We start from the raw sequence: 72,089 nt of genomic DNA on the forward strand, positions 1-72,089 counted from the left end.
TACCTTGTTCATTGCCTATATTATCACTTTCAATTTAATCCTTTCATCATACCTATTGAGGCAGGGATATTTCCTCCCATTTTTCACCTATATCTTTCAAATTCATCATAGTCCTGATTTATGTTACACTCTCAAAAGAATTTAATGAAACAAAGATGCAATAATAAGTATACTAATGCCACTGGATTGTAATAAGGTAGCTAACCTTCCTGAGATTATATGGTGCAGGTGGTATTCAAAGCCATGTTTAATGATCTCTTAGACAGGACAAAGTCTTTTTCTGACATTAAGCCATCATTCTGAAGATGAAGATAATTTTGATAGCAGGTACTGGGTATTAAACTCAGGGGAGATTTACCACTGAGCTGCAATTCTTTTAAAATTTAAAATTTTAAATTCTTTTAAATTTTTTTTGAGACAGAGTTTTGCTAAGTTGCTTAGGCTCTCACTAAATTGCTGAAGCTGGCCTCAAAATTGTAATACTTTGGCTCAGCCTCCTGAGCAACTGGGTTTAGAGTCCTGCATCACTGCACTTGACTTAGACAAACATAATTCTGTGAATGGCAAACAAGAACATATTAGTTGATTTTAATTTTGTTTGAATTTTCTCTGCTTGATATACTGTATTATAAAAAGACAGTTTCTTGTTTGGCTAAACACACATGAAAATTTTTTTTCCCCCAACAGACTTGTAATTCGTCATACTCAGAAAGCACCCCAGATGTCAACTCCAACTCTTGTGGAGGCTTCAAGAAAATTAGGAAAAGTGGCCACCCAGTGCTGTAAGCTTTCTGAATCACACAGACTGCCCTGTGTTGAAGGCTATGTGAGTCTTTTAAAATATAATAATTAAATACTGAATTCTCATCTTATGAAATTGACAAAGCTAACTTTTAGAGGCAGGAGTGGACTAACGTGTGTACATGACTAGCATGGGTATATCTATGTCTATGTATTTTTGTGTGTGTGCAGAATTTGGTCACCTATATTATCTCAACTGCCAAAGTTAGAATTTAGATAAGATCTCAAAGTTATAACTTGCTTTGAAAAAGGATCCATGAATATTCAGTGTTTTGGAATTTCCTAAATATTTACATTTTTGGGGTCTCTGTTTCATGTGTCAATATAAGACTACTTCTTTCTCATTCTAACACATATGTTAGGACATATTACTTACAATTATTTTTGTGAATCATCTTCTCAAGTATTAAGAATATTGAGACATCTAGACTTACTTTTAAAAGAGTCAATATTAAAGAGTCCCTATGTTTAGTTCCAAAGATAGTCATTTGCTGCCTCAGTAAACTTTGGATTCATTGTTCCTAGTTTAATATGTCACAACTTTGGGTGCATGGGAAAAAGAGTGTTTGTGGACTCTTTTGCCTCTTTTGAGTTTCTGCTCTCCTTCCTGTTCTTCAGCTGACTGCAATCCTGAACTCAGTGTGTGTGATGCATGAGAAGAATCCAGTGAGTGAGAGAATCACCAAATGCTGCTCTGAGTCCTTTGTGTACAAGCGGGCATGCTTTTCTGCTCTATCAGTTGATGACACATATGTTCCCAAAGAATTGCATGCTGATACATTCACCTTCCATGCAGATATATGCACACTTCCAGAGACTGAGCAACAAATCAAGAAACAAACGTGAGTAGTATTTCATTATCACATGTTTATAGTTTTGATAAAGAGAACTGTTAATTGAAAGGAGTAAACCCTCTCATGTACTGATTATATTCCTTGGAGGAAAGTACTTAAGTATTGGCCTTATTAAGTTGATAAAATTGTCAAGAATAAAATGAATGTTTTTTTTTTCCCCTTGGAGGGCAAAAACTATTCATAGTGATATTGTGGATGAACACCCCAGTAGAATAAGATCATAGGCTAGGTCGCGTAGAAATGGCTTAACATTTAACTGATGAATTTGTGGATAGAAAAAAACTAGTTGTAGAAATCATAGGGGGATTTATTTCTAGGCATGAATGGTACTTTAAGTTTGTTCTAGAGTGACCCCACAGGTGAGAGAAAACCCTGTGATGTGACGTTTGAGAATGACAATTGAATAGAAAACATCTAGAAATGTGAGTTTTGAGGCTTAACTCCTCAATGCTGTCAGAAAGAATGAGAATAGCATGAACTTTAGCAACAGAAAGTTGCTGTCATCTCTGGTCACCCATAGTCATGATAGAGACTTAAAACTAATATTATAAAACCTATTATTCCCACACAGCACACTGGGGCTCTGTTGCCTTTTTATTTGTCAATGAAAGGGAAACACCACCTTCCACTTGTTTGGAAGTCTTAACTCCTGTAACCTTCCCTTAATTAAATTTGAATAGGGCAAAAGTGACAGGCCAACTTTAAAGATTCTTAAAGAAGAAGATTTTTCAATGAAGTTCAAGGTCATTAAAAATTTAGAGGTCATTTAAAACCCTTCAAGAGCTATAAAGTCAATGAAGCATAGCTCGTAAAATCTGAACAATATCTGAATGCCGTGACATACGTTTTCTGGCAAGCTACTGAAACTCTGTAAAACACTGAGTGATTTGCATTGATTATCTTATTTGATCCTCTCACCAACCCTAGTGAAGTGGATTATTAATGTCACATGAGGTTAGAATGGCATACATGACCTCAAACCCAGAGCTGCCTGGCTCTAAGATTTAATGCTTTTTCTTTTCTTTTGTTTGTTTTGTTACTGAGGATTGAACCAAGGGTGCTTAGCCACTGATCCACATCCCCAGCTCTATTTTATGTTTTATTTAGAGACATGGTCTCCCTGAGTTGGTAAGTGCCTCCCCCAAGTTGGTGAGGCTGGCTTTGACTTTGTGATCCTCCCGCCTCAACCTCCTGAGCTGCTGGGATTACAGGTGTGCGCCACAGGGCCCTGCAAGGTTTATGATGTTAAGTGCCAATCTTATATCCTTCATATTTCTTATATTCTTAAGTTTTTCTTGCTGTGTCTTTCATTTTCTGTTCAAATGCAGAGCACTTGCTGAGCTGGTGAAACACAAGCCCACAGCAACAATGGATCAACTGAAAACCGTGATGGGGGATTTTGTAGCTTTTCTAGACAAGTGCTGCAAGGCTGACGACAAGGAGGCCTGCTTCTCCGAGGAGGTGCTGGAGCTGCTTTCATTTTAATATTTCCAACTTTCATTTTTGTGCATTTGGTCAGGTCAGAGGTTAGGGATTTAGGTTTTGAAAGATGCATGGAGCAGAGATCTTATTCTATGTACAATTGTCTTACAAAATGAGTTTAGTAGTTCTTGGTTTTATCTCCTGCTGCACTGTGGCATAATATTAAATTTTTTTAATGTCTCTTCTGTTCCAAATTTGTGATCGTTATGAATAGATAGACATATTTATAAGGCCTAAAATGTTTTGGTCAGTAAAGCAAAGCATTAATCTAAACATTTTCCCCAAAATTGCTGTCTTCTCATTTGGCTGAAATTTACAAGTTAGTTCAGGTGGTGGAAATAGACTTTTAAATATATAAATCATTTAATAGTCATCCCTGTACCCTGTACCCTGACTATCTATCTATCTGTCTATCTATCTATCATCTATCTATCTATCTATCTATCTAGATAGATAGATAGATATTTATTTTCCTGGGGAGAGTGATTGTTGGTGAACTTCCTTGTAGAGATCCTGGTAGTTTAATGTGAATTAAAGGGAGTGATGCAGGTACAATCACTGTATATCACCTATTTTTTGTATAACCTGCTAATTTTTGTATTCTATGGTAATGCTAATATTTTCCCAATGTCTGTCATTTCTTTGTATTCAGGGCCCCAAATTGGTTGCTGCAAGTCAAGCGGCCTTAGCATAAAAACATCACAATCACAAGGATCTCAGGTAACTATATACTTTGTATTTTTTAAAAAGTAATTATAATTGTTATTATTTAAAAAAGCAAAGATGACTGATCATTTGTCAACAGTCATATAGATAAGTACCAACCACTACTTTTAGCTCTTTTTATATATTAACTTATAATTATTTAAAAAATATCTGAGTTGGGTACTCTTATTATTCTCATTTTGTAGATGAATAAATGGTCACATAAAGGCATGGGTTATATAATATATTTACCTAAGGGGCAACCAAGCTAGTAAGAGTTGGAGTCATATTTCAAAATTCCAGCAGGAATTGAGTTAACCATTGTCCTCTTCTGACATATGTGAACTGTGTGCAGAGTCCTCTCAGTGATGCCTCACCAGCAGAAACTCTAGTGTTAGAACCATATGAAAGAACATTTTGCAGGTTAAAAACAGTTGAATATCAATGGTTTCACGTGGTTCAACCTAATAATTTAATAAACAATCTATCTTACCTTAACTTCCAGTGTAGAATGATTAACACGCTCCTAAATTTTTAACGTGTCAACATGCTAATATAATAGAATTTAATATAATAGAATTTTTTCTTCTTATGACAAAAGGTCCACTTTAAAACATAAACATTTGAGCATAAACATGTTTGACTATTTTTTGGAACAGAATTTAAAAAATAGAATAGCAATGAAATAAAGTATTGGTAAAACCAGGTTATTTGACCATATAATACTACTTGTGCATCCAAACAAAGAATAGGCATTTTGTATCTCCAAAAATTTGGTCATTCCCAAATGTGATATGTTTCAGTCCTAAGTGGAAAAAATGTCTTCCTAGGTTTCCAAATTTGAGCAGATATTTTTTTGTTTAGATATGACTTAGGTAAGAGTAGGTGCTAGATAGCCCTGAGGAGTGGTGATAGAGGCCTCTGACTTGAGTCTGGTGGAACCACTGAAGAAGAGGGCACTTCACAACATGTTGGTGTGTCCTGTGCCTTTGTCCAGCAAAAGGGGAACCCAGCTAAGCTTTGGAAGGTTTAAATTGTTTCTTCTGGTGGAAATTTCAGAAAGAAAATCGAAGCAATTTAGCATTAGTTGTAACAGATTGGAAAAATATATGACATTTTACAAACAGCTCTTCTATTTTTCTCTTTTTGTTTTTCAGCCTGTCCAGAGAAGAGAAAGAGACTAAGACTTTATCCATCTGTTTGTCTTTTCTGCTGATGTAAAATCAACACTCTAAGAAACACAACTTTTTTAAAATGTTTGACCTCTTTGCTCTATGTTGTAATTAATAAAAAATGAAAAGAATCTAATATTGTGGTCCAGGACTGTTATTTTCCAAAAGTGTGTTTCCATCCTTGAAAATTCTGTGGATCTGTGAAAGTTTCAATTTTCTGTCTCTCACCCCACTTCAGCAGAGGCCTTCTAGTTCCTTAGAGGCTACTTCATGAAAAGAAATGTTAATTCTCATCTGAGATATGGGTTATAAACATTCAAAATAGCCTTTTAACATTATGAAAGAATAACACCTGTTGCAGGGATAGGGCATTTACAGCCTGTCTCTTTCTCCTACTGGGACTCTCTGAGAACTAGTGAGAGACAAAAGAGAGATGACTTTTAAGGTGACTAATTAAAATTTAGATTTAAAATTCTCCAAGTCATTCTTGGAGAAATTTAATGACAGTTTAGGATGACAATACATGAAATGTGTTAGAAATTTTTAGAAGCATTAATGGAAGAGAGGGTTGGGTGATCTGGAGGAACTTATATCCAGTATTGGTTAAAATGTGTTGAACTGATGAAGTACAAGCATATTTAAAGTTTCTTGTAAAGAAGTTAAGGTCTTGTACTCAATACTAAGCCTCTTTTCCCTGTTCCTGGAGGTAATTACTTATACCACAATTTTGACTAGCAGTTTACGTAGTCATTTATAGTCATAATAGTTTGTATTTTTTTTTAAAATTTTTACAGGCTTGGTTTCATTCTGTGCTTACTATTTCACAACTCGTTCTTAACAAATAGTCCTCTATAGTTTCATTTTAAGTCTGATGCTTGCTCAAGTTGAAAAAAAAAAGTCCCTTCTCTTCCTGTTATGTTCTGCAACCCACCATTACATCCCTCATCCCTATGCAACCCCTACTTGGCCTCAGCTCAAATGAATCCAGCACTTAACATATTTGTTGCAATCTCTCCAAAGCACGAGAGAGCCCAAGGGGACAATAAAGTGTGGGATCTCTGGACGATTTATATTTTTAATATATCCCATCCACTCATTGCAATGATTCCAGATGCTTGGCATCAAAGATAAGACCACAAACATAAAGTTCATCTCAGTTTCCAAGAAGGGTTTTAGAAAAAGTATAATTTGGGCATAGGTTGCTATGTACAGAGCTACTGCCTTGAAAGACTGAGCAGGACCTGAAAAGACCTAAGATGTCCTCTCTTTTTTTTGATACAACAACATATTTCTGTTCTTCCTCTGAGGTTAAACTGTGATGATAGGCTGTGAATGCTACATTATTTTGATAGTTAACCTAAGTTTATTTTTAAATCATCCTCAGAGGTGAGTCCAAATACTGAATCTTCTGATACCAGATTATTGTCTTTGAGAGGAGCAAGGAATCTAGAAATTCATGAGGAACTCAGCAGGACTTGATGAAAAATGCTTCTTTCAAGTTTCTCATTGCTTATGTGAAGAAAGTGCCTCAGCTGACCTTGGCTGAGCTGATGGCCTTCATCAGGAAAATGGCCACCATGGCAGCCACGTGTTGCCAACTCAGCCAGGACAAGCAACTGGCTTGTGGTGAGGGAGCAGTGATGTTTTCTTTAGTTTTTATCTGGTTTCTGCTGCTTAACTTGAAGTGGTCTTCTAATTCCCATGTAGGGGAAATGGGAGAAACCAGCATGAAGACAGCTTTAGCAAGCTCCTTTAATGAGGTGCAGTTGGAGGCAGTGTAGAACCCAGCTCCAAATGGTTGGCCTATGGTCAGGACTCCAGGCCTTCTAGAAGGGCTGGTGGGAATGCAGCCTGGCTACTGTACAATGTCTGGGCAAGCTTTCTGTACAGGGAAGATGGAATACTAACCTCATATTTCCTCTTTTTGCTCATCAAATGCTTACTTTAATATTGCAAAAGAAAGAAAAAGTTGTACCCTCAATAGACTAAAATTTGTCATGTGACTTGAGCCATTCTTATATTTTTGCCTTTTGTAGAACAATCTTATCATTATAATAATATCAGGGCAATTTGTTCCTTTTGACAGGATATAAAATATAGAACAGTAGAAATAAATCTCATCTTCTAAAGAGTAAAATGACTTTCCATTTACTAACAGCAATAATATTTACTCATGTCACTCATGTCATACAAATAATTATAGATTGAAGTGCTTAAAATTATTTTCCCTTAATGTCAGAATTGTGAACAAAATTTATATCAGTTTTATCTTGCTCTTCTTTTTGATCATGGGGAATTATTTGTTAATTGGTTTTCATGTCACCAAAGGTTAGGAGCAAAAGGAGAGTTTCCTGTGATTGTTACCTTAATCAATGATTGGATTCTTCACTGAGAAGCTGTAGGGATGCCAGGTGGTGTAATGATTAAGGAGTGGAGGTTGTGGGGCTGTCTTTCTGTATGTTCAGCCCATTTTACCACTTATTATTTATGTTACACTGGAGAAAATATGTATGTCACTAAACTTCAGCTTTTTCATCTGACATTTGAGAATAAAAATTGTACCACCTTTTTAGGACAGCTTTCTTAAACTAGGTAATCTCAGTAACTCATACAGCCTTAAGCTGAAATGCAGTATACACACAAAGCATGTTAACACTTATTGAAAGTTTTTCCTATGCATTTAAGAAGAAAGCAGGAGGATTCCACATTAGGAAAGCCTTCATGGCACATGAATATTGACCCTATTTCTTTTGTGTTAGCTGTGTGTATGTGTGGATATATAGATGTGAGAGAGCTCAATTTGCACAATTCTTATCTTCAGAAAGTGATCCACTGTATCTTGAAAGCAAGGCTCAACTAGACATACACAGGAAACAACCATGTACTGATTTTCATGAATCAGGGAAAAGATATTTTTTTCTCCCTTTAGAATTAGGTATTTGGAAGGGTTTCAGTAGCTGGTATCAAATAGCTGAAGGACTGTCTTCAACATCAATAAGGTAACATCTGTCACTAAAAGGTAAGATTTATCCCTCCAAAATGGGTAAACACTGAATTTATGATATGGCAACACATGATCCTATACACACAGCAAAATTTCCTTCAATATTAATTGTAAGTTTCTGGACATTAAAAATGATTACAAGAGTTTTTTTAAAATCTGAACCAATTTTGTGACTAATGTCCCATCTCCTTGTTTTCTCCTTTTTCTAACCAGGCTGACCTTATTATTGGGCAGTTGTATATCAGGCAGGAAGTGATTCCTGTGAATTCTGGTGTTGGCCAGTGCTGCAATTCTTCATATGCCAACATAGTCCATGTCTCTGTTTTAATTATTGTTTGAGTGCATTTTGGGGGCTAAGGGAAAATGAACAATCTATTTAGGGAGATTAAAGCGTATCTTTGCAGTGAGTGTAGTTACTTCTATTGCAAGCACTTGAGGCACATAATTGAGTCTGTTTTTACAGTATGTTTTATAGAGAACAATCATATTTGATTCAACCTGGTATTGGTCAGTATTGCAATTCTTCATAGGCCACATTTCAGCAGCTTGGTGATAGATGAGATCTATGTTCCTCCATCATTCTCTGCTGATAAATTCATCTTCCATCATACGTTCCCACCTCAGGGTGTTGCACTGCAAGCAATGATACAAGAGTAAGAAATTGTCTTTTGCTAGTATGGAGGAGACCAGCAATACCAAGTAGCAGTTGAAACTTGTATCTTGCATACTACAACTCCTGGGCTGAGTAGTGCAACATATTATCCCCCAAAACACTTATTTTTTCAAATAGTTCTGTTCTCATAGACTCATTGGAAGTTTAGTCTGGAAAAATTCACTAGGGCAGACAATCTCCTGTTTAGAAAAATTCTCTCTGTTTTAATGCATTTTGGGGCTAAGGGAAAATGAACAATCTATTTAGGGAGATTTAAGTGTATCTTTGCAGTGAGTGTGGTTACTTCTATTGCAAGCACAGGAGGCACATAATTGAGTCTGTTTTTACAGTATGCTTTATAGAGAATAATCACATTTGATTCAACCTTGTGGCATGGGTGTTCAGAAATGAAGTACACATTGCATTAATTGTAGGAGCCATTCTGCAATGATGACGGTAATGCAAGACAGTGGAACTTACGTTCTCCAAACACCCATGCATGTTAAAACTCATTTGCTTTGTAGAGTCTTCCTTCATTGGAAAACCTGTTCTTCCCCTTTTTTTCTCCATCACAGTCTGAGGCATGTTTTAAGACTCTTGCCTGCTCTCCTAATTGCTCCAGGCAACACTAATTCCTGCTGAGGAGCCTGCCCTTCCTGTGGGGGAGCTTGAGGTGAAGGAGAAACCCCTCCCAAAACAGTTTCAGGGAACTTCTGTCTGCTTTATTGTGCAGCAAAAATAGCTTTTATAGTGAGTGTATGCCAATTTACATATAACAGTCATAATAGGCCAGAGGTGATACAACATATCATATTTCAGGAGTCCAGACACCAGGAGTTCAGAACCTGCCACACAGGCTGACCTTGTACTAACAGGGGAATAAGTTCCTGTCAAAGAAGCAAGGACATTGAGCTTGCCAGTGTTCTTACAGCACTTTGTCCTAATACATAGTGTTCTATGTTAGGACTTCCCTGCTGAACAATGAGCAAGGTAAGCATTCCTCCATGAGAGTCCAGAATCAGGCCCATCAGTGAGAAAGCATTGCTAAGTGAGTAGTACAGGGGTAATTGGTGCTACCAGTGCTAAGTAAAGTTGTGATCATGGTGGGTGGCAGGGTCTGGAAATCTGGGCCTTTGAGTATGGATAAGACACACTTTAGAGGAGAGAACAGCAAAGGATAATCTAGGCAAGTAAGAAAAAGACCACACTTCACTACAAAGAAGTATGACAGAATCATAAAGTAGTGTTTGATCTATATTCTACAAAAGTCCAGACCAGTGGAAAGTTGGCATGTGACCAGCCTCAGTCTTTCTGATGAGAGCGCTTTAGACAGGTGTGTGCGCTAAGACTGGAGAAAGTTTGATGGACTGATGGTTTGGGCTGAGGGTAACTAGAGCTTTGAAAATTCTCTAGGAGGAAGCTGTAGAAAAATACTAGCGAATAACAGACTTCTCTCTTATTCTGTGTTGTTTAAAACCATAGGTTTCTCATTAACCTTGTGAAGCAAAAGCCACAAATAACAGAGGAACAGCTTGAGGCTGTCATTGCAGATTTCTCTGGGCTTTTGGAGACATGCTGCCAGGGCCAGGAGCAGGAAGTCTGCTTTGCAGAAGAGGTGAGCACAGCTCATTTTCACATGCAAACCTTGGTGTGGAGTTTTCTGTGGTGAAAAAGGGAGAACAATAATCTATCGATGGATAACTTTAGAATAATGAGAGACATTTAAATATTATTTAGAAATAGATTGAAGAGTTTCATGATTTTTTTTAAATCACATTTTTTTCCACTAAAATATTAGGAATATTAGGAAGAATTCTAATTTTATATGGTAAGTTGGCAATTTTGATTTATTTCCTAGTAGAGATAACTAGTAAGTTACTCTCTAAGAAGTGATGACAATTTAAATGTTTTTTTGGCCTAAAATTTATTCATATTGTTAAAGGGATTAAAAAGATTTAACAAATTAATTGCACAAACAGGATATTGAGAGAATTTAAAAAATGTTTTGAACTCATTTAGGAGCATGCCTTTGTATACCAACAGAGCAGTCACTAAGAATTGTCTTAAACCAATTGCTTCGTAATTTTAGCTTAATTTGTAGTTGACTACACATTTTTTTTCCCCTCTCTGGCTTCTACTGTCCCAACTTGTTGACCTTAGAGTTTAACTCCTTAATTTCTCAATTGACTAATGATACAAACCTGTGAATTCACTCCAGATTCTACAGAGTGACCTGTAGGACTGGCACAGTCGTCTATTCCTTTTTCTGATTGTTTTTATTAATTTACAGGGTCCAAAACTGATTTCAAGAACTCGTGCTGCCTTGGGAGTTTAAATTCCTTCAGGTAGCAACGAATCCAGATGAGGCTAAATATAATATTGATTCTACACAAATATCCATCCATAGTGAGAGAGATGCTAGGAAGTGCCTTAAAAATAAATGTAATTCAATTTTAGAAGCTTTTGTAAAAAAATACACTAGGACAAAATTATGCCTAAAATGTTAAATTAGTGATTCAACTAATACAAAAAAAAAAATTTAGTTTACTTCGAAGCCTTCAGAGAATGCCACATGAAGGCTTCCTCATGTACTGTTTCCCTGACATAAGGTATAAGGTAATAGAGCCCATTACCTTCTACGCCTGTTCATTTAATTAGTACTTAATATATATTTTTGTGTATGTTTCAGAGGGAGGAGAAGAAGACAACCTGAGTCGTCATTGTTTGGTGTGATTTGTTTTTATTACAACTGACAAAACTTATAAATTAATAAAATGATCAAGAGTTTTATGTGAGATATCTCTAACAAATAAAGTATCCTCAGATATTTCTGTTTTTTTTTAGTCTGATTATTTGTGAATATTTATAGATATTTCTTTAGTTTTATATATCATTGTCTGAAATATTCTGTTAAAAAATATCACTGACGGGGGCTGGGGTTGTGGCTCAGAGGTAGAGCGCTTGCCTAGCACATGTGAGGTCGATCTTCAGTACCACATACAAATAAATAAAATTAAGGTATTGTGTCCAACTACAACCAATAAATAAACAAATAAATAAATCTGGTTGCTGTAGATTAAAGCCATCTCGAATGGCTACAACACTGAAGGCTAGGTTAGCTTGGTGACTTGAGAAATTCTGAAACACTCTTTGGTGTTTCCAGGGCACTTTGTTTCTTAAATGACCACTAAACATCAGAATGGATAATCTGGAGGCAAGAAAAGAAATTATTGTGCTTTTATAGGATCCATGAAAATTTAACATCTCAATCTTTCTTCAATCTTGTTCACTTCTCTACTCACTGTCATTGTAAAAATGTGTTCACTGTGCTGTAGATGTCTGGATTGAATGGAATTAATATTTATATGGATCTTTTTATTCCACAAGGGTTTACTGAGCACACACTAGGTGGCAGCCCTGTTTTGAGTATAGTCACTGTCCCCAGTTGTTTCAGTAGAGAAGGAAGCAACTGAATAGCAATACCACAAGATTATGACCCTAGTGGAGCAGACAACAAATTGTTGAGGGAATCCAAGGGAGACTGAGACCAATTCTGACTGCGGAAAGTGCCACAGTCAATTAAGGAGAAACTTAGAAAATTCAGCAGTTCAAGTAAAGGAGAAGACCATTTCATAAAAATGGAAACCATGGTTAAAGGGACTGAGCATGACAGAACATGAGGAATGGAGGAAGTTAAAGATGCTCAGGGACTGGTGTGCCCATGTGGAATGGGGACTGGGAGTAGCGGCAGTCGAGGGTAGCTGGTTTAAAAGACAGTGGATTGGGAATGATTTAACTTGTGCTTTTGCCTGTACACGAGAAATTGCAGAGAAGACTGTCACTTGTCTCATTGCCCCTATGAAATAGAAATCAGAAGTGCTCAAATTTTCTGATATCCACAGGACAATATTAAGAATAAAGCTAAAATTCTGAGGCAACAAGGTGATGCAAATTAGTGAATGAAAACTAGCCACTCTTAAAAAATTAGCTCTCTCCACCTCTTCTTTGGTAGATTATCATGTAAGAAATTTATCTACTCTCAGTGATGCTGCTTTCAAAGGGTTAAGGGAGATGACAGAGAATTGCTTAATAAAATGGAATTAAATTAACAATCTTTAATAGTACTATCTGGAAATTCCCAATGAACTGAACAACATACTTCTAAACAACTCGTGAATCAGAGAAGAAATCAAAAGGGTATTTTAAAAGGTGGACAACAGAATGAAAACCAAATCAGGAAACACATTGGAATGATAAGAGGAAAGTCTCACTTTGACCACATTGCCCCCCCTAATGTTGGCATGGTGCCACACAGAGAGGATTCTCCTAGGTCCACAGTTACAACACTGGGAAAAGAGAAGTGGACATATACATCTAGTTTACCCAGCATTGTGGGATATTTCCAACAGGCCACTCCTGTCTTGCCTCATGGGGCACAATAAAAATAAAAACATGGCTAGATTGCCTGTAATCAGGTAGAAACAATGAAAGGCAGCCGGGCTACAGGGTGAGCATGAATATCTTGGTAGTAGTTCTGTGTTTTCTTCCAGCAATGATGATCAGAGAACAGCTCATCCATTAAGCTGAGCTGACTGCTCCTAAAAACACAGTGAAAAATTATACCTGGCTTGAATGTTTAGACAGTCATTCTTCCCAGTCTCAGAACCAACCTGAGTCTCTCTGTGCATTTCTTCAGAGCATAGAGGCTGCCTCCACCCAGTATGGGAGTCCAAACATGCAATCATTCCATCCTCATATAAGCCTACCCACCCTAAAGCTATTCTTATGCAGAGAGACAAGTCTCAGCTATACATACCCATTGATCATAATTTCTGCTCCTCTTTGTCCCAAGCAACAGCTGTATCATTGGAGCCCAGACTGTGACCCTGTCCAAATACAGCAATACTACCTGACTAATGAATGCAGCCTGCATCTCTGCCTAAAAAGAGACAATTGCAGTGCCCAGCCAGTAGCTCTGCCTCATTGCAGAGTCTAGCCAGTGGTTTCATTAGATAGTGGAGCCTATCCAATAACCCCACATGCTCTCAGAGCAAAGACAATGGACTAGCCTGGCTAAAGATCCCAATAGCAAAGTCTGCTTGCCTGTGATAATTACCAACTAGCCCATCCAGAATCCCAGATAATTTTTACTCAGTAGTGAAGAACACCTATAAAGTCTGGAAGAGTTGGCTGCTTTTTCAAATGCACGGACAAAAAATCAAATGACACTAGTATTATAAAGACCCTAGTGAAGCAGACAACAAATTGTTGAGGAACTCAAAGGGTGAGTGAGACCAATTCTAACTGCGAAAAGTGCAGGAAGGAGAAGAAGGAAGGAGAAGAAAGACTTGTGTGGTGGCACACATCTGTAATCCCAGCAGATTAGAAAGCTGAGGCAGGAGGATCTAAGTTCAAAGCCAGTCTCAGCAAAAAAGAGATGCTAAACAACTCAGTGAGTCTCTGTCTCTAAATGAATAGAATACAAAATAGGGCTGGGGACATGGCTCAGTGGTTGAGTGCCCCTGAGTTCAATCCCTGGTAAAACCACAAACAAAAGACAAAAAAAAAAAAAAAAATAGAGAGAGAATCAGGGAATTATGACTTTGTCCAAAGAGATTAAAATAGCTCTAATAGAGAACACCAAGGCACATTATAATGAAAATGCCTAGCATACAGAGAAAGGATAGAATCTAAAAAGCCACAAGAGAGAAGAATCAGGTAACATGTAGGAGCAGACCAATTTGTATCTCAGCAGATTTTTCAACCCAGACCCTCAAAGCCAGGAGATCATGAAACAACATATACCAAGGTCTGAAAGGAAATAGATGCCAACCAAGAATCTTATATCCAGCAAAACTAAGCTTTAGATTTGATGATGAAATAAAAACCTTCCATGATAAACAAAAGTTAAAAGAATTTATAGCTAGAAAGCCTGCACTACAGAACATTCTCAGCAAAATATTCCAAGAAGAGGAAATGAAAAACAATGATGAAAATCAGCAGAGGGTGGGATTACACTAAAGGAAAATCTAATCAGAGGAGAAATCAAGTCACATTAAATACAAAAAATAAATAAAAATGGCTGGGAATACAAATCATGTCTCAATAATAGCCCTGAATGTTAATGGCATAAAATCACCAATCAAAAGACATATAGACCAGCAATCTGGATAAAAAAAAAAGACTCAACAGTATGCTGTGTCCAACAGACTCATCACATAGAAAAAGACATCCATAGACTGAAAGTGAAGCGTTGGGAAAAATCATACCACGCACATGGACTGTGGAACCAAGTAGGGGTTTCCATCCTCATATCAAATAAAGTATACCATTCAAACTAAAGCCAATTTAAAAAAATAAAGAAGGACACTACATACTGCTCAAGGAAACCATACACCAACAAAACTTAATAATTATAAATATATATGCCCCAAACAATGGAGCAGCTATGTTCATCAAACAAACTCTTCTCAAGTTCAAGAGTCAAATAGATCAGAACACAATAATTTTAGATGAGTTTAACACACCTCCTTCATCACTAGATAGATCTTCCAAACAAAAGCTAAACAAAGAAACTATAGAACTCAATAATACAATCAATAACTTAGGCTTAACTGATATATATATATATATAGAATATTCTATTCTTTCATGAGACAATATACTTTCTTCTCAGCAGCACATGGATCCTTCTCTAAAATAGACCATATACTATGCCATAAAGAAACTCTTAGCAAATACAAAAAAGTAGAGATACTACCCTGAAATCTATCAGATCATAATGGAATAAAATTTTTAGAAATTATTGATAAAATAAGAAATAAAATCCACTCCAACACCTGGAGACTAAATAATATGATATTGAATGAACAATAGGTTATAGAAGACATCAAGGAGGAGATTAAAAAAATTTCAGAGGTGAATGAGAACACAGATACAACATATTGAAATCTCTGGAACACTATGAAATAACAGTTCTAAGAAGAAAGTTCATTTCATGGAGTTCTTTCCTTAAAGAAGAAAAAGTCAACAAATAAATGACTTAATACTACATCTCAAAAGTCTACCAACCAAGAAAAGCCCAGGACCTGATGGATACACAGCCGAGTTCTATAAGGCCTTTAAAGAAGAACTAATACCAATACTCTCCAATTTATTTCAGAAAATAAAAAAAGGCAGCACTTCTAAACTCATTCTATGAGGCCAATATCACTCTGATTCCAAAACAAGGCAAAGACACATCAATAAAAGAAAATTTTATACCAATATCTCTAATGAACATAGATGTAAAAATTCTCAATAAAATTCTGGCAAATAGAATACAAAAACATATCAGAAAGATCGTGCACCATGATCAAGTGGGATTCATCTCAGGGATGCAAGTTTGGTTCAACATACAAAAATCAGTAAAATGTAATTCATCACATCAATAGACTTAAAGATAAGAATCATACGATCATCTCAGTATATGCAGAAAAAGCATTTGACAAAATGCAGCAGGCCTTTATGTTCAAAACACTAGAAAAACTAGGGATAATAGGAACATATTTCAACATCATAAAGGCTATCTATGCTAAGCCCCAGGCCAACATCATTCTAAATGGAGAAAAGTTGAAGGCATTCCCTCTAAAAACTGGAATAAGACAGGGATGCCCTCTTTCACCACTACCATTTAACATAGTTCTTGAAACATTGGCCAGAGCAATTAGACAGTCAAAAGAAATTAAAGGGATACACATAGGAAAAGAAGAACTCAAATTGGCACTATTTGCTGATGATATAATTCTATACCTGGAAGACCCTAGAAGTTCCACCAGAAAACTTCTAGAACTAGTGAATGAATTCAGAAAAGTAGCAGGGTATAAAATCAACAACCATAAATCAAAGGCATTTCTGTATATCAGTGACAAATCCTCAGAAAGGGAAATGAGGAAAACTATCCCATTTACAATAGCCTCAAAAAAGGGGAGGGGGGAATCAACTTAACAAAAGAGGTGAAAGATCTATATAATGAAAATTATAGAACCTTAAAGAAAGAAATCAAAGAAGACCTTAGAAGATGGAAAGATCTATTTTGTTCTTGGGTAGGCAGAATTAATATTATCAAAATGACCATACTTCCAAAAGCACTACACAGATTTAATGCAATTCTGATCAAAATTCCAATGACATTCCTCATAGAAATAGAAAAGGCAGTCATGAAATTCATCTGGAAAAATAAGAGACCCAGAATAGCTAAAGCAATCCTTAGCAGGAATAGTGAAGCAGGTGGTATCACCATACCAGACCTTAAATTACAGAACAATAGTAACAAAAACAGCATGGTATTGGCACCAAAACAGATTGGTAGACCAATGGTACAGAATAGAGGACACAGAGACTAACCTACAAAACTACAATTATCTTATATTAGACAAAGGTGTCAAGAACATGCATTGGAGAAAAGAGCCTCTTCAACAAATGGTGCTGGGAAAACCGGAAATCCATATGCAACAAAGTGAAATTAAATGCCTATCTCTCACTATGCACAAAACTCAACTCAAAATGGAACAAGGACTTAGAAACATAACCAGAGACTCTGTGTCTAACAGAAGAAAAAGGAGGCCCTAATCTCCATCATGTGGGATTAGGCCCCAACTTCCTTAATATGACTACTTTGGCGTAAGAATTAAAATCAAGAATCAATAAATGGAATTGACTCAAACTAAAAAGTTTCTTCTCAGCAAAAGAAACAATCTGTGAGGTGAATAGAGAGCCTACATCTTGGGAGCAAATCTTTACCCCTCACACATCAGATAGAGCACTAATCTCCAGGGTATATAAAGAACACAAAAAGCTAGACACCCCCCCCAAAAAAAATCTCCAAATAACCCAATCAATAAATGGGCCAAGGGCCTGAAGAGACGCTTCTGAGAAGATGATATACAGTAAATCAACAAATACATGAAAAAATGTTCATCATCACTAGCAATTAGAGAAATGCAAATCAAAACCACTCTAAGATTTCATCTCACTCCAGGCAGAATGGCAGCTATTATGAAGACAAACAACAATAAGTGTTGGTGAGGATGTGGGGAAAAGGTACACTCATACATTGCTGGTGGGACTGCAAATTGGTGCAGCCAATATGGAAAACAGTATGGAGATTTCTTGGAAAATTGGGAATGGAACCACCATTTGACACAGCTATCCCTCACCTTGCACTATACCCAAAGGACTTAAAAACAGCGTACTACTGGGACACAGCCACATCAATGTTTACAGCAAAACACATCACAATAGCTAAATTGTGGAACCAATCTAGATACCCTTCAATAGATGAATGGATAAAAAACGTGACATATATTCACAATGGAATATAACTCATTAATAAAAGAGAATAAAACCATGGCATTTTCAGGTAAATTGATGGAATTAGTGAAGGTAATGCTAAGGGTAGTTAGCCAATCCCCCAAAATCAAATGCTGAATGTTTTCTTTGATTTGAGGAGGTGGATTCATAGTGGGATAGGGAGAGGGAATAAATGGGAAGAATAAATGAACTCTAGATAGGGCAGAGGGGTTGGAGGGGATGGGAAGGGCATGGGGTTATTAATGATGGTGGAATGTGATGATCATTATTATCCAAAGTACAAGTATGAAGACACAAATTGGTGTGAATATACTTTTTATACAACCAGAGATGTGAAAAATTGTGCTCTATATGTGTAATAAGAATTGTAATGCATTCTGCTGTCATATATAAATAAAAAATAAAAATAAAAAATGTGCATAGAAAATTAAGGTTTGGAAAACAATACAGTAAAAAATCAAGAAGTTTTACATAAAAAAAAAACAATAAAAAAGCTATCTGAGGTGAAGAGTACAACAGAGCTGAAAAATTCAATAGAAATCTTTATTAGCAGATTTGATGAAGCAGAGAAAAGAACCAGTGAACTCAATCCAGGACATTTGCGATTATCAGCTAGAGAAAAAGAAATAAGAATAAAAAGGTTTAAAAATTATTGGACACCACTCAAATAACTGCATTTGCATAAATTTAAGAAGTATAAGAGAGTGAAAAAGGGCTGCAAAGCATATTTTAAAAAATAATGGCTGAAAACTTTCTAAATCTGGAAAAGATGACTACGTTCAGGAACAGGATGCTCAGGGGTCTCCAAATTCAATACAAAGAAAAGTTCACATTATATTCAAAGACGAGTAATTCTGAAAGTATCATGAGAAATGAAGCATATCACATACAAAGGAGCCTCAATACTACTATTGGTAGATTTCTCAGAAAAAAGTTTTATTGGCTATGAGATAACAGGAAAATACAAAGTACTGAGAGAAAAAACTACCAACCAAAATCATTTAAAAAAAGCTATTCTTCAGAAATGAGGAGGAAATAAGACTCACTCATACAAACAAAAGTTGAGGGAGTTCATCACCACTAGATCAGCCTTACAGGAAATGTTAAAGTTGTTCAAGATGAAAGAAAAAAAAAGTTAATTGGTAACATAAAAAAACATACAAAAATATAACAATCACTGCTAAAATGAATGTATAGTCATATTTTAGGTAAGCCTCATGATAATCACAAAGCAGAAACTTTCAGTAGGTACACAAGAGATAAGAAGAAAGAATTCAAAGCCCCTTATTACAAATAAAAAGCACCAAACCACAGAGGACAATAGAAGACAGGAAGAAAGGGAAAAACTACCAGAAAAAAAATTAACAAAATTGCAATAGTAAATCCTTATCTTTAATTAATTACTTTAAATGTAAAAGATTAATTTCTTCCATCTAAAGGTATAGACTGACTGAATGGAGTTTTAAAAAAGACTCAACTCTATGCTGTTTACATGAGATTCGGCTCACTTCTAAGAACACACATAGTTCTAAAAGTGAAGAAATGAAGAAGATATACCAAGCAAGTGGAAACCAAAAGACAGCAGAGATAACTGTACTTATATCAAGCAAAATAGACTTTGTGTCAAAGACTAAAAAATAAAGAGTGCTATTATTAATGACAATGGGGCAATTCATCAAGAAGACATACTGATTATAAATTATATGAATCTCCAATAGGAAGACCTAACTATATAAACAGAAATTAACAGATAGATAGGGAGAGATAAATTACAATGTTGTAATAGTAGGAGCATCAATTTTCCACTTTCAGCAAAATTATACTTTAGATCAATTGAACTTCATAGACATACACATCCATTCAACGGCAACATAATGCAAATTCTACTGAATGGCTTCATAGCTGAAATCTACCAAATATTTAAATAACTAATGTAAATCATTCTAAAACTCTTCCAAAAAACTCAAAGAAGAGGGAATACTTCCAAATTTACTTTATGAGACTTGCATCACCCTGACAACCAAAGCCTTACAAGGACATTACAAGAAAAGAAAATTGTAGTCCAATATCTCTGATGACCAATGAAGCAAAAAACAACAACAACAAAAAATTCTGAAAATAATCCTCAGAAAATTGAATTCAACATTAAAAGTTTAATTTATTAAGATTAGGTGGGTTTTATCATTGGGATGAAAAAATGGCCAAACATAAGCAAATCAATAACTATTATACACTATATTATGGAATAGAGGACAAAACTCGTATGGTCATCTCAATGAAAGCAGAAAAAAATTGACAAAATTCCACCTCCATTCATGATAAAAACTTTAAGTAAATTAGGTATACAAAGGAATGTCCCTCAACACAATAAAGACTATGTATTGTAAGCCAGAGCTAAGAGCTTGTATTGAAAAATGTTTCTATATATGGAATCATGTCCTTGGTACAGATTTCCAGAATCTGGGTAACTGGTTCAAATGATATGTATATTTTTAAGACTATCAATACTTATTATAACTTTATTTTCCAAAAACTTTGAATATATAAAAACTTATTTTGCTATGTGTTTCCAGAATTTTAGATATTTTTATTATTCTAATTCTATGAGATATATAAAATTTAATATTTTATAGTTTAATTTTCTTTGATTACCAGTGGAACTTAATGTCTTTACAGTAGTTTTTCTTTTGGTGAATTTTCTATTTTAATTATTTTTATTTTAATATTTTCAGTATTTCAAGGTTTTTTTTCCGCTCTTTTGGTTGTCTAATTGATTAGGTAGGTGCATACTTAGCTTCTGGACACTTTTTCTATCATGATAGATTTTCTTTTTTTTTTTTTTTTAATAGAGAGTGAGAGAGGAGAGAAAGACAGAGAGAATTTTTTGATATTTATTTTTTAGTTATTGGCGGACACAACATCTTTGTTTGTACGTGGTGCTGAGAATCGAACCCGGGCCACACGCATGCCAGGCGGGCGCGCTACCACTTGAGCCACATCCTCAGCCCCATGATAGATTTTCCCAGGGAAACACAGAGGCATTTTTCCCTAGTTAATAGTTAGCAAGAAATTCTGCCGTGTGATCAACTAAAAATCAAATACGCAGTATTTCATAAATAGATTAAACAGGTTCCTTTTTAACTAAGTGTGTGAAAGAATAATATAAAATGGCTTTCTCAGCACAGGACATTCTTTTGTGAAGGTGATTTCTTTTTAAAAAAATAAAGCAATTAAAACTTTCAGGTTTAATTTTTTCTTATTGTTTTTGATTGAATCCCAGAGTCTTGGGATGTAGGTAAGACATATATTAAATATCAGTAAGGAATGACAAAAGTAGTGTAGTTACTACTTTTAAACATTTTTAAAATTTTTAAGTGTTTTTTTCTCCTTCTCCCTAGTCTATATTTACAAATCAATTATCTAAAGCTACCTTTTTCAAAATTTGTATTTTGTTGATTATATGACCCAATCTACAGGTAGAGAGAATTTTTATACTCTGAAAATGGTCAGCAACCTATGGCAAGATAGACAGTGTTGCTTATAGATAAAATGGGGATTTCAAAATATTAATATTTCTTGCAAATGTACAGAGTTGATGGTAACATTAAAAGAACAGATATGCATTGAGATTTTGGGGGGGAAGTCTTTTATCATATAACATATCTCCCAACTAATGGTGAACAATTTCAGGGTATGCAGGACCCTGGTCCCTCCTCAACTCTATATTCCCCCTAAAACTTCCCTCGGCAGCATCAACTTGGAGGAAGGGGAAACTTTTCTATTTTTTTATGTCCAAAAGGGACAACTGACAGAGTCTTGTTGTAAATCCTCTTTCCTGGAGGTTGCATTTTTTGTAACTTTCCCTAAAGTGCCCTAAGAGTCCCAGTGGTCCTCAAAGTGTGGATTGTATTTTATCCAAATTCACATACTCCAAAGAGCCTGCTAGTGAGTCTAATCGTAGAGCTTGATGAAAATTAAAATTACGTTCTTCAGTTCTCCGTCTCCTTTCCCCTTATAAAAGCCTGTTTCAAAATCCTATTGATTTTGGTCTAATATCTTTCCATTACTCCTACCCAAATTAAGCTCCTGCTGATTTCTCAATAGGACAATTGCAAAAATTTCCCAAGGGCCTTCTTATTCTATCCATCTATTTGACAAATAGTTCCTATCAGTTTCTGTGTGTTAGGCACTGTGGATAGTCCCAGTACTGAAATATATCACTACCTGATTAGTATTTCTTAGTGGATAAAATTGATCATATTACTACCCTGGGTAAATGTATTTAATGGCTTCTAATTGAGGGCCCTACTTCTCAATTTTGTATGCAAGAGTCCCATAATCTGAACCCAGGCCCTTTAAATAGGACCTCTTTAAGAGGTCCTATAACCTTTCTTTATGATCTACCTTTTCATCAAAATCAATTGGCTCTCTCCAAATATATCTTAAGATTTATCATCTTTGTGCTTTAATCACATCACTTTCTCCACACTGAAAGGCAGGGCTCCTTATTTTCATGTTAGTTGAATCTTTTACATTTTTTCGTATGCAACTCATGTGCCACTCCTGTAAATCCTTTTCTGGTTCCTCACCCAGGGATCACAAAGCATCCCTGTGAAATATGTAACCACATTCTAAATGGGATAATAGTCGTAGGCACAAGCTGATTCCACCATGAGGGTGCTTAGGAATTCCATGTCATGTCTTTCTTGGTCAATGTTGATGTCCTCAAAGTGTCCGACTTGACAAAAGCAAGGACTCCATAAATGTAGTCTATGTGGAAAACCAGAAATGTCTTCTGGTACACTGATGTTCACTGGGAGAGAATCAGCGATTTTAGGTGAGTCTGGAGATCACTTAAATATCTATGTCTGACTAGTACTATAAACTACCTTGCCCTCAGCATGCTGAGGTCTCTCTTATCAACTCCTGGAATTATATCACTTTCCAGCTAATCTTTACATCACTTTTCTAGTCACAAGTGACAGATGTTTAGCATGGACATGGTGTTTGTATTTCACATTCGTATTGGGGGAGCCATCAATGGCAAATCTAAAATCCTATCAATTTGAGATTAATTCAATCAGTTCAATTTAGTAAATATTTCCTGAGCACACAATCATCTGGGCTTAAGATCTCCTATTTGGCTCATTTTATTCCTATCTTTCTCATTAAATGTCAAGGTAATTTCTATCATAATATTTTACTTTACACTTTGCATGCTTAAATGCCATATATAGTTATTCATTAGGAAAATGTTAAAATACCAGAATTTTTAATAACCTAAATATCTTTAATAACCTAAATATCTTTATTTTTCAGACAACTTCACAGTTAACCAGAGATTTATAGAAGAGAACATGGGATCCATGTGAGTTGTGCTATGCTAGATTCTTTTTGATGATGATATTTTTGTAATCTTCTCTGCTTCATTCCAGAAATGCTAGTGCTTCTCAAAGATAATTGATTTAAACTAAAAGTTAATAGAAAAATAAATACAACATTAATTATAATATTCAAGGTTGTCAGGCAATTGAATTGTTAACAAAATATAAAATTTATAGCCTTCATATTTAATCTCATGAGTCTATGGAACAAGTTCATGTTCTTCTGAGTTTTTGTTAGTGGAAATTCTGCAGATGATCACTGATTTTCCATGTGGACTATTGCAGAAGGACTTGGGTATATTTGCAATATGTCGGCCTATGCCTTATGTATGCAGTATGCCACATGTATACAAGCAGCGGAGGAGCCTGAACATGCATTTGAGGCCTCCTCCAGAGTCCCCATCTGCATCTCTAGAAACTACTGAACATCATTTCTAAGCCCTTTGCTGATAAACTAACACACTGACCTTGTTATCTCAGGAGATGAGGAGAAAAGTCATGATGAAAGGGAAATGTAGGTAGCCAAGAAAGTGTAACAGGTTAAGGGTCTTGTGGTGGGATAAATACAGTTTCTCAATGTGTGGAATGGTTGTCAAGGGTGTGGAGCAAGATGCTCTGCTGGCAATAGTGGGGAAATTGCAATCCTTTTCCATAAGACAGCACTGAACCTTTGTTGTATCCCTTGTTTCATCTCAGAAGATAGAACAGCTTTACCATGACAAAAAGTTACCCCTTTTTTTTCTGTTGTCCAGATTAATGTGTTACAGGAAAGGATATATGCTATGAAGGGGTTGCCACAAAAGTATAATTTTTTCACACTGCTGCAGTCAAGTGGACTTTGAAAGAAAACTCTATTTCTTCTATAACAATCAAGCTGATGTAGGATTTCTGTCTCCTTTCCCTACTCTGAATCCTGAGGAGAAATGCCAGGCTTATAAAAATAAAAGAGAATCTTTTCTAAAGCAGTAAGTTTAATCTTGCTAGATAAGTGATTTAATCAAAGCATTATTCTTAGGCTAAATCCAACTCTTAACTCCAAAGTACATGACTGGGTTCATTGATTGATTGAACCAATGTGTACCATGTGTCAGGATCTGTTGAGGACATAGCTATGTATAAGATGTGGTTCACCTTTAAGACCTTTACATAAGTGCTGTGTATCTTCTGATGAGAAAAGCCCTAGAACAGAGGTATATGCCCCGAGTCAAACTGCTAGGAAAACAGTGAGGAAATGATGTATTTTTTTTCCCAAGGTGAAGTTTCAGCTCTTGCCTTAGGAAATTATTGGCTGTTTAGCTAAAAAGCTATTTTTAATAGTTCAGTATTTGCAGAAGCCCAGGCCTCTTCTGGAAAGCTAGTGTGCTTTGCAAAGTATCACAGATTTATTTGAATATAAGTAATAATTATCCTTGAATTTCAGATGGGGTGTGTATAGGTAGCTGTTCTTTGAATATGGAAGGGAGATCTGCTACCCAGCATCAAGGGTAGAGAAAGAGATCATTCATAGATGAGTGTGCTGAATTAGAACTGCAATTATCAATCTTAATTTGGAGTTAGTGATGCCAGAGATACTTGTGGTATAAAATTTTCTATAATGGAAACTTTTCTTTTACCTTCATTTTTTAAAACTTGTTTTTCTTGCCCTCTTCTCTTCTTTCCATTTTCACTCCCTTCCCTTCTCTGATCTACCATTTCTTTTCTGCTTCTTCCCTTTTCCTTCTCCCATTCTTCTCACCTTGATTCCCTTCTTTCCATCCTCCCTTTCTCCCTCCTTCCCTCCCTCTCTTCCTTCTTTCATTCTCACCTTCCTTCCTTAGGGCTAGGAATGCAACTCAGGACCTTGCCCATGTGAGGCAAGTGCACTATTACTGAGTTATACCTCCACCCCTCCTTCTCTGTTTTAAGAAATAGTTTGAACTTTTTCATAGCTTCACGCATGAAGTTGCCAGAGGGAACCCCTTTGCCTTTGGTCCTACACTTTTAACTCTTGCTGCTCTCTTTGAAGAAGTAGCAAAAATGTGCTGTGAAGAACAACACAAACCCAACTCCTTTCAAGCGAAGGTGGGTATTGCATTTTTTTTTGTTAAAGGATAAGGAATCATCCCACTCCATGGCTCTAGACCCTTACTTAAAATTATAATTATTTTCTAGCAAATGAGTTATTTACCACATTCTCATATACCAAGATAGTATCATGGTACACTCACTGATTTAAACCCATTCTCTTTACCCAAGACCCTTGTCAGAGAGTCATGAATTTCCAGGGTCTTGTTTTCTGGCTTTATTTTCTTTTAAAGTTGGAGGAAAACGCTAGTGAGTGAATATCAGGATGAAGGGAACTGTTTATCTTCTATCCTGCACAAACCCTCTTTGACACTTCCTGTTTGACACTGGAGCCATCGCAGTCAAGATGGCCAAGCTCACAGCATACTGCCCAACCAGGTGAGCACCACACATCCCAGTGAGTTCAGCCATCAGAGACACCATCTAGCCTTCAGAGTGTGCCACAAATGCATAGCTCTTTCCATATGCAAATGTGCCAAAACGAAAATTCCATAGATTTTCTTCTGTGAACAAACTCTCTAATGATGGAGATGGAGTTTAAAAATAAGAGAGTAGGGAGATTTTGGTTTTGTTTTCAACAGAATTTCCTCTTTCTCCTTCAGGCAGCACCTGTCACACAATATTTAAAAGCATTGTCTTCCCATGACAAACTGTGGTGCCTTTTTGATATTTGGACCCAAAATGTTAAGCTCTGTATGAGTTCTACATCATCTATCTTGTCTATGCTTGTATTTTCTTGTCTGCATCCCATTTTGGTTAAATAATTGATCCTTTTCATTTGTATTCCTCCTAGTTTTCCAGAGGTTTTGAGGTGGGTGAGCATGGCTGGCTCAGAACCAGGTCATTAGAACAGGATGAGATAAAATTTGGGAGGAGGAAAGCTGTCAAGGAGAAAGGAGGCACTTCTGAGATGTATTTTGGTCAGTTTGTGGATTACCTATGTCTCCTGTGGGCTCACAGCAGGAAGTGGAGGCCCTTTGCCTTGTGCCCTACTGGGATTATGGAAGGAAACATCTCTCTTTGGTCTTTTATTTCCTTGGATCCAGCCTAAGACTTTTTTTTTTTTTTTTTTTTTTTAAGTTTTCTTTCTTTTTTTTTTGTCTTTATTAGTTTGTTTGCTTGTTTTTATGTGGTGCTGAGGATCCAACCCAGTACCTCACATATGTGAGGCAAGCACTTTGCCACTGAGCTACAACCCCAGCCCCCCAACCTAGGATTTTTAAAAATGATCGTACAGATGGAGCAATATGCCATGAGCTGCTTGATGAGGACATCTGGGCAAAGTCAGTGTGGTACCAGTGGCTTTGGAGCTGTTTATGTTGTATGAACAAAGAACTCACTATTGTTTTATGGTTGTTCAAATTATTTCAGTTGTTTATCAATTCTCTTTCTAGAAATATTGCTGTATTCAATCAAAAATTCCCCAAGATTGAATTTAAGGAGCTTACTTCCCTTCTAGAAGATGTTTCTTCCATGTATGACGGATGTTGTGAAGGGGATGTTTTGCAGTGCATCTGTTGCCAGGTAAATATTCCCCAAAAGTAAGTAAAAATGTGATTTGTGGCACTCATTTAAAATTTTCTATTTCTAATTTACATGTAAAGTCATACATACTTTTTAGATACAGTGTGATATTTCAATAGACATATAAATGCAAACTGATCAAATTTGCAATTAGCCTTTCCATGTTTTTATCATTTCTTTGTTTAGATCTCTTCAAGCTCTTCTAGTTCTTCATAAAATATATATAGGTTCTTATGAACTATAGTTACCTTAATGGACTGCAGAACACTAGAAGTTGTTCTTCTTACCTAACTATATTTTGGTAGCCATTATCCAACCTCCACTGCCTTATGAAGTTCTAGTCTCTAGTAATTGCTATTCTACTCTTGCCTACTTCAAGATAAACTTTTCAAGGTACCATACATGAAAGAAAACATTTCACTCACTTAACATTATATTCTCCAGTTTCAGCCATTTTACCACAAATATTTTATGGCTGAATAGTATTCCTTTGGGTATATAGAACACACTTTTTTTTTAAAAAATCTGTCAGTGGCACTTAGGTTGATTCCACACCCTGGCTATTGTGAAGTGTTGCAGTAAATGCAGGTGTGCAGGTATCTCTTTGATATGCTGATTTCATTTCCTTTGGATATAGACCCAGAAAGGCAAAGCTGGAACATACATCTATTGGTATTTTTTGAGGGAAAAGTGTTCTCCATAACAATTGTACTAATTTACATTTTCAGCAGAAGTGTATAGAGTTCCCTTTTCTCTGCATTCTCACCAGCATTTGTTATTATTATAATTTTTTTTTTTTTTTACTTTTTTTTAATCCTAGCTGTTCTGAGTGCAGTAAGTAAACTCTTTGTGGTTTTGACTTGAATTCCCCTGACAGCTAGTGATGTTAACCCTTTTTCTTATAAGCTGGCCATTTGTATTTCTTCTTTTGAGGGATGTCTCTTCAGATCATTTGCCTATTTTTGAATTGAAATATCTGCTATTTCTCTTGAAGTTTTTAAGTTCCTTTTATATTCAGAATGCCAACCCTTTCCCAGATAAACAGTTTGTAAATATTTTGTTCTTTCTTAAAGTTGACTCCTTTGCTGTGCAGAAGCTTTTTAGTGTGATGAAATTCTATTTCTCTAAAATTGATTTTGTTATCTCTGTTTCAGGGTCCTTATAAAAAAAATCATTTTCTGTATAGATGTTTTCAATTGTTTTCCCTGTGTTTTTCCTACCTACCTTCCAATTGACAAGTAAGAATCTGTGCATTTATAGTATATGGTACATTTTGATATAGGTATACATTGTGTAATGTATTAAGCTGTTAGCATATGCATTTCCTTATACACATCTTTTCTGTGGTAAAAACATTTTAAATCTACTTTCTTGGAAAATTTCAAGTGTTTAATATGCTGTTATTAACAATAGTCACCATGATATGTAATAGATCTCTTGAACTTACTCCTCCTGTTGAACTGTAATTTTGTGTCCTTTGAGCAACAGTACCACTGCCCTTCACCATCTGGTAACCATCAAAGTGTTTTTTATAAGATAATATATTGGCAAACATATTATTGGCATGTTTTAATTTTTCACGAACTCAAAGATAATACAATTTCATTAAAAAATATACGGATTGCTTCAGGGAAATTTGGCTTTATCATAGTAAATTTTAGTTAAAATGTTTTAGACTCTAAAAAGGAGCATATAAATGAAATAGCATGAATTTTAGAGTATTGAGAAATACCCTGTGTTTTAAGCAGTGGACAGCAGACTTTCCCAAGAATTGTCTTATTTCCTACAGTTTTGCAGTTAAAGGAGTCTCATTCATGTATATTTTTGTGATGTTTGATTGCTAATGGAAATGTGGGATTCATAATGTTAAATCTGAGGTACTGAATTAGGACATAATTGAAAATTTCTGTGAAGTTTGGAACTAAAACTAATGTATTCTATTGTATTTCAAATGACCTTCTTTTTAAACGCCTTTATAGAGAAATAAGAGGAACTCTGTTGCTGTTAATTGAAAATAGAAGTAGATTGTCAGAGAATAATGATGCTGTGCCTAAGACACTGATGGTCTCAGCTGAGATCTGAATATGTGTCTTGTTAGAAAAAAGGTGCCAACCCCCATCCCACCTCTAACCTCAACCCCTAACTTCATCCCATTATATTTGGCAGGTGGAGTTCTCTCTCTCCTTTCTGATCAAAATATGATGTCATGCCTCACCAGGAGCCCTGAGGAATGGACACTGCTATCTATGCATTGAGACCTCTGAAACCCTGGAAATAAACTTTCTCCTTTACAATTGTGCTGGTCAGGTTTTTAGTCACAGCAGTGAAAAACCCAACTAAACCAATGTCCGAATAATACTCCATTGTGTAAATGTACTATACTTTTTAATCCAATCATCTGTTGATGAGCATCTGGGCTGATTTTTCAACTTGGCTATTATGAACTGTGTCACAATTAACATGGGTATGAACGTATTTGTAAAATATGCTGACTTCAGTTTTTTTCAGATAACTACCAGGAGTGGGATAGCTGAATCATATAGTAGTTCTATTTGTAGTTTTTTTTTTTTTTTTGAGGAAACTCTGTACTGATTTTCATGGGACTGTCCTCATTTACATTAGTATGTTAGTGTTTCTTACACAACATTGTCAGAATTTCTTGCTTTTTGTATTATTGATGATAGTCAGTCTGATTGGAATAAGAAGGAATCTTAATGTAACTGTGACTTGCATTGTAAGTTATTGGCCATTCATACTTTTTGGAGAAGTATCCGTTCAGTTCATTTGCTCATTTACTGTATGGTTTGTTATTATTATTATTTTGGTGTTAAGTTTTTTGACTACTTTGTATATTCTGAATATTAATCCTGTCAGAACAAGAGGCAAAGATTTTTCTCCCATTCTATAGGCTCTCTCTTCACTCCATCATTTTTTTCTTTTGTGGTGCAGAAGTTTTTAATTTAATCTCATTTATCAATTCTTCCTGAGTAATAGGAGCCATGTTTATGAAATCATTGTCTTTGATTATATCTTGAATTGGTTCCCTGTGTTTTGTTCTAGCAGTTTTCAAGGTTTCAGGTCTTATACTTAGATTAAATTGACTTTAGTAAGTATAAGATCTAGATATGGATATCCAGTTTGCCATCATCATTTGATAAAGAAGCTGACTTTTCTTCAATTTTATGTTTTGGTGCTTCTGTCCAGAATCTAATGACTATAGCTGCATGGGTTTAATTCCAACTTTATTCTACCTTATTTGTCTAGATTTTTTATGGCAATATCATGCTCTTTTGTCACTCTAGCTCTGTAGTATATTTTGAAATTGGGTGTTGTGATATCTTGGGTATGGCTCTTTTTGTTCATGAGTTCTTTGGATATTGTGGGTCTTTGTTTTTCTACATGAATTTTGGGATTATTTCTTTAGTTCTGTGTGGAAAGTTTTTGATATTTTGAGGCAGATCACAATGGATCTGAAGATTGCCTTTAGTAATATGTCCACTTTAATATATGGACGTATAAGTAATATGTCCAATATTAATTCTGCTTATCCATGAACATAGGAGCCCTTTCCATTTTCTAGTCTCTTTTTAAATTTCTTTCTTGTTTTTTTCTGGTGTTTTGTAATTGTTATTGTAGAGGTCTTTCAATTCCTTGGTTAGGTTTATTCCTAGGTGTGTATGTATGTATTTTAGTTACTGTGAATGGAATTGTTTTCCTGATTTCTTCCTCAATAGGCTCATTATTGATATATAGAAAAGTTATTATCATTTGATTTTTGTATCCTACTACTTTGTTGAATTTGTTTAGCAGATCTAAAAGTCTTCTAGAAGGGTCTTTAGGATCTTCTAAGTTTAGGATCATGTCAGCAGCAAATAGGCATACTTTAGTTCTTCCTTTTTTCTATTCTTTTTATTTCTTCCTCTTACCTAATTCCTCCAGGTAAAATTTCAAGTACTATATTGCTGAGGAGTAGGGAGAATGATTGTAGAGGAAACTCTTTCAGATTTAACTCATTCAGTATGACGCTGGCTTTGAGTTTGTCATGCATAGCCTTTATGATATTGAGATGAGATGCTTCTGTCCCTAGTTTCTTCAGGGCTTTTATCATGAAGGGGTGTTGAATTTTATTGAATTTTTTTTCTACATCTATGAAGAGAATCATTTGATTTTTGTTCTCAATTCTATTTATGTGTTTTATTACATTTATTAACTTGCATTTGTTAAACCATCTTTGCATCCATGGAATGACACCTACTTGACATATATCAACATTTTCATGTGTTGTTGAATTCAGTTTTCAAATATTTAGTGAGAATTTTTACATTTATGTTCACCAGAGATTATCCAACTAATGTGCAAGTAAAATAACCTCACTGTCTCCCCAACTTTCTCTACTTTATGTAGATGTCAGAATTGGGATGAAGGATAGGGATAGGAGACAGAATAAGTAATGAAATTTTGTACATTTTTGATAATTTGAATGACTGTGTTTTGTTCTAGCAGGGTAGTTTTTTATATCTGAGAAATTTTCACCATGGTAATTGGTATAGTGGTTTATTTGTTTTCTATTCTTTCATTAGTTTATCAAATATTCATTGAAATTTGTTATGTGCTTTGCCAAGAAGTTTCAGGCCACAAGAGAAGACCAAGATAACAGTCATTACATTGACATGTCCTTGATGGCCACCATTGAAAGCACAGGTGTACTCTCAAGGAAAAGCACCAACATTTGGAATATAAGATGCTAATATATGAGAGGAATAGAAAATTTAAATGAACTCCATCTACAAAATTAGCTGAGGAAGTGATACTAGATATCATGCTTATGATTAATTTTCTATGCAATCATTCCATTATAAAGAAAAACCCAGGGCTGGGGATGTGGCTTAATCAGTAGCACACTCTCCTGGCATGCGTGCGGCCCGGGTTCAATCCTGAGCACCACATACAAACAAAGATGTTGTGTCTGCCGAAAACTAAAATAAATAAAGAAAGAAAAAAAGAAAATAAAGAAAAACCCAGCCCTGAAAATTTGAGAATAAAGTTATTTTTGTTCAAAACAAGAATCCATCTCCAGCAAGATCAAAGAAGGCTGTGAAGAGAAAATGCCAGAGCGTGAAGCATGCATAATTAACTCAAGTAAAGATGATAGACCACAGAATTTATCTCTAAGAGAAGCAAAATTTACTGACAATGAAAATGTGTGTCAAGAAAGAGACACTGACCTAGACAACTGTTTTGCTGAGTAATATAACTATCTACTGAAATTTATAAGGCAAACAGAAGGAAACCTTATAAAATTTGTTCTATGTAGGCTAGTCTGTGTGAAATGATAAGGAAAGTTGTAATTCACTAGATATTTGCAATTTCAAAAAAAAAAATCACAGCTTTAAACTATAGAGTTTTCACATAAGTTAGTTGTCTTATTATAATGATGGCTAACATATATTGAGTACTTGATATGTGCCAGGCAATGAACTAAATATTTTGTTCAGATTGTCCTTTTTAATCTTACCCCATCACTTAAAATAAGTAGATTCCCCCAATTTTTCAGATGAGCTTAACAAAGAAGTTAAGGGACTTTTAAGATTCACACCTACAAATGGCAGATTTAAGATTAGACCCCAGGAGGTCTGACCTAAGAAGTTACCCAGCTGTTAGGGGGAAGGCTAGCATGGACTAAATTGAATTCTGTTTGAGTCAGTAGGACAAGTTAAATGTTCTGTGCTTTAACTTTCATCATATATAACGTTCACATAAGAATATTCATATGAAGTTAATAGTAATGAAATATCATTTAAAGATTATGAGGTGTCTTCCTCCAGGACGGTTTCAGCTACAGGGAGTGTGAGATGGGAAGAGACAGATGTTCAATTGAAAAAATGCAAAAAATGTTCTTTTAGTTCTGATAGCACTAGGTGCTAGTTAGTGTGGCAAATAACAGGTAGTAATGGGAGAGGCTGCTTCTCTTCTCTCAGGAAGGCTGCACTGGGAGTGAAAAGAAAGCCGCACTGCCCCCATCCCAAGTTGGAAGTCTGAATGTATTTTCCAACAGTTTGTAACTGATAAAATACTAGTTGCATCATATACTATTTCTGATACTTGATGAGTTGCATTATTCTAATAATTAACTCTAAGTAACTCTAATAATTATATCCACTCAAGTTAAAAAAAAAAAGCCTAAAACTTAACATAGATGAGAATTTATGAAACCAGAGGAGGAACTTAGCAATTGAAAGCGGACTCAGGATTAGATGTGAGTAGCCTAAAAGAAAGTGAGGCTAGATGTTTTTCTGTAAGTTTTAATATGCAAAATATTTTACACATCTCAGATTTCTACATGAATACACCAGGAGAAAAACAGATCTCTCTACATCAGACCTTCTAAGAATTGCTAGACTATGAGGATCTCCGGGTAGATTGCTGCAACAAAGAAAATCCTCCAAATTGTTACCCTCAGGCGGTAGGTTCCATTGTCGAAGGTTTAGAAAATTTTCAATAAATAAATAAATGAATAAAACACTTCAAAATTGATATTTAATTTTTACTCTACTTTAGGCCTGTAAAATGTGATTGATTGTCCTGAGTCTATTTTAGATTCAGTGAGGATGATCACTGGCAAAACCCACATTATCAATTTGGTTTATGCATAATGTTTTGAAGTACCTATCCAGTAGTAATCCATTTAACATTTCTATTTCCATTTTTATTTCTGTGCTCTGTTTTATTCAGTCCTATTGGATTTTGGTATAATTTTGAAGGTAATAAATGATTATTATAGACGACTAGGAAAGTAGTAAAATTTAGAAAGAAAAAAGTAAAAAAAAGAAAAAGAAACTTTCTGATTCTATCACCAAAAAATAGGTATAATTAACATTTACTTTCATCTTTTCTGTGCATATAGGCATATTTGTGTGTGTGTGTGTGTGTGTGTGTGTGTGTGTGTGTGTATGCATATATGCATGCGTGTGCATGCCTTTTTAAAAACAAGATTGGAATAATTCTTTTTAGGAAACATTTGGTCCTGCAATTTATTTGGAGTCATAGAAATTTTTGTTAAATGATGCTTTATTATTGTCCTATCATGGTCACAAACGTAGGGCTTAAAATGATAGAAATCTACTCTGTTTCAGGAGACCAGGAGTCTAAAATTGTCTTACAGGGCTAAAATCAATGTGTTGGAAGGACCTTGTCCCCTCTGAGGCTCTAGGGAGAATCTGATCCTTGACTGTTCCCGTTTCAACTTTCCATGTCATTAAACAAACTTCAAAATAAATATCATTTTAAATAATGGTTCCCCATCATAATGATTTAGTTAATTTAACTGCTTTTCTATTTGGTATTGGTCATTATGGAAGTTAGGTTGTTTTTTATTTTGATTTTTTGTTTTGATTTTTTAAGTGACTCACAGATAAGTATCTCATATCATTCATTTTTATTAATTTTTTATGAATTTTCTTAGGATAGATTATCAGGGGGGAAATACTACATCCAATATACTCCTGAAACAGAGTAGTTTTCTATCATTTTAAGTTACTACGTTTGTGACCATAATAGGATAATATTAAAGCATCATTTAACAAAAATTTCAATGACTCCAAATAATATATGTACTTTTAAAAAACACTTGACACAAATTGCCAAGTTACTTTCTTTTTTTTTTTTTTTTTTAAAGAGAGAGTGAGAAAGGGAGAGAGAGAGAGAGAATTTTTTAATATTTAATTTTTAGTTTTCGGCGGACACAACATCTTTGTTTGTATGTGGTGTTGAGGATCGAACCCAGGCCGCACGCATGCCAGGCTAGCGCGCTACCGCTTGAGCCACATCCCCAGCCCGCCAAGTTACTTTCTTGCATAAAATGTCGTAGGTCCTAAGTTTGATCCCATCTGGAAAAACAAAACAAAACAAAAAAACAAACAAACAAAAACAATTGAGAGAGATTTATATGTAAAAAATAATGGTTATGTTTTAAGCAAACATTTATTTGATATTTTAAATTTCATTAACCTGTGAAAAATTTATTTATGTCTATTACGCATTTTCCTACTGAAATTAGAATTTTTTCATATTAACTCTAGTGTAATCCTTATATATTTTAGAAACTAAGTATTTGACATTCTAAAATTTCTCATTCCTTAGATATGTGTTACATTTGCTTTATTTAAAATTCTTCTTTTACTTATAATTGTTAGTTTACTGGTTCAAATTTGAGCAAAGAAGCAAGAAGACTTGAGTTTTTTAATTCCTGCCCTGTCTCTTTCTCTTGTTAGGGAAATATATATATATATATTTATATATAAATACAGTTTGCTCCTGATTCTTAATGAAGCATGGTGCTAGAAAATTCTCTTTTTAAAGGAAAACAGAATTTGTCCCATGGCATTTATACATGGATATGTAGTTCCTTCTGGTGTTCACTTGCTAGATGTCCAATTTTATGCCATGTGAGATAGAGTCCATAAAATATTTGAAGATAACCATTGGAGGTCCCTAAGTTACAAATCTAAATTATGAAAAAAAGATAAAGAGAAATACCGATTTAAATGATCTGCAGTAATACTTACTTGTTGAGTCATTCCAAGTAAGTCACTTAAATTCAAAGGCAGTTTCCTTTACTTAAAAATGCAGATAACAACTACAGTAGCCATTTGAATTGAAAATGGAATATAGTCATTGTCAACATAAAATTTGAATTGCACTTTGAAACTCTTAAAGCTCCAAAAAATGTAGAAGATAATAAAAATTTTGGACTTTCACATTTTTGCAAAAAATACACCAATAATTGAAAAATTCAAATTCTTACACACATTTAAAAATTGCTGTCAATTTAGTGAGTAACCTATAATAAGGAGAGTATGAAAATGCTCTATAAATAGAGAAGCTATTGGTCAAGTTGACAAAGAGTTTAAGATTGAATCTTAGATAAAATGTTTGTAACTGTGATTGTTCTTAATTTTAAGGAAGACAAATACAATGAGACAATTGAGAAGAGCCTCAGAATGGTCCAATAAGAAGGCAACAGTTGCAAAATTTGGGGGAGGATGACTTGAAATACCAGTAAGTTCCTTATACAAGTGTGCTAACATTAGTGACTAGGCAAAATTAAAAAAATCCTCGGACATAAAAAATAAAAGTCAGCCCTAATTATGGCAGTTCACAAACTCTGAGAAAGAATAAAAACAAAAAGTCCAACAATGTACATTGAAATGTCACATTAAATCCTCTGTCAGAAATGAGGTTAGAAATGGGAAAAGATCCAGGATTATGGATAAACTGGTTCTCTGATGCTTGAATTTCTGTTTGAAGTTGGCTTTCTAACTCCCAAAACAGGATCCCTGAATTTTGCCTTGTTTGGGAGTAGGATGAGCAAACTAAAGGTCATTATTGTTTCCTAAGAAAGAGATGGTTTGCCCAGGATTTGAGCCTATCTTAAATGAATTTATAGAAATAACTCTGGATCTGCTTAACACTGTAATAATTATTCTCTTAGTGCTCTTGTGAGCATTCATGAGTATTATGCAGTTAATTTCAATTTTCTTAGTTATCCTGTAGTACAGTGTTTGTTGATAGTGAACATCTTCAAAACATGGTTTAATCTTTATTTATTTATATATCTATTTATTTATTTGGTATCTGGAATTGAACTCAGAGGCACACAACCAAAAAGCTACATTCTCAGCCTTATTTTGTATTTTATTAGGGCCTCACTGAGTTGCTTAGCTTCTCACTTTTGCTGAGACTGGCTTTTAACTCATGATATTCCTGTCTCAGCCTCCTGAACCTCTGGGCTTACAGGCATGTGTCACCACATCAGGTTAAAACATGGTTTTAAAAATATGAATTTACAGTTTTTTTCTGCCATCTTGCTGTTAGCTGAGAATTCAAACCCAGACCATTAAAGATCTTATTTTCCTTCATCTCACTACCAACATGTGTCTATCAATTTCTCTCTTTAATACTTACTAACTACACAAAGGATTTGAAGAAGGATTTTCACTTTCAAGCCAAGGAGCTCCACAGGGAAGAAAGGATAGGCAAATCTAAGAGCTTCCGAGGTAACCACGAAATGAGAAAGGGAGCAAAAATGCAGAGCTATAGGAAGAAAGGTTGAGGAAGATGGAGAGTGAGGAGACATTTCTCTACCATTTTCTGAGAGCAGAGAGCACATTGTACTTATTTTGACTTACCTTGAAGGGTCTGCGTTTCAATAGCTATTCCATGGTCGATGGGAACCTACTTATGTTCAGAACCAAATGTATGTTCTCTTAGCTCCCTTATCAAGTTCACAAATATAGCCCCCCAGCTCTCCACTGAAGAACTGATACCTCTTGGGAAGGAAATGGTGACAGCTTTGACTACCTGCTGTACACTAAGTCAAGAGTTTGCCTGTGCTGATAATTTGGTGAGCATGGCCCGTACATCTGAAATTGATTCCTGTGCATGTATGAGTTTATCAAGATGAATTCAACTACCATGTAGAATCATAAAACTCGAATAAAAATAAATGAATAACTTTTTTTCTTTTTCTTTTTCTTTTTTGGTATCAGGGATTAAACCCAGGGGCACTTATGAGTTTATCAGGATGAACCCAACTATTGTGTAGAATAATAAAGCTCTAACAAAAAATAAATAAATAAAACAGATTAAAAAACCAAAAAAGTATTTACACTCACCAATTGGCAATGTTTATCTACTTTCTCTCTTCCTTGTTTTCAACATTGTTGAGCAAGTAATGTGAAGTCCTTTTGGCTTACTATGTGAAGATCCCAAGAAGCAAAAGAGAATGTCTTAAATATTTTTCAAGATTATCTAAATTATCTTGCTTATTTCTTATTTATATGAGAAATAATTTGTTATGGTAAATGTTCTAGGAATTACAATATTTTTTATAATGATGCAGGAAACCTTATAATTTTAAGTACTGATACAAATTCTTCCTTTTGCTCTGAGAGGAAGAGTTCAGAAAGAGATCTGCTTCTTCCAGCCCAATCCTTTTAGGCCTGGGAAGGAATGTACCCAGCAAGGGAACATACCCAAGGAACACAGTGTTTGCTCACTGCTTTCTTCTTGTTGACTGCAGTTCTCTGCATACAACTAAAAGTTTGTGTGTGTGTTACCAAGAAGTTGATCTGTACACATTCCAATTGCTATTCTTTGAATATTTGTCAAAATGTCACTTAGGACCCCAGGCTTCACCTTCCTTTGGGCATAATATAGTGTTTTGAGATCCTGTGTCTTCTGATGAAGTTCACAGTGATCATGGAGCTTGTAACTATTCATCTAATCATACTTTTCAAAACTCCATTTAATATTTAAAATCAGATCTGAGTTTCAATTCCCATCGGTACAGGCAGATTTAGTTCTTGGAGAATTATGTGGAATAAATGAAAATCGAACCATCAACCCTGCTGTGGACCACTGTTGTAAAGCAGACTTCTCCTTCAGAAGGCTCTGCTGCAAGGATTTGAAAGCTGATGAAATCTCAGGATTTCTTTACCTCTTGTGTGGACTGGAGTCAGGCTTAGAATGAGGACCTTCAGAGAAACACAGATAGGTACAAACCTGCTCTTCTATGCCTGTTGTCTTCAGCCAGGGGGCACACCATGCAACCAGTTATGTGCTTTTGGTATTCCTTCTACCAAACTATCTACTCTCTCCTGTTCAGAAAAACACCAATGCGTATTTATTACCACTGTTTATAACAAAATCCTGTTTTGTCTTTTCCTCGGCTAGACACTTGGAGTGCTTAGCAGACTGTGATTTGGAAATGTGAGCTAAGGCAACTAGGAAACGCTCATGGACAGGTTCACAATGAATTGGATTTTCTTAAGAGAATGACAAGAATATTTGTCTAGAGTATTTTACTTAATGATTGAAAAAAGTAGGGGTCCTAAAGAATTTTACTCTCATTCTTTAAAGTGATATTTTAAATGCCAAGAAATAAACCCATTTTTAAATTTATTTACATAATCTGTTTGTCAAAAATAGTGGAAATTATATCTTTACCGAAGAAGGGAGATTGGAGTTGTTTTGGAAATAAATTTTTTGGAAAAATCAAGTGTAGATGTTGCCAAAAGCTTGCTATTGTGCCCCATGCCAATGCAATAACAAGGACATGGTTTTTGAGAAAAAGGGAAAAGAGGTTTATTGCTTTGCTAGCAAAGGAGAAACACAGGGGCCTCTTGTCCCAAAGGCTGTGATTCTGCCCATCAGCAGGAACACGGGGCTTTTAAAGAGGTGACTCAAAGGCTACATTCCATGTGTTAACTGTCTGGAGTTGTAATTCACTTGTTAATTTGGGAGATAGTCATGAGGTGTCATCCATCCACAAAATCTGGATTATTTTGTTCCTTGGTGTATTTTGTTCCTCTGGATTATTTTGTTCCTTGGGTGTGTGTGTACTCAGGGATAGTTAACTGTGTGTAGGATGGGAAAGAAAGGTCATCCTGTTTCCCCTGAGATTTGGGAGGAGAAGAGATTAGGGAGGAGCAGGGAGACCAGAAGAGAAAGAAACATGTCCATTTTAAAAATAAGTTGCAGTGAGAGGGAGCAAAGGGTATATTCAAAGCATCAAGTGGACCACTGTTACAAAGTCATTTATTTTTTAATTCTGTTCATTTTTATACCATTTTGCTTGTAATTCCATTACCTTCCAAAGAGTCCATCCTAGAAATTTAATGAAAAAATTTAAAAAATGGAATATTTTAGCTCTTTACATTTCCTCAAGTATTGAGATGGCCAAGACTTGTGACTCTCCAACAAGCATTTTGGAAAAGAGGAGTGTCAGGAAGAAATTGTGAATTAGTTCTGTTTGATTTCTTTAGGTCATAGGTTTCTTGTCAATTTGGTGAAGCTCAAGCCTGGACTCTGTAAGCACAGTCAGGCTTTGGAGGGGCTCATTTTCTGGGTGAAAAAATGGCCCATGGTTACAGAGGGGCTCTGAGTTTTATAGGTTACAATGAGGGTGAATTAATCATTGGAGATTGAAGCAGAATGTGTTAGTTTGGCCAGTCAGGAAAAATGTTGTGAAACATCTGAAACTTCTTATTAACTGGGAAGAGCCCAAAGCTCAGAACCCAGCAGGTGTTTACTGTTTATCTTCCTCCTCTGGGATCCATAGTTAGCTGGAGCTTCACTATTTGCTTTTCTCCAAGAAGGACTCATTGGCTATGGAAAAGGGTGAAAGTCCATGGCCTCAGGCTCAGTCCCTTCCGGATTCTTTGTTATTGGGAAGGGTTAAAGTCTGCCTTACTTTTTCTCCCTTCTCTGGACTACTCTGCCTTCCTGTTTTCCCTAGGAGCTGACTTGGGAGATGTTTATTTCCTTAATTCTTCAGACTCACCCAGGAGGAGCTGCAGTCTTTGTTAACAAACTTCTCTATTATGGCACAGAAATGCTACAAAGTGCAGGAGCCAGAAACCTGTTTTCTGGAAGAGGTAGTTCTATTTCTTTTCCACTAAGATTTAGCTGCTATCTCTGGTCAAATAGAACTCCCCATGGGACTCTGCCTCCTCTGTGCAATGTCTCTGAGACCTGTGTTTGAGAGCACAGGTGCTGTCTAGCTCACCTGCAGGCACCTCTCTGATTCAGGTATTGGGAACTGTCTCCTCCACGAGCACATGGTATCAGGAAAGCCAGGGTTCTAATTCCTGCAGCTTTGGTTGTGTCATTCAAACTGAATTTCAGTTTATCCTATGTAAATGGATGGGTGATAATGCCCTTGAGTTTTTACCACTGATCCTTACTCACCTGTTTGGAATCTCTCATCATAATAAACAGAGTCAAGGTGACCTACAAAGGAAATCCTGATCTGCTTAAAAGGAAGGAGAGCAGGAAGGATAGGAGAAAGGGAAGCCTTGCAGAGGTGGCAGTCTCACCTTCCTGAGCCATCCAGTATCCCTAGTTGAGAGCACATGAGGGAGTGGAAGGGAAGGAGTGGGGGTAGGGGTGCCCCTACTTCCTCTTGCTCCAGTGACTGCAGCAACTCCTGTGGAGTGAACCTCAGTTACCTGGTGAATGTTACCTGCAATGGGTGATATGTGACCTCTAACTCCTGTGGTTATTATTTCATCTCCAGAGCCAATAAGTTCTCATTAGGATTTGGTAAAGTTTTGTAGGAGAGAACAGAGTAGACAAACTTGTGTGGGGATTTTCTGGGAGAAGACACAATGTGAATGTTCTAGATGTTTTTTCCATGTGACATTCGACCTAGTGATAAACTGCTGCCAAAGAGACTGTTGCCATCTAATGACATAGGCTAGTCTGCCTGAGACCTTTCCAGAACACCACGTTCTTGTCCAAAGATAGTGTTATCGCAAGGACAGCCTGATACCAGAATGATGGTCACTTTTCAGGACTTTATTTCCTTTCTGATTTGGGGCTCACCTAAAGGGAAGATTAAGATTTAACTTCCCATACTGCCAAGTATATATGGTTCTATGTTTTACTACTATAGAGTACTTTTCATCTTTTCTCCACTGTGTTTAAATCTAATTCTCTTATTGCACAGGATTCTATAGTGTACTATCCACACAGTGAACTATTCTGTGTAGATATTTCAAACTCTTTGTAGCTGAAATATGCCAGGATTCAACTTTACATAAGATGAAGCTTTGGTGAGGACTGTATTTGGCTGTCCTCACAAAGCATGGCAGATAAATTCACCAAATAGGGCTGTCCTACCCCAACTTCAGACCCATGAGCTGGCCTACGATCTTATCCATTCATGGGACATGTGATTATAAATATTCAAGGCACAGTAATAAAGATCATTTAAGAACCCTCTTGTCACTATGTAATTGTATTTATATCCACTCTCCGAGAGCCTCCCTGGGTTGGCCCAGGCAGTTATTTTGTGAGAGAATTGTTCTAAAATTTCCAAATAAGAAGAGAAGTGGTGCAAAGTTGCTTTTGGCTTTCTCCTAAATCTATCTGAATTTCCCTCCTCTTACTTCCTTTTAAGGGATAATAGGTCTCAGAGTGATGTTAGGAAATATTCTTCCTATTGTTATTCTTTTTGAATGTCTCTTTTGCTTCCCGTATTCTTCCTCTGGAAAGTCTCTCCATTTTATTTTTAGGTAGAATGGCATGTCCCCTTTTTACCTTCAGAGTTCTAACCACAGAAATCAACAAAAATGACATTAAAAAAAAAACACAAAAGAATGAGACCATTTAGCTTTTGCTTTTGATATGTAGATGAATAAGATTAAAGTGTAAAATATTTCTCTTCTATCGAAAAAAAAAAGGTCTCAAGATTTTTGCATCCTGAAAACTCTATAATGACAGATGGATAATAGCATTTCTTCCTCTTTTATTCCTGCTATAACATTTTAATCTTCCCCAAAGCATTGAATACAGAGAAGATAATATATAAGGAAGTAAAAATGAAAACTATTTCCAAAAATTTTCCTTTGTAAATATGTATTTTCATGTCTACATATATTTATTTTCCTCTGCCTTCTTATTCTTCCTGGTTTTAGTAAATTAGCTTTAACACCCAACATTTGTTTCAGAAATAATTGTGTTCTCTCATTCAAATAATTGTATTCTCTCATTCTCTTCTCCCTTCCTTTAGAGAGAGATCCTTGCAGATCACTGTATCTTCACCCAATCTCTGTGGATGTTAATTCTTTACCTTCATCTAGTTCATGCTGTCTCATTTCCTTTAGTTTACCTGCTTTGGTCCATTAACATGGTTGCATCTCCAGCCTTTGTATACCAAGCCTATTTCATATCTCTTCTCTATACCTCCTTGCCTTGATTTTGAATACTCTTCTCATTGATAAATATTAAACATCAATGGTATACAACCTTCTTCTTTGGCACCTTATATTTTACCAATTTGTTGGCCTTTCACTTCTTTAAAAGAACAAGTATTTGTCACTTATGTTAGCTGAATGATTCAGGTTATAAAAGACTCTCATTTCTACTTTTGCTTCTCTTTCTATACTAAACACAGAGACAATCACATTATTTACAGTTTGGATTTTACTTTATAGACAATGGAGAGCCATTATAAGTTTTTGAGTGGAAGGAAATTAACAAATGCATATCATATCCCAGAAAAGAAAAATCAAGTGTAGTCATTTATTTTATAGCTCTGTTCATTTTTTATACTATTTTGCTTATAGTTCCATGACCCTCCAAAGAGTCTATAGTATAATTTTAATGGGAAAGTTTCAGAAGATCTTTTCAAATGGAATATTTTAGCTCATTACATTTAATCAAGTATTGATATGGCCAAGACATTCGATTCTCCAACAAGCATTCTGGAAAAGAGGAGTCTCAGGAAGAAACTGTTAATTTTATTTGATTTCTTTGGGCCATAGGTTTCTTGTCTACTTGGTAAAGTTCAAGCCTGGAGTCACCTATGAGGGGCTACAGTCTTTGTTTAAAATTTCTCTAATATGATAGAGAAATGTTGCAAAGTGCAGGAGCCAGAAGCCTGTTTTCTTGAAGAGGTAGTTTTCTTTTCCACTGAGATATAACTGGTGTCTCTGGTCAAATAAAATCAAATGGAATTCCCCATGGGACTCTGTGCCCACTGTGCAATGTCTCTGAGTCCTGTGTTTTGAGAGCACAGGTTCTGTCTAGCTCCCCTGCAGACACCTCTCTGATTCAGGTGTTGGGTACTGTCTCCTCCATGAACACCTGTTTTAAGGAAAGCTGTCAGGAGTTATTATGAGTTTTTGAGTGGAAGATAACAAACACATATCATATTTGAGAAAAGTGTGAGAATAATGTGAAGGGTAGCTTGTGTTTGAAGAAGTAGATCTATTCCTTAATACATTACTACAAGGAAATAGAACTGAGAGAAAGAAAAAGTACAAGAGATTGAAAGAATCAAAAAAATAAAAGATATAAACAGTTGTCAGCAAATAAAAAAGTGAACAATTTTTTTCACAAAGAAGATGGGAAACAAAAACAGTATGATTTCAATATTGGAGAATATTGGCCAAATTACATTGCTTTATTGTGTTCATTTATGAATATGTAAGAATAAATCCCACCATTATGTCCAACTATGATGTACCAATTAAAAATATGGAAAAAAACCCCATGATTTCACTGAGGTCAACATGAAATAAGCTAATCAAATGCTATCGACTGTGTCCTTTTATATGCTTGGAATACATCGCAAATTCTGTCTCATTGGGATTGAATAGTGACTTGAATGCAGTTTCAGAGCAATGATGGGAAGTGGTGTGACAGAAACATGTGAATTAAGGGAGGGTAGGACTGATGGGAGTGAGGCTCTGTGGTGAACTGGATTTTCCATGATCTGCCTAATGACATGCAGATTAAAATGCCTTTAAAACATTTTTCATCCCAGTAAAAAACTGGAATATCTCTGCAAATGTGTTAAGATTGAGGTATAGAGGGAAGGACCTTTTACATCATGGAGTGGTCATACAACCTGACCTCTACCAAATGTATGTTTAAGTTAGACCTCAGACCTCAGATTTTATATCATATCTTTGCTTTTTATTGAATAGGAAGTTTAGGAAATGAAACAGTGAAAACAGTAATTCACTTGAATTGTCACTATTGCTGGCTATGGAGTTATCCCTGTGCTTGGAATAAGGCAATTTTTGTAGTGTTAATATTTATATTTATTCTGGACTCCCTCTACTTTTAGCCTAGTTGAAGAACAACCTGGAACAAAAATGTTAAACACAAATGTGTTAAAATTTTTAGTAAGGAGGGGATAAATGGGTCTTCTTAGACTTCATCATGGCTGTTCATTTTCCCTTTAGTATTTTCACTCCAAAACAAATAATAGTGATCTATAGCCCAGTAATATTACTAATATTATGAACAATATTGTCACTATTTACAGGCAATTGATTTCATTTGTTTAATTAAATGATTAAAATTGCCTTTGAAATATAATTGTGTGGCTTTAATTAAACAAGAGGTTGCATTTTTTTCCAATAAAAATAAGCCTATGATGTTTTAAGAAAATCCAATAGAAGAACAGAATTACACTATAGGAAATTTAAGAATACCTTCATTTCAATGCAGAATATTATAAAGCAAAGCAAATGAAGTTTATGATATCATAATAATATATTTTAGCATTATTTTTAAGTATCTGTAACTCAAGATCATACAGGATCATTCTCTTGAAGAGAAAGCAGCTTTTCTATTTCATGGAATAATTGGAGGAGTATTGGTATTAGTTCATAATCTGCTTGAATCAAATGTATGAAATATGATATGTCAAGAGCTTTATAATGTTTTGAACAACTAATAATAAAAAAAGAATAAAAAAATTCTTCTTTGAAGGTCTTGTAGAAATTGGCTGAGAATCTCTCTGGTCCCAGGCTTTTCTTGGTTGATAACGCTTTTGATGGCATATTCTATTTCATTGTTTGAAATTGATCTGTTTAAGTTGTATATGTCCTCCTGATTCACTTTGGATGAATCATATATTTTTAGAAATATGTCAGTGTCTTCAAGATTTTTTTATTTTATTGGAGTATAAATTTTCAAAATAGTTTTAATTACATTTTTGTTTTAATTGTGTTTGTCATGATATTTTCTGTTTCATCACGAATTTTAGTAATTTGAGTTTTCTCTCTCCTTTTTGTAGGCTAAGGTTTATCAATTTTATTTATTTTTTTCAAAGAACCAGCTTCTTGTTTTATCAATTTTTCAATTGTTTCTTTTGTTTCAATTTCCTTGATTTCAGCTGTGATTTTAATTATTTCCTGTCTTCTATTACTTTTGGTGTTGATTTTTTCTTCTTTTTCTAGGGTTTTGAGATGTAATATCAGGTCATTTATTTGTTGAATTTTTGTTCTTTTAATGAATGAGTTTAATGCAATGAACTTTCCTCTTAGCACTTTATAGTGTCTCAGAAATTTTGATGTTGTATTGCTGTTCTCATTTACCTTTAAGAATTTTTTTTATCTCCTCCCTGATATCTTTTGTTATCCATGCATCATCAATAGTATACTATTTAGTCTCCAGGTGCTGGAGTAACTTTTATTTATTTTTTTATTTTATCATTGATTTCTAATTTCATTCCATTGTGGTCTGATAGATTACAGGGTAATATTTCTATCTTTTTTTTTTTTTGTATTTGCTAAGACTTGCTTTGTGGGATAACATATGGTCTATTTTAGAGAAGGAATCATGTATTGCTGAGGAAAAAGTTATTTGCTCATTGATAGATGAAATATTCTCCATATGTCTGTTAAGTCTAAATTATTGATTGTATTATTGAGTTCTATAATTTCTTTGTTTAGTTTTTGTTTGGAAGATCTATCCAATAGTGATAGATGTATGTTAAAGTTACCCAGTATTATTGTGTTGTGGTCTATTTGATTCTTGAAATTGAGAAAGGTTTGTTTGATATACATAGATGCTCCATTGTTTGGGGCATAAATATTTATGATTGGTATGTCTTCTTGATGTATGATTCCCTTAAGCAGTATGAAATGTCTTTCTTTATCCCTTCTGACTAATTCTGCCTTGGAGTCCACTTTATCAGATGTGAGGCTGAAAACCCCTGCATGTTTATGCTATTCATGTGATAGTTTTTTTTTTTTTTCCCATTCTTTTACCTTCAGTCTATGGATATCTTTTCCTATGAGATGAGTCTCTTAAAGGCAGCATATTTTGGGGTCTTTTTTAAAAATCCAATCTCCCTGTCTGTGTCTTTTGATTGATGAATTTAGGCCATTATGATTTGTATTCTTGGTTATTTTGGTTTATTTTTGTTTTTTAACTTGACATGATTTCTCCTTTGATTGGCTTTTCCTTTAGCATAGTTTCTCCCTTTGCTGATTTTCATTGTGGTTTTCATTTTCTCCTCATGAAATATTTTGCCAAGAATGTCTGTCATGCAGGTTTCTCATTGTAAATTCTTTTAACCTTTGTTTATCATGGAAGGTTTTTATCTCGACATCAAATCTAAAGCTCATTTTTTTCTTGGTTGGCATCCATTTTCTTTCAGACTTGATATATGTTGTTCCACAATCTCCTAACTTTGAGGGTTTGGGTTGAATAATCTATTGAGATCTAAATTGTTTTCCCCCTATATGTAATCTGATACTTTTCTATTGTGGCAAGGAGAAAAGAAGAATTCAAACTATCACTATTTGCCAAGGACATGACTCTATATTTAGAGGATTCAAAAAATTCCACCAGAAAACTTTGAGAACTAGTAAACAAATTTAGCAAACTAGCAGGATATATAATCAACACCCATAAATCAAACGAATCTCTATACATCAATGATTAATCCTCTGAAAGAGAAATTAGGAAAACTACCCAGTACACAGTAGCCTCCCTAAAAAATAAAATACTTGTGAATCAATTTAACATAAGAGATGAAAGACCTCTACAATGAAAACTACATAGTGCTTAAGAAAGAAACTGAAGAAGAATTTAGAAGATGGAAAAAGTCTTTCATATTCTTGGATAGGAAGAATTAATATTATCAAAATGGCCATACTACCAAAAGCACTATATAGATTTAATGCAATTCCAATTAAAATCCCAGCAACATTCCCCTTAGAAGTAGAAAAAGCAATCACGAAATTCATTTGGAAAAATAAGAGACCAAGAATAGCCGAAACAATTCTTAGCAGGAAGAGTGAAGCAGGAGGCATCACAATACCAGAACTTAAACTATGCTATAGAGCTACAGTAACAAAAATGGCATGGTATTGGCACCAAAAATAGAAAGGTAGACCAATGGTACAGAATAGAAGACACAGATGCCATCCCACGTAAATATAGTTATCTCATACTAGACAAAAGCACCAAAAACATACAACAGGGAAAAAATAGCCTCTTCAACAAATGGTGCTGGGAGAACTGGAAATCCATGTGCAGCAAAATGAAACTAAACTCCTATCTCTCACCATGCACAAAATTCAACTCCAAGTAGATCAAGGACCTAGGAATTAGACCAGAGACTTTGCACCTAATAGAAGAAAGAGTAGGCCTAAATTTGCATCATGTTGGATAGATTAGGTGCTAAGCTACTTAACAAGACTCCTAAAGTGTAAGAAGTAAAAACAAAAATCAATGAATGGGATGGATTCCAATTAAAAAGCTTCTTCTCAGCAAATAAAATAGTCAATAATGGTGAATAAAGATCCTATAGAGTGGGAGAAAATCTTTACCACATGCACATCAGATAGAGCACTTTATTTGTCAGGGTGCTCTACAGGAAAAGAATCAACAGGAAATATAATTATATAAAGGGGATTTATTAAGTTGGCTTATGCAACCAGAAGTTGGATAGGCTACAATGGCCATCTGCAGGCTGGAGAGCTGGAAGAAACAGTAGCTGCACAGTCCAAGAAGCTGAAGCCAGAACAAGAGGAATCAACACTGTTACTCTAGTCTGAGGAAGGCTTTTGGGGAATCACTGGCGGAGTCTGATTTGGAATAATGAAGAAGGGAGAGTCCAATATCCTCAGATGATTACAGCAGGAATCAAGAACCTGTTCAAGAAAAATCAGGCTGGTATCTGCTACTGCTTTCTTATTCTTCCAATTTTTATTCCATCCAAGCCATCATCCTATTGGACAAAGTGCTTCCCACAATTAGAAGGGTCTCCACTTCAGTTGGCTATCATACATGACAATCATTCCTAGACACACCCTCATTGACATACCCATAAGTGTTGTAATCCTTGGCATCTCTTAATCCAATCAAGTTGACAATTCAAATTAACCACTGCAAGCACTAATCTCCAGGATATATAAAGAACTCAAAAAGCTCAACACCCCCAAAACAAATAATTCAATCAATAAATTGACTAAGGAAATGAACAGAAACTTCTCAGAAGAAGATATACAATCTATCAACAAATATATGAAAAAATGTTCAACACCTCTAGTTAGAGAAAAGCAAATCAAAACTATTCTAAGAGTTCACCTCATTCTAGTCAAAATGGCAGTTATCAAGAATACAAGCAACAATAAGTGATGGCGAGGATGTGGGGGAAAAGGCACACTTAAACATTGTTGGTGGGACTGCAGTTTGGTGCAACCAATCTGGAAAGCAGTGTGGGGATTTCTTAGAAAACTAGGATTAAAATCACCATTTGACCCAGCTATCTCACTCCTCAGGCTATAATCAAAAGACTTAAAATCAGCATACTATAGTGATACAGCCACATCAATGTTTATAGCAACACAATTCACAATAACTAAACTGTGGAGCCAACCTAGGTGCACTTCAATGGATAAATGGATAAAGAAACTGTGGTTATATATACACAATAGAATATTACTTAGCATTAAAAGAGAATAAAATTATGGCATTTTCAGGTAAATAGATGGAGTTGGAGAACATCATGCTAAGTGAAATAATTCAATCCAAAAAAACCCAAGGCCAAATGTTTTCTCTGATAAGAAGATGCTGATCCATTATGGGGGTGGGTAGGGAAAGAATGGAGGGAACTTTGGATTGGGCAAAGGGGAGTGAGGGAAGGACAAGGAGGTATGGTTAGGAGAGATGGTGAAATGAGAAGGTCATCATTACCCTAGGTACATGTATGATTGCATGAGTATAACCAAAGAAATGAAAATTTGTGCTCCATTCGTGTACAATGAATCAAAATGCATTCTACTACCATGTATAACTAATTAGAACAAATAAAACTGAAAGGATGGAGGTTTATTTTGGCTCATAGTTCTAGAGACTAAAAATCCAAAATTGGACATCTGCATCTGGTGTGAGCTTTGTTCTATGTTATAACATGGTGGGCAGATGAACATGAGAAGAGACAAAGCAGGAGGGATGGTCTTAGCAGCCCACACTTGTGGTAAATAATCCAGTGCCAGAGAACAGCATTAATCCATTTATGAGGACAGTCCCTATGTCCTAAACACCTCTTAAAGAATTCATCCCTTCTCTGTATCATTACATTGTCAATAAAATTTCAATATGAATTTTGGAAGTGAGAAAATCACAGTCAAATCATAGCATTCTCCATGAATTTTATTTTATTTTATTTAGCTGAGTATTTGTTGGCTATTTGGGTAGCACCGATTTTATTTGCAGAGGATGTGGAGTATTAAATTTAAGTGCTGTCACTTAAAAATGGACCCATTTGCTTTAAGAGCAGTTGAGCTGATAGACACATTTCTTACAAAATGAGGTTCTTTTCTCCTCCATTTATTTTGAGGAAGGTGTTTTTTTTTCATTTTTCATAAACATATTGTTTAGTGGTTTCTATTCTGCAAAGCCTTCTTATAACCACCCAGCAGAGTTGATTTTCTTTGTATGCAATTTTATTATCTTACCTGTATGCATTATGATCTCACTTCACTACCTTATATTCTAATTATATGTCTGTGTATCTCCTGCTAGGCTGTCAGTGCCTTAAGGTTAGGAACAGGTATCATTCATCTTTTTGTGTGCCTGTGCTCCCCAGGACAGTGTCTGACATGATGTATAAAGAACAAGTATAGTGAGTATCTATATATGTTAAATGAATAAATGAAGGACACCCCAGTGTTGAAGCCTGCCTCCAGAATATTAGCACCTCATGCCCAGTATTCTGGATGTAGCCCTTAAAACTAGCATACTGTGTTCATTGGCAAATTCTTGAAACTTTTTTCCTCTTAGCTTATAGAGAAGCATCCTGATGTGTCTCATTGTGATCTGACAAGTGCTATGCTTGATTGCTTGTTGATAATGAGTGGTGATAAGTGCCCTCATAGCAAGGTCATATCTTTCTGTTGGTTGAACATAAGTGGGGTTTTACATTTCAAGATGTAGACTTATGAAATAAAAAGAAGAATAAAGCAGCAAGGAAGAGGTGTCTTTTCATATGAAATGTAGGTGACAGAAAAGATGGGAAATCTGAGTACTTTTTCAACATGAGGATTAGAAGTTTTAGTCTGTACTTTTCCACTGTATTCCTAACTCATGAAATGTACTATTTCAGGGGACAACATCTCTTAAGCAGCATGTGTGTATGTCCAAGGTCTTGTTTAACTTAAAGAGATACAATATCTACCAATTTCCACACAAAAATGATCTGTTCAAAGTTCTGTGATTAGTGGCATGTAAGGTAATCCAATCAGGGCAACTCTGGTGATGCTCTGTTAAATTTCAAAGGTTACCATGCGTGGGCTTTAGAATTTGTTTAGAGAAGCTGTGATAACCTTTACTCCCTTTTGGCAGAAGCACAATTTTATTAATCTGAGACCCACCCCCTATGTTTGAATCATTAACGTTTACCTTGAGTTTCAGGTAATAACATCATTCTACTACAGTTTACTTGATTCTTGAAGCTGGGTGACTATATCTTGTTTGCTTTTCTTCATGCTCCATCATCTTAAATTATCTTTCTACAATTTAATATTACTTCAGGTTATTAAAATTAATGAAATATGGTCAAATGCAGTTATCAGGGGTCCTTACTGATCTCCTTGTAAATAATAAGATTGGGCTTGTGACTTGATTGCTAAACTCAAGTTTAGGCATTCGTTTTTTTGTTGAAGAAATGGAAATAGATCTTAATTTTATCTTATAAATATTCCACTTTTTATTGGAAAGGTCTTTTGTATACAGGTCAACAAACATTTCTTTCAAAGAAAAATTTAAAGATAAATTGGTTGAGATTGAAGCTCATCAAACTCAGTAAAGAGGTGTTTAATGTGCAAGAACATATACTCCATGAGTACCTTCAGGTTTCTCACAGGCTTTCCCCTTCCTCTTTTTCATGTGATAAGTTCTCAGTTTTCTTTTATGGTGTCTGAAAGGCAGATGTGCATTTCACTTTATTATGTGTAACAAAACCATAATTGTTATCTTCTGTTAGTTGTGATCTCCTGGTTTCATCCTTTCACATGCCATAAAAATAAAGCTTTTTTTAAAAAATTTTTATTTTGGCAGATGTTGCTGTGACCACCTTTTATTTGACATCTATATTTAACACACATTTCTTGGATATTGGTGCATAAGGTAATAAATATGCTCTTGTATGCTTTACATGTTTTAAATGAATACTAGGAGAATGGGAGGATGCTAGACTCCAACTTAGAAGAACCAGGTTTTCATCCTGCTCTACCACTTACTAGCATTTGAACTTTGGGCAAGTTTACTCTTCTCTCTGAGCTTTCTTCATTGCCTTCCAGTGCTGTTAGAAGAGTTGTATTCAATGAATTTTTTTGCATAGCTGGTAGTGTTGCAGTTCTTGTTAGGTCCTGAAATTAAGAACAGGTGCCTGTTTAATTAAATTATGAGGGTCATATTTTGAGCAAAAATCATTGTCAAACAAAAGATTTTTTTCTTTATGAATTTAAATGGGAAGACTTAAAACGTATTGCATGAAATTATATTTATGTATGTTTTTATCTTTATTTTGAAAGATAATTATGTAGTTTTCTTTATCTGGAGATAATATTAAATAGAATTACATAAAATTCGTTTGTCTCAGAAGATTTAGATGGTGATTTGTCACATGTAGGAATCAAAAAGCAGTAATTCGATCGTTTAAAATACTTTGAGTAACATTTCTCTCCATTCCATGTATTTATTTTGTTGCAAGGAGAAGAAATTGTAGAAAATCAGCTACTTTTATAAAGAATAATTTAAAAATTTTTGTTTTTAATTCAGGAAACATTTGTTGCATATGTGCTCACTCACTTAAGAGTACTTATTGAATGTGCAGTATTTCCCCCCATGGAGATAGAGTAAGAATTAAGATGGGTTAAGTCCCAGTCCTCAAAGTGCCTATCGTCTTCAGTGAGAAATGTTTCATAATAAAGAAACCAGATCCACTGAAGGCTTTCAAGAAGAGGATGGGGATTCAGAATATAATAAGGATAGTCAGAAGAACATCTAAATTCTTCATGAGACTTCCATTTTCAAAACATAATAGCAAATATTATTATAATGTCCAATGGGATTTCAGGGATATATAAATATGTGTGAATGGGTGTGTGTGCGTATGTGTGTGTGTGTGTATCTCACATTTTTTCAACCCTTCCCTTTGCCTTTGGTTAATATTTAGGGAATCTCAAAGAGTTCTATGGTCTTAAATGATCAGCGCTTTTCATGTGGATAAAGTATGAGGTTTCTGTGACTCTAAGGCATGCATCAGAGTAGAGTAGTTAAGAGAACTACTTTTGAAGCCAAAACTGCCTGAATTTTGCGTTTTCACTGCACTACTTGCTAACTATGCACTCTCAAATTATTGAGACTAACACTTCAACTCTTCATCTGTTGAATGGGCATAATAATAGTACTACTTTTTAAATGAGGATTAAATATGTGCATATGTGTAGGGTGTGGTCCATCATTAAGTGCTATTTAGGGGTTTCATTGGGGGAGTTTAGACAGTTTTCCTGGACAATCTTTAAAAGGATATATAATATGGAGAGGTTAGAATGTAGTCTGTCATACAATTTCTGCTTTTCCTGATGCTCTAATTATTTTATTGTTATTACATATCTCTTAGAATATTTTTCAAGCTCTCAGAATGTAATGTTTTATTTAATTAATTAAATTCTGTTAAACCATGTCTTGAATTCATTATCTTTACGATTTCTTGGTTTGAATAGAATGCTTGCTAAAGTAAACATATAATTTTCTATGATTTAGTTTAAAATTTTTACCTATTAAACAATTCCTGGCACACTGCAGGAACTCAGAAAATATTGGTGGACTGATTAATTAAAACAATGAATATTTCAAAGGAGCATAATGTATTTTAAAATGAACTCAAGATTTTGCTAAAAAATTTTACTAGGGTATTTGAGTAAAGCCTACAAATATACTTAATAGTGAAATAGAAACAGAAAGATACCAGATTAACAAATTAATATAATTTAGAAATCATAGAATATGTAATGCTGAATAATTAATCTGTTTGATCAATTTCCCCCATTATACTCGATAGTTTGGGTGTTTATTTGCATCATAAATTTGTGAATCCTCTGGGGTTTGTTGAATGTGTGGGGAGATGTAGAAAATCTTTTAAAGCAAAATTAGTTTTAATTTACTTGACTATATATAGGTATATGTATGTTTGTGTGTGTTGGATATGTTTGATGTATGAGTGAGAGGGTTCACGTATGTTTTGTAAAGAGAGCAACTGTACAAGAATGTAACTTTCCTTATTTGTAAAAATAGGTTACATTTTAGAGCAATTTTAGGTTAATAGCAAAATTGAGCAGAAATTCAGAGACTTTGCATATTTCCTCATCCCCTGTACTTGTGTGTATCCAACGTCTTCTACCAGAATGGCACAGTTGTTACAATGGATAAATCTACAAGGACACCTCATTATCTTCCAGAGTGCACTGTTTACATCAGAATTCATTCTTAGTGTTGTGCATTCTATAGGTTTGGATAAGTTTATGGCATGTATTTACCATTTTAGTACCACACAGAGTAGTTTCATTGTTCTAAAAATCCTCATTGGTTTGCCCATTTATCTTTTCCTCCCTACCAGGCTCTGGTTATCTTTGTACTATCTTCATAATTTTGCCTTTTCCAGAATATCATATAGTTGGTGTCATATGGTATATAAACTTTTCAGATGGGCTTCTTAAACTTAACAATATGTCTTTAAATTTCCTCCATGACTTTTCATGGATTGATAACTTATTTCTTTTGAGTACTGAATAGAATTCTATACTCTGAGTGTATTGTAGTTTGTTTATCCATTCACCCACTAAAGGACATCTTGGTTGCGTCCAAATTTTGGTGATTATGAATTGATGTTTTACAAACACTTAAGGTTCTATAATCATCTGTGCACAGGTTTTTATGTGGACATGTTTTCAACTCCTCTGGGTAATCAGCAAGGAGTAGAATTTCTGGATCCAAATCAGCCTCATGAGTCATTGAATGACTGTTTTATTATTAAGAAACTCTTGAACTGTCTTGTAATGTGGCTGTACATCTTGAAGGCTCACCAGCAATGAATGAGAGTTCCTGTTAATCCATGCTTTCTGACACTTGCTGTCATGAGAATCTGGAATTTAGTTATTCTAATAAGTATGTAGTGGTTTCTCACTGCTATTTTAATTTTGCATTTACCTGATGACATATGACATGGAATATCTTTTCATGTGCGTATTTGCCATCTTTATATCTTCTTTGGGTGAAGTATCTTTGGCCTATATTTTAATCAGACTGATGTTGCCTTATTACTGAGTCTTAAAAATTCATTGTGTATCTTAGATAACAATCCTTTATTAGTTGTCTTTTGCAAATATTTTCTCCAAGTCTGTGGCTTGTCTTTTCATTCTTTTGGCAGTATCTTTTGCAGAGCAGAACATTTTAATTTTAATGCAGTTCAGCTTATTCAGTTCTTTCATTTTTTTTTTTTTTTGCCTTTGGTGTCATACCTAAGAAGTCACTGCCAAAATTGAAGCCTTCTAGATTAATTTCCTAGGAGCTGTATAGTTTTGTGTTTAAATTTAAGTCTGTAATATTTCTCAAGTTAATTTTATGAATTTATAAATTCTGTGCCTATATTCTTTTTTTTGACTGTGGATATCTTTTTGTTCTAGCACCATTTGTTGAAAACACAAACTTTTCTCCACTCTATTTCTTTCAGTTCTTTGTCAAAGATTTGTTGCCTATATTTATGTGGGTCTATTCCTCATTCTCTATTTAGTTCCTTTGATATGTTTGCCTGTTCTTCTGCCAATACTCCATTATCTTGCTTACTATAGGTTATAGTGAGTCTTAAAATAGGGTAGTGTCAGTTCTCTGACTTTGTTCAATATTGTATTGGCTATTTATGATCTTTTATCTCTTTATAAATTTCAGATTAACCTTGTTAATATCTACTAAATAACTTGCTAGGATATTACATTGAATCTATTAATCAACTTGTGAAGAACTGACATCAGAACAATATTGTTTTCCTATCCATGAACATAGAAAATCTTTGGACTCTATAATACATTTTGTAGTTTCTTATATAGATCTTGTGCATGGTTTCTTAGATTTTTTATCCTAGGATGTCATTTTTTGGGAGGTGCTAAAGTAAATGGTTTTGTTTTTCATTTCAAATTCCACTATTCATTGATGACATATAGGAAAGCAATTTACTTTGGGGTATTAATGTTGTACCCTGAAATCTTACTGTAATTGCAACAAAATCTTCCAGATTTTCTATATTGATGATAATGATTATGTCATTTGCAACAAATTATCTTTTTCCTTCCAAATTTGTATACCTTGTCTTTTCTTTCTTATTTTATTACATTAGCCAGGGCTTCCAGTACAATATGAAAAAAAAATTGTTGAGAGGAGACATCCTTGCCTTAATCCTGAAAACACTCCTTAACTTTGTATAAGCCAAACTTTTTTTCTATTTTGAAGTGGAAACACTTTAATTTTTTATGTGTATGGTTATTTTCTAGGCCCTTTGGATATACTTAATCACTGAATACTCAAAATAAACTTTTGTTCTTAATTTGTGGTTGAGGAAATTGAGACACAACAGAGTTAATTTGTCTAATAGCAAAAACTAGTAAATGGCAGAGAGAGGATCATACCCAGGCAGACCACATTAGTTACTTCTTTTTCTGAATATAGAAGGCAATATCAGGGCTGTATGTTCTTATTGAATATCATGGGGATTTTTACAAAAGGAATTGAATACAGGAGCACTTTACTATTGAGATACATCCCCAGCCTTTTAATTTTTTTGTTTTGAGACAGAGTCTTGCTAAGTTGCTGAGTATCTTAGTAAATTGCTGAGGCTGGCCTTGAACTTGCTATCCTCTGCCACAGCCTCATGAGTAACTGAAATTACAGACATGCACCACCATGCTAAAGCCTACATCATGGGTTTTTGACAATGGTTTAGTGGGGAAAAGAATTATTTACATAACCCCAATGTATTTGGAATAATTTTTCTAATTTGTGTGTAATATAGCACACATTTATATATATATATATATATATATATATATATATATATATATATATGTATATATATATATATATATATATATCACACACACACACACATATATATATCACACACACACATATAAATAAAGGTTCATCATATGATGATGAACATTTATTTATTTTTATGTGGTGTTGAGAATTGAACTCAGTGCCTCACATATGCTGGGCAAGTGAGCCACCACTGAGCAACAACCCCCAACCACACATTGCAATTTTTTAAAAAATTTTTTCCACATTGAAAGACATAAGTGATCTTTATAAGTATTTTAGAAATATGACATAATCTCTGGTTTTACCTTACCACATGGTCCCTTACATTAAAATTGGACTTGATAGAACATGAGACTTAACAATAAAATATTATTTTGGTGTTTCTTCAAATGAGATCTTTATATTTAATTGAATGACTATTTTATTATGTTTTTCACTGGAGGTTTTCAGAGTTTTATACTGTCATCCACATTAGAGGATAGTGGGACTCATTTGTTGACCCTCTGCCTGTGAGATATCCCAATTGATACACAAATGCTGGACTCAGCATTTGTCCTTCCTCCAAAACTCGGCTAGTCCTTGGAAGGCATGCTTTTGTGTGTGGACTTTCTGTAATTCATTTGCTCAGTGTATACTTTTCAATGGACATAGTTCAGTCTTTGTCAATTAGGATTGTAGAGTATTTGCTGTCTGCCTGGATTTTGCAAATTATCTGTGGCAAAGGATTATGGTGTAAACATCAGGTCAGAGGCCTTCAGAGGTAGATGGACTGGCATTATATTTCTAAAACGTTTAAATGAATTCATCTTTTACTATTAAAGGATTCCTACAGAAGACTTGTATGTCAAAGTCTCTAACTATGGTCTGAGGTGATTCTAAAGTTTAAGGTGTTGAATATTTCTTAATTTCAAAATTTAAGATTACTATGAATGGGAGTACATAATGTTTGTAATTCTGGCACTCATGGCTTTCTATCATGTATTATACAGTTTTCCCCCTGTTTTAGTTTTTAATTTATAAAATCATTACAAGGAGTTGATGCACACTTTTATATTTTTGTATGTCTCATAAAAACTCAGAACATTAACTCTCAATAAAAATTTGGAGTTAATTCTTTGTCCCAGTCAAATAACTATAAATCTACTTTGTTCTATTATTTCAATCTTGGGATCAGGATATAGAGGCATGGTCACCAAAATAGGTAATATGTCATCATGACATTGATTAGTGTGATGTGACTAACCAATAATTGTCCATGAGGATAATAACCAAGTGATGTTACACAGAAATATCCATTGACAACTCAGTAGGACTACAAATAAGTAAAATGGAAGTTTGTTATTTTTCATATAAAGGTAAATTTTGTTTGCATTGTGTTACATATGTGTTTAATCAATCAACAATAACTTAATGAGTTCTCCCCATGTTTCCATATAGACAGCTCCATTAAATTGTGTTGGTGATAGAGAAATAAAATAATTTAAGGCCTCTTCTGTCTTCAAGGTGCATATAAATTACGTATAAGGTGACAATAGAAGTCTGGGCTGTGCTGCTAACCAGCAACATCACAATGCATGTGTGCCTGTCCTCTTTTCTAGACCCCTACATCCTGCATGCTCCTGGTTTTTCTGTGCTTCACTGCCCCTTTCTGTTGGCTTTCTCTGTCTCTTCCTCTAACCTCAGACATCTAAATGGTACAGTCCTGAGGGTTGCATCCTCAGCACCCAACTCTTTCTTGTCTATACTCCTTTCCTGGGTGTATACCTTATTCAAATCCATCACTTTAAATACTATTTATGTAAGATCTTTTTTTTCAAATTTTTATCAGTGGTCTGGATTTCTCCCCTAAGTTACAGATTCATATATGGAATAACATGACATATCTCTCAGGATGTCTGATAACTTCATACTTGATAAGATGAAACAGAAGTATTGATTACCTTCCTTAAATCTAGTTTATATCCTCCCACCTCTGCCCATCTGCCCTTACCCTTAACCTTCCTCATCTCCATAAATGGCCTCAGCATTATTCAGTTGTTAAGTCAAAACCTAAGAGTCATCATTGAGAGAACATTTTTTTCCCCTTACACTTTAATTCTGATTTGTTAGTTACTGCTAACATCTCTAATCCCAAAGTACGTTCAGAATCTTGCCACAGTTTATCATTTCCTTTGCTATAATTCTGGTACTCTGGACCTTTGTCTTCTCTTGCCTGGGCTATTCCCACAGCCTGCTAGTTTTCTGATCTCCAGTCATGACCATTGTGGGTCTTCACATTCAGTGATCTTTCTAAAGTTTAAATCAGATCTTCTTATGATGCTTCTTAAGAATTGACCTATACACAACAACCAGAATAAAGTTCAATCTCTTTACTGAGGTAGAGAGAGCCTAGCTTCTGCCTCCCTCTGGGCTTCATCTCCCTCGCTCTCCACTTGTTCACCTAGAAGAGCCACCCTGGTCTCCTTTCCACCCTCTATTAGACCCTTTTCACCTACTGTGTCTTTTGCATTTAGTGAACTTGCCCCTCATCTTCCCAAACATATATTGGAATGTGTCATCATTCCAATCTCAGCTGAAATGTCACTTCCTTAGACAGGCCTTCTCTGATATCCTTCAGTAAAGTTTCTGCCTTTCATTGGTCACATTAATTGAGTACTTTTCACATTTTATTATCATCAACTTAGTACAGAAAACTAAGTCATTTGCATTTTTGCGTTTACTTGCTTATTTTCTGTTTTCCCCAACTGAAATGTCAATTCCTTCAAGTCAAAGAATATGCAACCAATTTTCTCTAAAGATTATTTTAAAATTATTATTAATTTTTAAATTATGTGTGCATCATAGGTCTAAAATCTATTTTATTCTTTTAAAACTGAATTGGTCTGAATAATGAGGATAGTAAAATGTTCAACCTGTACTTTTTTTTCTAAAGACATTCGAATGAGTCACATCTCTGACCACGGGGACCCAAAGAAGTTTCTCCCATCCTGTGTGGATAATCTTAGAGTACCTATAAGGCGATCTGCCTTGTTACTTAAGTGCTTTTGTGTGCATATCTACAACTTCATTTTTTTTTTAAATATCAGGAGTTGAACCCAGTGGCACATAACTACTTAACCACAACCCAGTCCCTTATTAAAATATTTTATTTATTGCTACATTGTTAGGTCCTTGCTAAATTGCTGAGGCTGGCTATGAACTCATGATCCTTCTGCCTTAGCCTCCTGAGCCACTGAAATTACAGGCATGTGCCAGGCTACAAGTGCAATTTCATTTGAACATTTCTGAAGCAAGACCCTTTGCTGGTCCCAGTCTTCTTTCTCTCACAGTACTAATGATAAAGTTTGTTAAAATTCCCTGAGTGTCAGCTTGTGCCAGACATTGTTTATATTGATATGTATTAACTAATTTAGCCCTTATTGCTACCCTATTAAATAATATTATCCCTAATTATCAGGAGAGGAAATCAAGGTGCATAGTGTTGAAGTGACATATCCAATTACATACAAGTAGTAAGTAGTAGAGTTGGTATTTGAATTTGAGAGTCTATTTCCAAGTCTGTGCTCTTCAATAATACATAATAATATCTCATATGTTATTTAGAACAAACACTTGAAATAGTGGAAAATATAGCATGCACTAGACAAATATTCGAATAAATTTGGTGAATAAATAGGAAAGAAATACAAATGTGCAGCTTTGTGAAGTGCATGTATATCACATATGTACTATTTTACTGAAAATAATAAATTAATATGAAGTACTGGGTTCCATTTAGAATCTGTTGTGAGAATATCTGAAATTTGAAATGGTCATAGACACTTATAAAAATTCAAAATAAATTTATTTTTAACTGATAAATAAAAATAAAAGTTAGCTTATTAATGGAATATTCTATAATGTAGTGATACAGGTATACATGGTGTAATGTTTAAATCTGGTTAAACACACACACACACACACACACACACACACAAACATATCCTCAAACATTTATCATTTCTTTGAGGTGAATACTTTTAAATTTTCTCTTTTGACTTTTTAAAATGCCCAGAACATTATTGTTATCTGAGGTCATCCTGTTATGCCATAGCACACCAGCGCTTCTTGCTCCTATCTAACTGCAACTTGGTACACATTGATCAATCTCTCCCCACCCCTCACTTCCCTCTACACTCTCCATCCCCTTATAACCACCATTCTACTTTCAATGTCTATGAGACCAATTTTTTAGACTCCACATATGAGTGAGATCATGCCTGCTTCTGAAGAGAAACACATTCCCCTCACTATATCTATCACTGATTACATTTGTTTGGTTTAACAAGAAGGGGATCTATGTTAACATCTAGCCAAACCAGATTTGTTCTTTTGAGTGAAAGAATGCCACCAATATCTGCCCTTCCTTTTCTTGCAAACACATTTTATATTTGATATTTCCCAGGATTATTCTCAATTTTAAGTCATAATGAGAATGAGCCAAAGAGTAACCTCTATAAGGATGGATTAGGTTGTTGTGGCTGACATTTCAATTTGATTTTCAAGAACCATCAAGAACCATGGTGAGTGGCTATGAACAAGTTTCTCTACAACAAAGACCCTTGTTGTAGAGAAACTGGAGAGTAACTGTAGAGTTACTGGAAAGATTTTCATGTTTGACTTTCTTGAGAGTCCCTTTTGCTTACTAAGGTAATAGAATACAAAAGAATGTAAGTGGGAATTACCATTAGATAGGGACTTAGATTTGAGTGGGAAGGGCAAAGAAGTGTCTGTCTTAAAGGCTCATTGTAAGTAAGTATTGACCAATATTCTTTGCAATGAATGTATCTACTGGGCCAATGAGATAGATCATAAACCTGTTCAAAGAGACCCCAGTATATCTAATGCTAGAGTGTTGTAGCCTCTTCAGTTGGCCATGGTGACAACAAGACAGCTTCTGCTAACCTCTTTACCTCCATTTTATCTAACTATGCTAATACTCATGGCATTCTTGTGAAAAAAGACAAGTGTGGGAGGACTCATCAAGTTGCTCAGGCCACTTGCCACATGGGTGAGGTTGTCTCTTTATCAGTTAAATTAAATTAACAACCAGTGAAAATTTTAAATAGTTCTTGATTCAAGATATGTCCTAGACTGTTAGATATATGAACATGAGACATGGATTGTGCTTTCAAGGACTTTATGCTGGGGATGTAGGACACAAATTGAAGCATTTCACTTGTAAGGAAACATTAATCTATTAACTTCAATGAAAGACAGAGAGGAAGGAATTTCTGAAGAGCCAAACAAACAAACTTTGGAATCAAAGTTTGCACATCAAAGTTCAGGCTGTAATGGCTATTTAAAACAGTCAGTTAACCTCTGTTTCAGTGGGCTAGGACCTGTGTGATAAGATCTGAAGCAGCACAGAACTACTGCTTTAGTTTCTTCTCTCCACTTTGTCACCTCACTGAGATACCCTCCACTGGGAACTCAGAGACTGTAGCAGCTCTTTCTAAATTTCCTCTACTTCTAGGAAAGTTAGGTGTAGTTTGGGAGTGGAAATAGAAAATTGTGAATATATATGGTTTTGAGGTAGGGACTGTCAGGGTTTTTGAAGCTTGTTTAATAAATTGTTGCTCTTTGTCACCTCTCTGATTTTGCCAGCAAGTTAAGAAATGGAAATTTCTGGCATGTGGTATGCATTAGAGAAAAGGCACATGGGAATGACAGGCTGGGTAATAGTGAGGACTTGGTGCCCCTAAGAGATATGTCCTGGGGGTGGGGGAGACCAAGACAGGCCTTTGAGGTTAGGGTTAGGGTTATAGATTTTTCTTACTTTTCAACGTAGCCCAAGGCAATCAATCTCTCCACTCAGGATTCTCTCTCATTCACTCTGACTGCCTCATGCTTCTCCATTTCCCTGTAGTATTCAACTCCAGGCTCTTCATTCTTAGGTGCCCCTACTTCGAAGACAAAACAATGTAGGAGTTACAGATGGATTTTGATTCTAAATGAACAAATCTAACTGTATCTACATCCATTCAATCCTGCTTCCCTTCAGTTTTGCTAGGTAAGCTGCTCCTCTGCTCAGCTTCATTTGTACTTTTGAGCTTATCCTTTCATCCATTATCTCTTCTATTTTGTATGTTTAATACCTGAATCTCAGTGGAACCCTTCTTTGGGATTTCTGTATGCTCTCAAGCAAAACCTTTCATTTGCCCTCAACTCTCAACACCTGCCCACTTCACATTCAAATTTTTTGGGAAAGTTATCTAAGCCGGTTTCTTATCTTTCATATTTCAGTCCTTTCTATATCCACTGCAGTCTGGATTTTGGTCTTATCATTCTAACCAAAGTAGCTGTGTTAGGGATCTCAGTCACCTTCATGCAACAGATGATTTTTCAATTCTCATCTGTAATCCTTGCTGGTAATATTTGTAATTCTTGAACTATTCCTTCTCAAGCACTCTCTTCCCCGTGCTCCTTAGTATAACACTGCCTTGACCTACCACTCCTCCCCACTTCTGTGGGCCACCTATTCTTGATTCCTTGATTTTTCTCAAGACTCTATCATGGGGCTCTCTCTGTTTCACTTTCCTTTCTCTCTAGGCTATTTCAATCTTGCCCTTCTCAAACATTCACAAATAATGTTTCAAGGTTAGGCTTACCTCTAGATCCTTATATCTATAATTTACTTACTTGACATCTCTTCTTAAAAAAATAAAAAATGCCTAAAACTCAACATGTCCAATCCTCCCAAAGATTTTTCTATAGGAAGACTGACACTTGCTAGACCATTTTGTTGTATTAAAATTATTGCATTATACAAGGCAAAAGGTCTAAATCGTCACACTTGGAGTTTTGTGCTGGGGACAATCAGGCTCCAGCCCTGGCCCACATCTCTGCTCTGCCCATCCTTGGCTCCCTCATGCATTGTGTGGAAACTTCACTTCTCCTTTCCCAGCTCCACCCTTGCCCCTGTGAATAGCTGCCTCCTGGCCACTCCTCAGGCCTAGTGGTAAACATGTCAGTGATATTCTTTGCCCCTGGTGGGATTTGTGCATGTCAGAAGCCCTCTCAGGCTCTAGAAGAGACTCATGGCTATTTGGATAGGGAATCCCAGAATCAGTGTGCCCAATCATGGTCTAGAAGAGAAGGAAGGCAGACTTTGGTGCTCACATAGCCTTGGTTTTGAAACTTATTGCTCCATGGAGCAGAATAGAGATGGAGGTCATGAGAGGTCTTCTAAGCATTAACTTTCAGAAAGGGGACTCTCTTGCTTAGGTGAAAAGCCAGTACTCCTCCTAAATCTCTCTAATACTTTTCCTTCTCTCCATTTCTCCACCATTAAAGCAATTCAATATCTCATTCTCTGTTTCTAGGATTGTTGCATTAGTTTCCTGATTAGTCTTCCTATATATACTCTTGCCCTCTTTGAGTTCTTCCCCCCATGGCAACCAGAATAACCTTTCTGAAGCATAAGTCAGATTATATCATTGAGCTAATAAATTCATTCCATGTCTTATGGATTTTGAATAAAAACCAGATACTTACTGTAGCTATGGGGACATACAAAGCCACCTCCTACTCTTGTTGCACTCACACTATACTTCCCTCCAACTTGGTGTAGTGTCCTCAGTTTCTTTCATGCTTTTTTTTTTTTCAAAAATTTTTTTAATTTTACTTTTTTTCCCCACAAATATTTGCACATGTCATTCCTTCTGCCTGGAAAGCTACTTTTTTCCCTCTCATTATTCATGTGCATTTAAAATATACTCAACTCAGAATCACATCTCCACAACAGACCTTTCAGATTCCCAGATGTATGCTATTGATAAAGAAAATGCTGGCCTGGCCTGGTGGGGCACACCTGTAATCCCAGTGGCTGGCGGGGGATGGGGAGGGTGCTGAGGCAAGAGGATTGCGAGTTCAAAGCCAGCCTCAGCAAAAGCAAGGCTCCAAGCAACTCAATAAGTTGCTGTCTCTAAATAAAATATAAAATAGTCCTGGGGATGTGACTCAGTGGTTGAATGCCTGAGTTCAATCCTTGTAACCCCTTCCCCTGAAAAAAGAAAGAATATTCTGCTTGAAATAGGAAAACTGTTTCATCCTTAAATAGTCAAGTCATCTACAGACTTTCAGTCTTATTAGATAATCTATTTCCCCATGGAACTTTTGTAGTTTTCTATGAGGATATTATTCTGTGGTGGTAGTGAGTCTTCTAATATTAAAATGACCATATCCTCTTACTTAGCTTTGCTTGGAAACCCAAATAATTACAAATTCTGTTTTTCTTTTCTGCTTGCTAGACTGATTTTCTTTCTTTCTTAACATAGGAAGTTCCATCATTTTCTAAGTTGGAGCTGTTTGCTTTTTTTTATTTGTTCTTTTTAGCTATATATGACAGTAGGATGTATTTAATCCAATTATACATACATAGGATATAACTTATTCTATTTAGGATCCCAGTATTGTGGTTGTAAATGATGTGAATTTTCTCTCGTCATGTATTCAAATAAAAGGCTGGAAAAGTTATGGCTGATTAATTCTACTGATATTCCTTTTCTCTTCCCTCCTCTCATCCCTTTGTTTCCCTTTTTCTAATCCAGTGGATTTCTATTATTCCCCTCCTGAACCTCCCTTGTTTTCAGTTAGTGTCCATAAATCAGAGAGAACATTTGGCCTTAATTTTGGGGGGGGATTGGTTTATTTCACTTAGCATGATATTCTCCAATTGCATCCATTTACTGGTAAGGTCAGTATTTCATTCAACAGCTTGGCTATTGTGTTGTTGAGCTGCTACAAACATTGATGTGGCTGAGTCACTGTAGTATGTTGTTTTTAAGTCCTTTCAGTAAAGACTGAGGAGTGGATAACTGGGTCTAATGGTGGTTCCATTCCAAATTTTCTAAGGAATCTCCACATTGTTTTCCATAGTGGTTGCACCAAATTTTAGTCCCATCAACAATGTATGACTATGCCTTTCCCCCCACTTCTTTGCCAACATTTATTGTTACTTGCATTCTTTATAATTGCCATTCTGACTGGAGTGAGATGGAATCTCAGTATAGTTTTAATTGTTAGAGATGTTGTAATTTTTTCATTTGTTTGTTGACTATTCATATTTATTCTTCTGTGAAGTATTTGTTTAGTTCCTTCACACATTTTTAATTGAGTTATTTATTCCTCTGGTGTTAAGTTTTTTGAGTTCTTTCAATATCCTCAAATTAATGCTTTACTTATCTGAGGTACTGGTGGTAAAGATTTTCTCACATTCTGTAGAATCTCTGTTCTTGTTTTTGATTCTTCCTTTGCTGAGAAGAAAATTTTTAGTTTGCTAACATTCCATTTATTGATTCTTGATTTCAGTTCTTATGCTTTGGTCTTGTTGAGGAATTCAGTTGCCAAACTGACTTGTTGGAGAGTTGGGCTTACTTTTCCTTCTAGGAAGTGCAGAGTCTATGGTCTAATGCATAGGTCCTTGATCCATAGTTGAATTTTGTGTAGTGAGAGATACAGGGGTTCATTTTCATTCTATTACATATAGATTTCCAGCACCATTTGTAGAAGTGTCCATCTTTTCTCCAATGTATAGTTATGGCACTTTGTCTAGGGAGAGCTAACTGTATTTATATGGGTGAATTTCTGTGTCTTCTATTCTGTTCTATTGGTCTGCATGTCTATTTTGGTGCTAATACCATGCAATTTTTGTTACTATAGCTCTGTAGTATAATTTGAAGTGTGGTATTGGGATGTTTCCTACATCACTTTTTGTGGTAAAGATTGCTTTGGCTATTCTGGGTCTTTCATTTTTCTGAATAAATTTCATGATTGCTTTTTCTATTTCTGTAAAGAGCATATCTGGGATCTTTATAGGAATTGCATTAAATCTGTATAAGCACTTTTGGTAGTATGGCCATTTTGATAATATTAATTTTGCCTATCCAGGAACATGGGAGATCTTTCCAATCTGAAGTCTTTTTCAATTTCTTTCTTTAGTGTGGTGTAGTTTTCATTATAGAGGTCTTTCACCTCTTTTGTTAGGTTCCAAAATATTTTATTTCTTTGATGAGTTTTCCTAATTTCTCTTTCAGCTGATATATCCTTGGTGTATAGAAAGGCAATTAATTAATTGGTGTTAATTTTATATCCTGCTACTTTGCTGAATTTGTTCATGAGTTCTAGAAGCTTTCTAGTGGTGTTTTTTGGGTTTTCTAAATGTAGAATCGTGTTGTTAGTAAACAGGGATAGTTTGAGCTCTTGTTTTCCTGTTCCTATCCTTTTACTTTTTTTGTTTTGTCTGATTGCTCTGGCTACGGTTTGGAGAACTATGTTGAATAGGAATGGTGAAAGAGGGCATTCCTGTCTTGTTCCAATGTTGGAGAGGGAATGCTTTCCTTTTTTCTCCATTTAGAATGATATTGACTTTGGGTTTAGCATAGATAAGTTTTACAATGTTGAGGTATGTCCTTACTATCCCTAGTTTTTCTAGTGTTTTCAGCATGAATGGATGGATGCTGAACTTTGTCAAATGCTTTTTCTGCATCTGTTGAGATAATCATGTGATTCTTGTCTGTAGGTCTATTGATGTGGTGAACTGCTTTTATTGATTTCTGTATGTGGAACCAACCTTGCATCCCTAGAATGAACCTCACTTGATCATAGTGCACTATGTTTTTAATTTGTTTTTGTATGTAATTTGCCAGTATTTTATTGAGAATTTGCTCTTCAAGGATGTCGGTCTGATGTTTTCTTTCCTTAATGTGTCTTTGTCTGCCTTTTGTATCAGTGTGATACTAGCTTCATAGAATGAGTTTGGAAGGGTTTCCTCCTTTTCTATTTCATGGAATAATTTGAGAATTATTGGGGTAAGCTCTCATTTGAAGGTCCTGTAGAACTCAGCTGAGAACCATATGGTCCTGGGCTTTTCTTTGTTGTAGCCTTCTGATGGCATCTTCAACTTGAAATTGCTTAAAATTTCTAAGTTCCCTTGATTCAGTTTGGATATTTCATATGACTCTAGAAATTTGTCAATGTCCTCAGGATTTTCTATTTTAATGGGATATAGATTTTTAAAGTAGCTTCTGATTATCATCTTTATTTTGGTCATGTCATGGTGATATTTCATTTCTCATCAAGAATTTTATTTATTTGGGTTTTTCTCTTTTTATTTGTTAGATTGGCTAAGGGTTTATTAATGTTGTTTATCTTTTCAAAGAATGAAATTTTTGTTTCCTTGATTTTTTTGAATTTTTAGTTTGTTTCACTTTAATTAAATTTGGCTCTGATTTTTATTGTTTTTTGTCTTCTACTGCTTTGGGTGGTGGTTTGTTCTTCTTTTTCTAGGGCTTTGTGATGTGAAATTAGGTTATTTATTTTCTTTTAATGAATAAACTCAATGCACTGAAATTTCCTCTTAGAACTGCCTTCATAGTGTCCCATGGATTTTGATAATTTGTATTGCTATTCTCATTTAATTCTAAGTATTTTTAAAATTTCATCCCTGACTTCCTCAGCTATCAATTATTCATTCAATAGTGTATTATTTCATCTCCATGAGTTAGAGTAGCTTCTATTTTTAATTTTATCATGAATTTCTAATTTTATTCCATTATGATGTGATAGAATGCAAGGTATTATCTCTTTTTTTTGCATTTTCTAAGAGTTGCTTTGGGGACTCAGATGTGGTCTATTTTAGAGAATGTTTCATGTGCTTCTAAAAAGAAAGTGTATTGAGTGTGGAGGATAAAATATTCTATACATGTCTGTTAAGTCTAAATTAATATATATTTTTTTTAGCTGTATGGCTTCGTTCTTTAGTTTTTTATTTGAAAATCCATCCATTGGTGAGAGAGGCATGCCAAAGTCATCCAGTATTATTGTGTTTTGATCGATTTGATTCTTGAAATCATGAAGGGTTTGTTTTATGTACATAGATACTCCATTAGTTTGGGTTTGCATAAATATTTAAGATTGTTATGTCTTGTTGAAGTATAGTTACCTTAGGTAGTGTGAAATAGCTTTCTTTATCCCTTCTGATTAATTTTGACTTGAAGTCCACTTTATTGGATACAAGAATAGAAACCCCTGCTTGGTTGTTATGTCCATATGAATGATACATTTTTTTGCTACACTATAACCTTCAGTATGTGATCTTTGCCTATGAGGGGAGTCTCTTGGAGACATCATATTCTTGGTTCTGATTGTCTTGTTTTTTAATCCAATCTGCCAGTCTGTGTTTTTTGAATGATGAGTAAAGGCCATATACATTCAAAGTTATTATTAAGAAATTATTCTCATTGACTGTCATTGAAGTCTTTCTAGTTTTTAATTTGAAGTAGTTTCTTTTCTGATTGTATATACTTCTTGTATAGTTTCCCCCTTTGCTGCATCTCATTTTTATTTTTCATTTCTTCTTCATGAAATATTTGGTTGAGAATCTTTTGTAGTGTAGGCTTTTTGATTGTGAATTTGTTTATCATGAAAGGTTTTTATTTCTTTGTTAAATCTGAAGCTTAGTTTTGCAGAGTATAGTATTCTTGGCTGGCATTCATTTTCTTTTAGTGTTTTGTATATATTATTCCAAACCTCCTAGCTTTAAGGGTCTGGCTTGACAATTCAGCTGAGACCCAAATTGGTTTCCCTCAAAAATGTTACTTGATTTTTTTTTCTTTGTCAGCCTTTAGAATTCTATCCTTAATCTGTATGTTAGTCATCCTCATAATAATGTGCCTTGGTGTGGGTCTGTTGTCATTGTGTATATTTGGGGTCCTGTATGCTTCCTATATTTGATTGTCCAGTTCATTCTTAAAGTTTTGGAAATTTTCAGACATTATTTCACTGAAAAGATTGTGCATTCCTTTGGATTATATCTCTGTCCTTTGTCTATTCTGATAAATCTTAACTTTGGTGTTTTCATGTTATCTCATATTTCCTGGAAGTTCTGTTCATGGGTGTGTGTGTGTGTGTGTGTATTTTTTTTTTTTGCATGCCCAGCTTTATTTTCAAGATTATATATTTTGTCTTACTGCCTGAGCCTATGTCTTCTAGTTGGTCTAGTCTGCTGGTGATACTTTTTAATGAATTTTTTATTTGATTTATTGATTCCTTCATTTCCTCAATTTTTGTTTGTTTCAGAATCTCTATTTCTTTATTGACACGATCTTTTGTTACCTATAATTGTTCCCTTATATCAGCCTTCACCTCACATATCAATTTAACTCTGAATTCCTTCTCTGACATTTCCTCCACTATGGTGTTGATGGATTCTGTTTTTAATGCATTTTGTTTTTTCAGGCAATTGGTTCCCTTCCTATTTCATGTTATTTTAATGTCTAGCCATCTAACAGTTGGTTTTGAGGCAGTAGAGTTTCTACCTTGTGGACTTAAGAATGTCCCTGAAGGTTTCCAGTATTTCACAGTTTAGTGGGAGACAAATAGTAACAACAACTTATCCAAACAATTATAGGATTAAACCAAGTGCCTTTTGTAATGAAATCTACAATGCCAGTTGTTACAATACTGAGAAATAATATGATTAGTTATTGCCCACGGTGAAATCAGTAAGTTTACATATGGGTTTACAATGTCTTGTGATATCCAGTGAAATAATAGAAGTGATGTAGGATATAATGATTATGAAGGAGGAAGAGCAAAAATAGAGGTAAAAAATTAAATAATAAGTGAAAGAGAGAAAACTAAAGGTTGGCTGTTAGTGGAGGAAAAGGAAGAAAGAGAGTAAAAGGAAATTGATAAATGAGAGAAAATTAAAATAAAATAAAAATATTTTAAAAAAATTAAAAGAAAGATAAAAGAAAAAACAATATATACAAAATAGAAATAACATTTTTCAAAAACAAAATCAATATATTCTAATCAAACATGTTAGGTTTTGAAATATTGATCCATGAAAAAGAATTGCATTCTAATAAAATGGTAGAAAGGAAAAGAAAAAAAAGAATATATGAGTATGTATATGTATCCAGTTAAAGATGAGTTATTTAAGAGGAAAAGAAGGTGATATGGGGCAGTAGAAAATGGTTTTAAGATTCAAGAGGTGAGTAGGGTCTATGTAGAAGCCACAGGAAGTATTATTAAGAGGTGAGAACAAACAAACAAAATAAGTAAAGAAAAAAATAGACGTAATAGAGTTAAAGGTAGAGTGAAAGAAAGAGCAGTACAGTTTGGCTGTTAAAAAGAGAGAAGTATAAATAAAGGAAAACAGAGTTGTGAAGGAGTCAATAGGAAGAGTCAATCCAACAGATACTAATTCATGACCTAATCTTACCAAATAAAAAAAAAACTGAAAAATAAGAAACTTAAAAAAAAGAGTGTGAAATAATTTTTAAAAAAGCTAAAGGCTAAAGAAAAACAACAGAAACAAATATATATATATATATATGTACAAGCACACAATGTCCTTCATTTGTCAATCACTATACATTCAAAAATAAATCAAAATGTACCAAAAGCAAAAACAAATTAGCAGAATAGTCAATGAAAGTCCCCCCCCCCCCGCGCCCCGCCCAATATTCTTTTTGTTTTTTGAATTTCAAGGGTTGGGGGAGGATTTGAGGACTGAACTCAGTCATTCAGCCCTATTCAGTTTTTCCCATCTGCTGGTCTTTCTCCCTGTGGATTCAATAGAGTAGAGGAAGGGAACACAGACTTTCTCTGGCCTTTCTCATCTTTAATGCCCCCAGGCAATATGATTTCTATGCCAGAGACACCTGATATCTAGGCTCACTTTAGATCTTCCTACAATGGTTTTAGCTTAGAATTCCAGGATCCAAGCATCCGGTTTGAGTTCATGCTTTCACATGGAGATGTTTAAGTCTATGCACCCTGTGCAGAGCTGGCTGACCATATCTTTTGCTTACTAGTTTATTTGGCCAAATAGCCTCTGGTCTGCCCAGGGTGGTGTGCCCCTCCGACCTTGTATTTTTCTGTTTTCTTTTTCCCCCACCCAGCTCTCACCTGGAGCTCAGCTCCAATTCAGTTCCTTAGCCTTGTCTGGCGTTCACCAACTTTTCCAAGGTTTAAGGCTTTCTCTCCCACATTGAGTAGAAGCACAGTGGCTTTTTCTCCCCCCTTTTTCATTTCTTGGAGATGTGATTTCCTTGCTATTTGAGTCCCGGAGTTGTGAGAACTGCCTCTTCCAGTGAATCTGCCATCTTTACAGTTTGCTTTAATCTTTTATCGAAC

The 72,089-nt window shown here is 35.0% G+C and overlaps 1 protein-coding gene, 1 long non-coding RNA gene and 1 pseudogene across 2 annotated transcripts in view; all 3 read left to right on the plus strand.

Moving 5' to 3' along the window:
* The window catches only part of LOC143405925 (albumin-like), an 18,971-nt gene extending 13,888 nt beyond the window's left edge, over positions 1 to 5,083 (plus strand). Inside the window, exons 11-15 of the mRNA XM_076864364.2 lie at positions 688 to 826; positions 1,420 to 1,643; positions 2,984 to 3,116; positions 3,790 to 3,857; positions 5,000 to 5,083. Coding sequence (XP_076720479.2) covers positions 688 to 826; positions 1,420 to 1,643; positions 2,984 to 3,116; positions 3,790 to 3,831 — 538 coding nt within the window. The 3' untranslated portion in view covers positions 3,832 to 3,857; positions 5,000 to 5,083. The remainder of the gene's footprint in view (positions 1 to 687; positions 827 to 1,419; positions 1,644 to 2,983; positions 3,117 to 3,789; positions 3,858 to 4,999) is intronic.
* Positions 5,084 to 9,599: 4,516 nt separating this feature from the next.
* LOC143637762 (uncharacterized) lies at positions 9,600 to 11,425 on the plus strand. Its single transcript, XR_013155576.1, has 3 exons — positions 9,600 to 9,660; positions 10,153 to 10,285; positions 11,360 to 11,425. It is a non-coding gene; the product is annotated as an uncharacterized LOC143637762 (long non-coding RNA).
* Positions 11,426 to 23,713: 12,288 nt separating this feature from the next.
* Positions 23,714 to 40,453, plus strand: LOC143405673 (afamin-like; annotated as a pseudogene).
* The last annotated feature ends 31,636 nt before the right edge of the window (positions 40,454 to 72,089 follow it).

This window comes from Callospermophilus lateralis, chromosome 8 (assembly GCF_048772815.1).
Source record: "Callospermophilus lateralis isolate mCalLat2 chromosome 8, mCalLat2.hap1, whole genome shotgun sequence".
Lineage (NCBI taxonomy): Eukaryota > Metazoa > Chordata > Mammalia > Rodentia > Sciuridae > Callospermophilus > Callospermophilus lateralis.